The sequence below is a fragment of the Chenopodium album genome, chromosome 14 (genome assembly GCF_948465745.1).
Source record: "Chenopodium album chromosome 14, dcCheAlbu1.1, whole genome shotgun sequence".
NCBI classification, from domain to species: Eukaryota; Viridiplantae; Streptophyta; class Magnoliopsida; order Caryophyllales; family Amaranthaceae; genus Chenopodium; species Chenopodium album.
The window spans coordinates 50,226,855-50,298,943 of NC_137847.1; the positions used below are offsets into that span (position 1 = coordinate 50,226,855).

General features: G+C 32.7%; 6 protein-coding genes and 1 pseudogene across 7 annotated transcripts in view; 5 read left to right on the plus strand and 2 right to left on the minus strand.

Moving 5' to 3' along the window:
- Positions 1-3,061: 3,061 nt before the first annotated feature.
- LOC145578261 (putative serine/threonine-protein kinase) lies at positions 3,062-12,208 on the minus strand. Its single transcript, XM_081635616.1, has 7 exons — positions 12,041-12,208; positions 7,214-7,283; positions 4,396-4,511; positions 4,080-4,290; positions 3,731-3,968; positions 3,482-3,632; positions 3,062-3,367 (listed from the first exon to the last, which is right to left on the minus strand). Exons 1-7 carry the CDS (start codon positions 12,206-12,208, stop codon positions 3,062-3,064), a joined length of 1,260 nt encoding a protein of 419 aa, XP_081491742.1.
- An 84-nt stretch (positions 12,209-12,292) lies between these two features.
- Positions 12,293-12,937, minus strand: LOC145578262 (uncharacterized). Its single transcript, XM_081635617.1, has one exon. It carries the CDS (start codon positions 12,935-12,937, stop codon positions 12,293-12,295), a length of 645 nt encoding a protein of 214 aa, XP_081491743.1.
- Positions 12,938-14,102: 1,165 nt separating this feature from the next.
- On the plus strand, positions 14,103-21,098 carry LOC145579470 (bifunctional riboflavin kinase/FMN phosphatase-like; annotated as a pseudogene). Its single transcript, XR_014099152.1, has 10 exons — positions 14,103-14,184; positions 16,232-16,418; positions 17,295-17,425; positions 17,506-17,575; positions 17,783-17,848; positions 18,927-19,081; positions 19,167-19,262; positions 19,825-19,976; positions 20,088-20,171; positions 20,257-21,098. The product of XR_014099152.1 is annotated as a bifunctional riboflavin kinase/FMN phosphatase-like (transcript).
- Positions 21,099-21,937: 839 nt separating this feature from the next.
- Positions 21,938-30,327, plus strand: LOC145579471 (uncharacterized). Its single transcript, XM_081636717.1, has 14 exons — positions 21,938-22,241; positions 22,337-22,399; positions 23,347-23,402; positions 23,892-23,972; positions 24,239-24,312; positions 24,575-24,657; positions 24,863-24,969; positions 26,684-26,826; positions 26,931-26,978; positions 28,146-28,198; positions 28,655-28,739; positions 28,831-28,897; positions 29,016-29,132; positions 29,923-30,327. The coding sequence occupies exons 1-14, from the start codon at positions 22,045-22,047 to the stop codon at positions 30,033-30,035; spliced, it is 1,287 nt and encodes a 428-aa protein (XP_081492843.1). The 5' UTR covers positions 21,938-22,044; the 3' UTR covers positions 30,036-30,327.
- A 4,551-nt stretch (positions 30,328-34,878) lies between these two features.
- On the plus strand, positions 34,879-36,718 carry LOC145579472 (putative FBD-associated F-box protein At1g61330). Its single transcript, XM_081636718.1, has 3 exons — positions 34,879-35,200; positions 35,715-35,879; positions 36,124-36,718. The coding sequence occupies exons 1-3, from the start codon at positions 34,889-34,891 to the stop codon at positions 36,499-36,501; spliced, it is 855 nt and encodes a 284-aa protein (XP_081492844.1). The 5' UTR covers positions 34,879-34,888; the 3' UTR covers positions 36,502-36,718.
- A 19,272-nt stretch (positions 36,719-55,990) lies between these two features.
- Positions 55,991-57,243, plus strand: LOC145579473 (F-box protein SKIP27-like). Its single transcript, XM_081636719.1, has 3 exons — positions 55,991-56,417; positions 56,508-56,582; positions 56,716-57,243. The coding sequence occupies exons 1-3, from the start codon at positions 56,187-56,189 to the stop codon at positions 56,977-56,979; spliced, it is 570 nt and encodes a 189-aa protein (XP_081492845.1). The 5' UTR covers positions 55,991-56,186; the 3' UTR covers positions 56,980-57,243.
- Positions 57,244-63,165: 5,922 nt separating this feature from the next.
- Positions 63,166-72,089, plus strand: part of LOC145579474 (uncharacterized) — a 12,869-nt gene continuing 3,945 nt past the window's right edge. Inside the window, exons 1-4 of the mRNA XM_081636720.1 lie at positions 63,166-63,295; positions 65,153-65,913; positions 66,003-66,191; positions 66,263-66,371. Coding sequence (XP_081492846.1) covers positions 63,184-63,295; positions 65,153-65,913; positions 66,003-66,191; positions 66,263-66,371 — 1,171 coding nt within the window. The 5' untranslated portion in view covers positions 63,166-63,183. The remainder of the gene's footprint in view (positions 63,296-65,152; positions 65,914-66,002; positions 66,192-66,262; positions 66,372-72,089) is intronic.

The window sequence follows — 72,089 nt, forward strand, 5'->3', positions numbered from 1 at the left end:
CCTGAGCATTGCTGATTTGCTATGATCTTACAAACCAATCTCAGTGTTACAAAAAATTACCAGTCAGAATCAAAGTCTTGAGACTACTACAAGCATATATATGCAGCATATCTGGGCCACCCTTAGAGAACCCATCAACCCCCAAAAACCTCAAACTAGAAGAAAAAGAAGTATCAATTACACAAAACCCTTTGCAATCCCCAATTTGTAGAGACACCAATTGTGGACTTCCCAACATGATCTTCTTAATTGCATCTTCTTTGATCAGAATATCATGGATGTACAAATCCCTTAAACAATTCCAATTCACGGTACGTCAAGGCATAACCTTGCAACATCCGAGTTCCATGTCAATAAGGGAGTTGTTTTCGGCGTAGAGACGTTGATGATGATAAGTTGCATTATAAAGATAATCGGCAGCATCATCCTCAAAAGTGCGCGCATAATAGATGAAACTCAGATGAGGGGATTTAGTCCAGAGATGACGCCATCTTTTGGAAAGGATGCTTGTTCGAATAGCCTCAATAGCGGGGAGGAAAGAGAAAATGTGTTCTAAAAGAAGCTTTTCTGGTAAATTGCTGATTCGATCTTCGTCAACAGGGTTGGAATTATATTGGCGCCATTTTCTTTGGAAGGAGGAGTCAGAAATGGTGGGCTGGGATATTTTTGTTTTGTCCTTTCTAGTTTTTGTTTTGGGTAATTTTACTCCCGCCAATTCTAATTCATATTCTCGTTTGGAATGGAAGAGTCGATTAAGGAAAAAAAAAAACCTCAATCAAGATTCTAAGTTTGATACAAAAACAAAAAAAAAAAAAAAAAAAAAAAAAAAATGCCAAAGAAATACATTTTATTTTTTATTATGTACAATAATGGAATATGTTAGTGTCTCATAAATGGTACCCCTTTGTTGCACAAAATAAGAAACGGAGGTAGTAAGGACAAGATAATTAATTGGACCATTTAAAAAGAGAAAATGATAATTATATATTGGAATCATGAATGGAAAAATTGAATTACTAAAAAATAGTTTAATACTATATTGTATCGAGAAGAATAAAAAGTGTTGTAATAAACTAATAGATATTGGCATATCCACCAAATATAGAGAGAAAAATCAATGAATAGAGAGAAAAATAAATGTATTTTTTTTTTATCATATATGGAAAGGTTACTAATTGAAAGAACTTTTTAGAAATTCTTAATTGAGATCCAGCAACAAATAGTTTCTGAGCGAGTAAGAGCTAATTTATATCTAATTATCTATCTATACCTATACTAAAGTCAAAATTTTTGGAGGGAATTTTCTCTCCTACTCTACTATTTCTTTCGTTTCTTTATAGGTGCAACATACACTTTTTTACGGTATTTAAGAAAAGTGGATCTTACATGATATAATACACTTAAAATGGGGATAAAATGCTAAAAATATAATAATTTATTAGATTACGTCTCGTGTCACGCACGGGTTTAACAAAATATTATAATGAATTATAATGTTAATTCAAAATCTACCAAAAAAAATAAAAATAATCCTCAAATTTTTAAATGAAATTGAAAAGGTTTGAATCTTAATTTATACTTGGAATTGAGTCTTGAATCCAGATTATACCAAAGGTAGAACACCAAAAAACAAAGTAAAAGATGTAGAAAAATATTTTATTCAATAAAAATATGAAAATATGTAAATATTTTTTTTCAGGAAGTGAATCACAATTATATAAAGAAATGAATATTTTTTTTTAGGGAGTGAATAAAAAAAAAAACAAAGAAAAAAAGTTTTGGAGGAAAAAAAATAGCACCAAGAAGTGACATGTGTTATTCTTGGTGTCTAATTTAGTATTATGTTATTGATGATTATTAATTTGTGGTTTAATTTTGTTTATTTTACATCCAATCTACATATAGTTCTCTCAAACTTTTGATTTACATTCTTCAATTTAAAAAAGCTAGGGCTCTATAAACGGGATTTTTGATAGAATCACTAAACAAGCAGCTTAGTGCTATCGATCAAAATAAAAGAGAAAATATCTGGTAAGTGTTAATATTGCATATTAACATCTTATGTTTATATGGGGGTGCGGTGGTCCATTCGCACACTTTAGTAAGGGTAGACTCGTCATTCAATCGGTGTCTTTAGTTACCAGTTAAACGTTCATCAACAAACGTCAATATACTCCGTTCTTACCAGACTATTTGTATGACCCCATTGGTAATTCCTCTATACAAGCAAACTGCACACCATACCAACCACCACAGGTGGTGGTTAAAATTGCTGTTGCGAAGGAGATGCTTTTCTAAAGGGGTTGATATGGCCCTACTTGACACTATCTGCTACTAGGGTGTCTTTTTGTTTTGTCGCGAAGCGGCGTTGTGACCTTGAAGACGGTGGTGGTGGTTGAGATGAAGACGGGAAGACGAAGAGAGTTGTTTGAGGAACGCAGTTGCGAAGACAAAGACGGAGATGGTGGTGGTGGCAAGGATTTCGCGTTGATCGGAGGGAAAAGTGATTGTTGTGATGGTGGTGGTCTGGTGGAAGCCATTTTAGATCTGAGTTTCAGTTTGTTTTTTTGTTGGTTTTTTTAGTTGGAATTTTTAGGTGTAATCTGTTGGTTGTTGGACTAGAATTTTGGTCTCATATGTAATTTGATTATGACTTTGTCGAATTTGAAGAGTAGAGCAAGAGGAGAAGAGTACAGCAAGAGGAGAGAGAGGAGGGATGAGAAGGAACGGGGTTGTATGAAGCTCCAGAACAAAAACGGAGTTACAAAAATGCTAAGAAGCGTCCAGTTAAGTGCCTCATCAGCAATATCCAGAAATAACATTAAAATATCTCAGGAAGCGCTCATAATTACGAAAATGCCACCATATATTATGTTAATATTGCATATTAACTGGACACAGCTCCAAAATAAAAACAAAGAAAAAGTTAATTTGTTCACAAAATTTAAATTACAAAATAGTTGTTCGCAAAATTTGAAATTTAATAGGTGGTTGCTGACGAAAATAAATTTCGCACCAATTGGAGTTTATATATCACAAAAGGTCAATCGTTGAGTTGTTGCTAACAGCTGAAAGATGAAGAGATTTTGCTAACTGCAGTATTATCTTGGGAATGATCATCCCCTATGTTATAGTACATGAGATCAAGAAGATGCCCAGGTTTGGATATTGAAACACCTTCCCCACTAATTTTACCATCTCCTAGCATCTTCACAACTTCTGATATTTGAGGCCGAAGACCGGCTATCTCTTGCACACAAAGCAAGCCCACCTTAAGCAGTTTGATAGGTTCTTCTTCGGGGTATTCTCCGTCGAGTGAGGGATCCATCAGCTGTTGAAGGTTGTTAGATTTGTAAGCCTTCCATACCTAATTCATGAAATATTCATGAATACGAAAGTATATATTAAATATGAATATATGATCTATTATTCGAGTTACTGGATGGAATGTAAGATAATTGTAATACGACTAATACATTACCTTGGTAACTAGGTATACATCTTTCTGCTCTAAGTTGTAGTCCACGGCTTTGTGTCCGGTAACAATGTACAGTAGCAGTATCCCAAAACTATATACATCTGATTTCCTCGTCATATGGCCAGAAATTGCGTATTCTGGAGCAAGATATCCCCTTTCAAGTTTTGATATTGCAACAAATACCGTTATTATTAACAACAAACATACACAAAATGATGGAGGAAGTTGTATGTTGATGAGGATTCTACTTACAATGTGCCCGCCACACGCGTGCTCACATGAGATACACTGTCCAAAAATAGCTTTGCCAAACCAAAATCTGCGATCTTTGGTACGAAATTCTTATCCAAAAGTACGTTAGCAGGTTTAATGTCACGGTGCACAATATGAGGATTGACCTCCTCGTGGAGAAAGGCTAGCCCTCGCGCTATTCCAAGTAAAATGTTCGTCCTCATTTTCCAACTAAACTTTCTTCTGCTTTCAGATCCTCCTGTATATATTTTCCATATATGATCATATCTCGAATTGATAAAATCAATATCGAATTATATACGGCTAGAGAACAAATTAAACGAATTAACTTGATCTTTTAGTATAGTACCTAGGAAGGCCAGTTCCATGCTGTTGTTTTCCATGTAGTCATAGATCAAAAATCTTTTGGTAGAAGTTATGCAGCATCCTTTAAGGGTGATGAGATTTTCATGTATAATGTTTGATAATGCAGAGATTTCAGATATGAATTCTCTTTCTCCTTGCAATGATTCGAGTTCAAGTACTTTAACTGCCACGATTGATCCGTCTAGAAGGCGTCCCTTCAAATATCCAACAAAGAACAAGTCTTATTTTTACGTCACTAGCAACTAGCTAACCTTGGTAAAAACTTTATTTGTATTAGGAAGTTAGAAGTAGTACTATACCTTGTAGACAGAGCCAAAGCTGCCTTCTCCTACTTTATTTGAAGGCTTGAAGCCGCTGGTAGCAGTCTTTAGCTCCTTGTAAGAGAATACGGGAATGCCTTGAAGAGTTGGCGCTCCTAGTATAGTCCATTATATTTAGTGGACAAAGGTCGAAATAATCATTACTCTATCCGTCTCTTAATTAGATGCTTATTTCTCTTTATTATGTGAGTAATAAATGCTAGAAATAAACATCTAATAAAAGAACGGAGGGAGAATTTTAAAACGAAGGGAATAATAGTATTTACACCCTTTATTTTAAAAAGTTCACGATCATATGAATTCGAATTCGACCATGATGAATGATCAAATTAAAAATAAACGGAGGTTTGTCAAAAAAAAATTAAAAATTAACCAGTAACATTCAAATAAATTTAACCAGTATTGTTACAAAGTGTTTGGTCAAAAAGTTAATTAGGTTACCACAACCTAGGGTATGTAGCTCGTAATTTAGCCCTAATTAAGGTGACCATTATCTTTAACTTCCTCAAATAAAAACAAAGAAGTTAAGTTTAAGTGATTCATTTTCACCTAACAAATCAAAAGCTAATAGAGGCATAGAGTAATGATTTATTTCTCTTTCTTATATGTTTCCTTTTCACTCTATCTCAAAAATTTGTACCAAACACCCCCAAATTGACCAATAAAAACTTGGTTATTTTGTTTGTAAACAAGCTATAACTCAGATAATATTAGAGATAAATTGTCCATAAATACATAAGGAGCGACTTCTTGTTGACAATAATGTTCTCCCAAATTTATTCGACTCTAAACGGAACTAGCATAGACAACCCATGTAATAAAATAGCAAAGACTCGATAAAAAGGAAATGTATTTATCCGAACAAACAAACAAAAAAAAAGAAAGAACTTACTTGGAATAATGCATTCATCATCTGAAAATCTGCGCGATTTAAAAAACCAGGGCTTACAAAAGCTCATGTTTCTCATCGTTTCCTTTACCAAAATACAAAGAATCTAATGGTGTGAACACAAAGACAAGACGACCACTTGTTATGGATAATAGGTTTGTTTTATTATGCCTAACAATTTTTTTTATAATCTATATTATACTCTTAATCATTATCAGGAGTTGTCACCACATTGTTAATTAAGCTAAGGCTTAGCATTGCATCATGTTGAAGTAGCGCTATTATTTCTTAATAATAAAAAAAATTAGTCGTTTGGGTAACATTATTTTTTTAAGAGCTTTATTCTAATTTTATACTCCTACTAGTCTTCACTTAAAAATAATTGAATTAATTATTGCTAAAATTTCTCAAAGCTTTTAAAGAATGGTGCTGACTTTATAGACAAATACACAACTCTTTTTATGAAACAAATACGCAACCTTTGCGCCAAAAGGGGGGGGGGGGGGGGGGGGGGGGGGGGGGGGGGAGGGGGGGAAATAAACCCTACATGGCTACATGCTTTCCCTTACTTGAACCAATTTTTTAAGACAAAATAATACGGAGTAGTGCGTGGTTCCTTATGAGTCTTGCATGGTACAAACGTTTTGCAAAAATAACATACTCCGTATTATATAAATATAAAGAACATACCGCTATAGTGAAAACACATACTATTAAAATGTAATGAGCATATATACCTTAAGTAAAAAAAAACATATTTACACCAAAAAAAGTGAAAATAACATATATGTCCATGTTCTTTTATTGTCAGTATAATGTATTTTTATTTGTGATATACGAGTAATGTTCATTAATTATTGTGTAATGTTCTTTAAATTTTGTCTTTAAATCATAGTGGGTATATATAAAAAAATGTACATTACATAATATTATCATCATGTGCTTTATTAATATTACAAATGTTCTTTAGATATATATATAAAAAAAATAAAAAATAAAAAAAAAAAAAAAAAAACATAAATTGGATGTTCTTTACAAAACAGGTACGTGTTCTTTTTGTGTCTTTTGCCAGATATAGGCGGTTGTACCTTAAAATTTTCAAATGCGGAGTATATAAATATTTTTATGATCGTACTTAGTAGTTAGCATTGGCGGATCCAGTTATGGTCCCGGTAGGTCACGTGACCTAGGGAAAAAAATTATTAAAAAAAAGAAAAAAAAAAACTTAACTAAACTAAGGTATATATTGCAATGAAAGCATTTAATTACATGTGCATTGGTGGTTCAGTGGTTTGTTAATACTTACAATAGAGATGGTGCGAGATCAAATCTTGGGACTAACAATTTTAGAGTTTTTTTTTTTTTTTTTAAACTTCACAATTTTATATAAGTAGCATTATTATACAGTATTATAAGATGCTCATTGTATATTAATTTGTATGAAATCTTTGCTTCATTTGTTCTTAATTAATATTTTTTTTTTTTTTTTAATCTTTTCATCAAAAATCAAAGCATATACTATAAAAATTAGTAATTGCTATAATTCTAATTATTCAGATTATTATTATTATTTTTTTCCTATTTTTACTCTAGTTAGGGATCAGCGTGATTAGTTTCACAATTTTTTTTCCTTAATCTATACTACGTCTAATTTTTAACACAATTATACTTTAATTAACCTAATCCTAACTAGTTAATGCGATCTATAACGGTAACCTATATTCATTATATGAGTGATATCAATTAATTAATATCAGTAACTATTATTGAAATTGTGACTAAATTTTCAAAATGAAAGGAAAAAAAAGTGTGATATAACGACAAGTTTTTTAGTCCAAAATTCATCCTCCTCTTCCATAAAATCATCCTCCTCCATCACAAAATCATCCTCCACAAATTAAAATTCACCTCTTACATCGATAGTTATGCGGTTAATGGGTGATGGTGACCCAGCACCCATAAAATCCTGGATTCGCCACTGGTAGTTAGCATTGTATATTTGTAAACCTTAATAGACAAATTGAAAAATATTGAAGCTTTGCATGCATGTATTATTGTGAATACATGCAAAGCTTCAAAGGAGAGAATTTCTATCTTTTACTCATATGTATCAAATTATTAACGATCCTCTAATAAACCCTCTTAGTCTCTCTAAAGAACAAGGTATAATAATCGGGACTGATGACAGGATATTCGTTTGAATACTCGTTGCCCAACCTTGGGTTAATTATATTGCATTTTTTTAAGGTGATAAGTTGAATATCTGTTCATCTAAATTACAAAGGTACACTTTTTCTTTTATCGATTTTTAAGTTGGCTTTGCTCTTATTCTATCAGTTAAGAAGTATATTTTTCTCTTTTTAAACTTCTACTCAAATATAGTACTAAAATGGTAATAGGGGATGATTATGTGAATGTTAAAAGAGAATGTGGTAATGTAGAAATGTAGGATGTACTACATAATTTTGGCTCAAGTGTTTTGATCCCAAAATCAAAGAAATCTGAACTGTACATTTGTATTTTTTTTTCTTTTTTTTGTCTTTTCCTACAGATTTTTTTTTTTTTTTTTTTTTTTTTTCTTGATGTGTACAGCTTGTACAGCTTTCATAGGATAGATCCTAGTATTGTACTCTTCTAGGGTAGCTAGGTAGCCGCTATACAGATGAATTTGAGAAAGATTCTCCCCAATTATTAAAAAAAAAAAAAAAAAAAAAAAAACTTGTTGACATGTTTGGGTGCAACCTTGTTTTGATCGTGATAGGGGAGCAAAATGGTCGATAATACAAAATTCAGTTATTTGGTTGGACTTTATATTATTTATTAATTATTATTACGGTACAAGTCTACACTTTAATATTGTTGAGAATAAAGTGATTATGGGTGTATTTTATGGTTTAATTGTAATTGGGTCTAGTTTATATTTGGGCGTTTGATGAGCCAAGAAACTCCATCTAGCTAAATGACGTTTACATAGAGGGGTGTAATTGAATAAACAGTTTGTCTATAAAGCATGTAACACCTTCAACTAATGCACCTATACATATGGACTTATGGTGCGAATGTGCATGCATTCACACTTGTAAAATGCAAGTATGGCACTGCCAACATGATGTATGTGCTCAATAAAAGAGAAATTTAGCATACACGGAATCTGGTTAAATCTATACATCTCAACTCAAGTTTCAAGATTTAATACTATTATATAAATTGTCGAAAAAACTTATGTTCAAAGATGTAATAAGTTGAATATATGTGTATTGTGTATTTGTGTGTAACACGCAATTGAGTTTCTTTATAGCTGCAACACATGTTCTTAATATGCTATTGGAGAAAGGAATTAAAGAAGGTAAACAGACGAATTAATCTAAAACATTTAGATCTTAACACCTTAACACTTTTTTCTTATCAATATAAATTTATTTTAATTAATTTATCCATTTACCTAATCTATTGTCTTTCTTAAAGCGCGTGTCAAAATAGATGTTGCAACTATAAAGGAATGTTGCAAGGTCCCAAATGTGTTGCTCGATTAGCCTATGAAGAACATGTGCCTTTTCCACAGAAGTTATCAATAGCTATGCTTGATAGACATTTTTGGAGAAATTCCATGACTCTTAAAAAGGGATATGATAGTAATGACACCATTTCATTTTATAGACATGGAAAACTTGTCTCATACCCTATTAGACTCAAAACATTGACCCAAAACCTAAAATGGACCAAACTCGTACTTCGTATAAGTTTCAAAATTTATTCAAATTCAATTTGGCTCATTTATAAAAACGAGTTTAAAATTTGAATAAGGAAAATTCGTATGGAAGAGACATATATTATGTTCACTAATTTATTTGGAAGGACCTTATATATTAAAAGTGGTCTAGCTAAAAAGAACCCTATAAATCTATTTTGTTGTTTAGGGTATCTTGACGTCGGAATTCGACAATTGGCTTTTTTTCCGGTATTGACTTCACACGTGACTGTCACGTGGCCTTAAAAAATGACCCCCCCTTTCTTTTTTCCACGTTTTCCCTCCAATTCATATTTTTTGCCCAAATTTTCCACCAAATTCTTTCTCTCTCCTCAAGATCATTGGTTCCAATCCCTAATCCTTTCTCTGTTAAATATTTTCAGACAAATTCAATCCATCTTATTATAATTAAGTACTTTTTGAATGAGGTAAGATCAATGTTTGTGGTTTTTGTCTTCAATTTCTTTGTAATTGAAATATTTTGCAAAATTTGGGTTTACAATGTAATTGCTTCTGAAATTATATGTTTTTGTTTGTTGAAGCGTAATTTACAACATGTTTTCCCCTTTTTCCCTTTCGCCATGGAAGAGCAAAAAAGAAAAATTTAATGTAAAAAAGAGGAAATGAAAATGACATATGAGAGAGAAGAGGATATTCATACTTGAACCAGTAAAGTCCACTCCTTTCTGACTCGAATTCAATTTGATAGATGAGAGAAATTATTTTCTGGAGTTCATTCATCACACCTTTATTGAATATTCAATAAAGAATAGTAGAGGAGAGAGAGAGAAAATTTGGGGATTAGAAGAGAGAGGAGGAGGAATTGGAGGGAAAACGTGGGAAAAAATAGGGAAGGAATTTTTTAAGGTCATGTGTGAGGTCAATGTTGGGAAAAAAAATTTTTGTCGGATTTCGGTGTTTTTTTTACAAGAAGAAAAAAGATTTCTTAATGAAATATAGCCAAACGACACTTACAAACAAATCCTAAGAAGTATAAAATTCCAATACAAGTACAAATCACCTTAGAACTAGTTACATCGCATATTCGATCAACAATTGCCTTAATAAAAATCTTCATCTGAAGCAATACAATCTGTGAGTTAGCTCTAATTCGGTTTGAGATCCACAGATAAATGATTGTTTGGGTGAAAAAATTCATATGGCCTTCTAGATACTTCTGAAGATTGTGAAACCCTAAATCTTCAATTTTTGACAGACGAATAAACGAAGAAATTAAACCTAATTAATAGGATAAACACCATCATAGAGATGAGATCCATTTATTGAAAGTAATTAAAAAGTTTTTTGGGGCTTACGATCGATAAAAATACCGGTGGAAGCCCTTACAAAAATTTACAATTTAGACCAGAAGAAAAGAGATGAAAGAGAAAAAGAGAAAAGGAGAAGAGTGAAGGAAAACCTTCAAAAAAGCTAAAAAAAAAAAAAAAAAAAAAAAAAAAAAAAAAAAAAAAAAAAAACTAGCAATGGAGGCTAGAAAAACCCTTCCTAGGAAGAAACCCTAAAGGGAACCAAAAAAACCTTCCCAGATTTCAGTGGTAAGATCTTCCCAAACAACAAAATAGATTTGATTCTTTTAGACCACTAGTATATATAAGGTCCTTCCTAACAAATTATTGAACATATACGTTCTTCGAGACAAATTTTTCCTTCGAATAAACAAACAAGGTTTAACCAAGTACGAGTAGTTTAATGATGAAAATTTTAAGGTGCAGGCGGCTGTACCTTGCTTGGTACAACCATAAAACGCAAAAAGAACGTGTAACTATTTTGTAAAGAACATATAGTTGTTTTGTAATGAACATCCAATTTTATATATTTTTTTTCATATCTAAAGAACATCTATAATATTATAAAGAACATAATAATATTATGTAATAAACATTATCTATATATAACCACCATAATTTGAAGACAAAATTCAATAAACATTTCACAATAAGCAATGAACACTATGTCGCAAATAAAAGTACATTACACTGACAATCTTATGTTCTTTTCATTTATTTTTTGTTGCAAATATGTTCTTTTCACTCTAGGTATATCCGTTTATGTTATAGTATCTTATTTTCACTTTAGGTATATGTTTATTATATTTTAATATATAATCTTTTTATTATAACTATATGTTCATTACTTTTATACATTATGTTTTTTCCTACAAAACAACCGTATATTGCAGCGTACAGACGCACATAGCCACATAGGAACCAACTATTGGTTACAAAGTTCTTCTAAGATCCCACCATATAACTAACTTGAAACTTTACAGTGTTGAAAAAGACTCACAATTCTCATTACAATTGACACCGGCGAACGACGTCGATCGTGGCATTGTCCACACCATCAAGCCATATCATACGCCAGCCGCAGTACCATGCCACTGCCGTTCCAGCAATTCTGGTGAATTTTCAATATTTTGTTGGAAATTTTGATAAGTCACCAGCTCATTTGTTGCTATTCTGAGCTTAATTATTTTACTTAGTGTTAATTTTATTTTTCTGGTTAATACTTGATGAGAAAGATAATTTAGGGTTTGGTTATATTATCAAATTTGTTCATTACTGTTTGATTAATTGGTTTAATATTCTGTCACTTGGGTCTTAAATTTCAATTCGAAAGTTAAATTTAGATGCTGTCAAATGCCACCTTTTTCATTATGATTGATTTAAGATTTTTGTTGATGTCCCATTAAGGCAATTGATTGGCTGATTTGAGTTGTTGTAGAATGGTGAGGTTTTATGATATTGTTTAATTGTCTGTTCTTATTGTTGGAATTGTTGTCGAGCTGATTGTATATAAATTTTATTCTAAATAACGAATGTTACATTTGTAGTTTCAAAAATTTTACTGTAATTTGAAGATGGATAAGATATAATCAATTCATGATATTAATTATACAATGATTTTGGTGTCTTGTACGTAATTACGTAGCAGTTGAAAGTCTTGAATCAGTTTACAGTTTGTACCTCTAGTTTTGAAATCCTGAATCCTTGCATGTTTTGTAGTACAACAACAATACCACCAACAGGGGCGGAACCAGGATATAAACAAGGCGGGGGCCAAAGAAGAACAAATACTAATAATACCGAAATCATATTATAATTACAACCAATATTCTCAAAAAGTTTCCACATATAAGAAATTATAGCAAAATTAAAGGAATATACTTAACAATAAACTTTTGAAAAATTCCGCATATAAACATACCTTTATAAACTTCATTTGAGCTGTGCTCGGCTCTCTTTCATCATGTAAAAGGTATCAATGATGGAATCTTCACTAAGTGTCTCTGCGATCTCCTTTTCAATATACACCACCAAGTAGTCCCTCAAAAAATTGTCTTCCATTTTACTTCGAAGGTTTGTTTTCACAATCTTCATTGCTGAAAAAGCTCTCTCAGTTGTTGCGGTGGATGCAGGGAGAGTTAATACAAGGCGAATTAACCTATCAACAAGAGGATACAATTTATATTTCTCAGTAGTCACCAATCCTCTACACAAATCACCAAGAGTGGACAAGTTCTTCAACTCAAGATGAATAGGAATGTCAAGCTTGTAGTGCTGCAATTCATAACTTAAATGTTCTTTCTCTTGATCTGAGAAGTCTTTAGGATAGAAGTCTCTAGCTAGCTTGCAAATATGCTCAATATTAAATGATTTGTAACCATCTATGGGGTTCAAGGCTGAACTCAAAATAAGAAGCTCGGTAGCTCGTTCACTGAACCTGGTGTTTAATTCTTGCAATTGTCGATCTATGGCAGCAAAGAATATATCCACCCGGTAATGATGTTCCATTGTCACAATGTCCTTTTGTCTTGATTGTCGCCTAATAGATTTCAGCACATCAAAATAAGGAGCATTCATGTCAGAAAATTACAATAATTCAGTAAATAAGCAAAATCAAATTTCTTGCAATTTTTAATAAAAATTAAAACCTAGAATTTCAACTCTTAAAATTAACATAACCTCAATATATATGATTATAATTGTGCAATTAACATTAAATTCAACATCAGAAATAAGGGGAAAAAAAAAAGTTCACAATCAATTTACCTGAAATAGCTTGAATAATGTTGAAATTGAACAATTGAAGAGAAGAGGAAGAGTCGCCGCAAGTAGATGAACTGATGAAGGCCTAACTGAAACTTTTGGGTTTTTTTGTTTTACATTAGAAAAGCGATTTCTGTTTTCCACCCTTTGTTTTGTTTTTTTTTTTTAATTATTATTATGTTTAGCTTATACAAGAAGCTACTTGTAGTTGGATATCTCGTATAATGAAATTAGGAAAGGTAGTAGTCAACTTTCTTTATTTTTATTATTTTATTTTATTAATTTTATTAATAGGACAACAAAAGGCCCCACTACATTTCATATACAAGTAGTAGTACACGGTGTCTTTTAGGAAACTTTAGTTTAATTAATTTTTTTTTAAATTGTTGAGGGAGACCACACATACATATCCTACTATAATATACTGTACTTTCTAATGTGTAGCATTATAGTTGAAGGGGACCATACATACATATCCTACTATAATATACTGTCCTTTCTAATGTGTAGCATTATAGTTGAGGGGGACCAAGGCCCCCTTTGGCCCCCATGATGTTCCGCCACTGACCACCAAAGTCTTATACTTGAAAATTTGAAGCCGGAATCATTGTACCCTGAAACTATTGTTTTGTGGTAGAGTTAGGAGAGTTGTCTCTTTACTCAGTACTTATTTCTCATTTATGCCAATGGAAAGCTACTATAATGGATTCAATCGTTGGCTTTGATGAATTTAGTATTGATATGAAGTTTCATTGTTCATATCTTTCTCATTTTTATTTTTTGGAGCGCAACTTGGGTTTTAAGGACTTTTAACAGCTATTTTTGCAAGATGATGAAATTAATACTGTGTTCCCATTGTGCAAACATGGTGGCAAATACTGTGTAGATATTGATCAATTCTTGTAATACTCAAGTAAGTGGATTTCTATGTTATTCCTTACAGATTTAAAGTACAAAGGTGTGAGAGCTTCTTGTGATAGGCAAGATGACAACAGCTATTCCTGCTAAGAAATTAGTTTCTTCTGTGATCCTTTATTTGGATGGCACACTTCTTAATACAGGTATGCTTTATAAATGTTTTGTGTTTCCTGTTTATCAATTGGTGGTTTTTTTGCTTTTAAAAACTCGTATGAAGTTATGGCCATTTTGTGAGTGGAGATCAATAGTATATATGCTATTTTGGTCATGCATTAAATAGTGTGGGGTTGGCATGGGAGTCTGGCATAAAATTGACTAAAATTTTATCAATCGTATGCCCCACCCTGCAAATCAAATCTTGAAGAAAAGTTTTCAATTTCATACTACTCAAATACTTGGTATATTTGCGGTATAATTTATGTTGTGCTTTTGAAGCTTGGTGGCTGCCCTTGTACGTGCTCACTGCCATGAAACAATGGAATGCTATGTGATCTTTTGTGAATTTGCTTGTGTGGCTGTGTAATTATGGGGGTTAATTGTGCTTACAATATTGGGAATATGGGTAGTGAACTGGTGAAGGAAATCCTTTTATAGCTGTTTGCTTGTTGCTGCTAGTGTTTTGAAGATTGTGGACTTAAAATGTACACTGGAAATAAATCTGAAATAAAGAAGATACAATGGGAATTTCGGGCTGCATCTTCATGGGGCTTGTAGAGTTCCCCCCACCCTTCTTCCCTCTCCTACAGGCTTCGTATAGAGAGATCAATGGTAGACCTTTAACAAAGCTTCTCTATCTTACATGTGTTTAGTCTCTTCAATTGTTTTGGGTTATTAGTTTATTTTCCGATCGAGTATCCAGAGGAGAGACAATGGATAAGAAAGATTAGAGAACTCATTTGGAGATACTTTGCATTGCCTTTAGATTTGAATTGCTTGATTGTGGACTCCCACTAATTATAGTTGTTGATGGGAATATGGGATTTTAGCTTTCGGTTGTCTGTCACTAAAATATTATACTTGGGATAAGAGATGGTCAATGCGGTATCATTGGCTCTTGAAAAATCAGTTTAAGACCTTCCTTTACGAAGCCAATTTTGTGATCGTTTAGTAATGATCTTTATTTCAATTTACATTTGTTCTTGTTTTGTTTAAGATGTTGAAGATTTGCAGTAGATATTGATGATCATTATTAAAGAGTTTCTGTTTTTGCTCTTGTCCCCCTCTCCCCCCTCTTCCTCTCCTTTTGTTTATTTTTGTTTGTTCATACCACTTAGGGGTGGATTAGGGGGTTGAAGATTGTTTGCTAATTCCTGCCAAAATTGCATATCAAGATCGAACTTCACAAAATTTGACCATAACTTCCCACCAATAATATGAGAAAAAGTATAGTCATTTGTGATCTTGTTAGATTCATCACAATGTGTTTTTACTATACATCTATATTGTATGTATCTTTTATAATTTGCAATTTGAGTTATTTATGGTCAAATATTGTGTCTTTTGGACTTTGGAAACTGAAAAAGCATTTGAGGAAACTTATCTGAGATGAAGGGAGAACCTCTCAATGATTTTAAAAAATATGCAATTTCCTCAGTGGTTGATCATTGTCATTCTACTTAATCTTGTACTTCATCTGAAATGGACAATGGACAGGTCTACGGTATCAGGCACTTGAATTGTTAAAATGTGATTTGATCTACTAAAAGTGAATAAGTAAATAAAATAATATTAGGGATGTGATTTGAATAGTTTTTGAGGATACAGAAAATGAAATATCTTTGCTTGTCAAAAATATTTGCTCATGCCAGCATGTTAGAAAGGCAAGCACAACATGGCTTAAGGGATGCTCACCTTAAGTTTGCCAACTTGCCAAGAACAGCCTAGAGGTGCTTGAGGATAAGAGGTTGACCTGTTTAAATTACTGTTTCTAATTTGTTCTATATATTATAAAAGTTTAGAAATTTGGTGATGCTTGATGTAGCATCACTGAGTTTCTTGATTTTAGTTCCAACTCATGTAGAATGTGATTCTGAATGAGAAACATTGTGCCTTGCTTTTCCAAAGTGGTTTCAGTTACCTCTCACCCTATTGCTGGACTCTAGGACCAATAATTTATTAGTGTGCATCATGCCTCACGCCTTTTGAAACTTCTAGGTGCTTTATGATGATTTAGTTTCAATTTTATTACAGATGGAGTAATAATTGATGTATTGAAGAGTTTCTTGATTAAGTATGGAAAGGAGTGGGATGGGAGAGAGGTGCTTAGGATAGCTGGAAAGACCCCCTTGGAAGCATCTGCTGCTGTTGTCGAAGCTTATAACCTACCTTGCACGACAGAGGAATTTGAAAAAGAATTCACCCCAATGCTCTCTGATCAGTAATGAAACTCTTACCTAGTCCTCCTGCATGATTAGTAGGATCAATAGTCAAAAGTTTGATGTTGTCATACTTGTGTTTTCTTGTTTTTGTGTGTTGTAGAATAGCAAATATCAAGTGCTACTTGTATCTAAAATTCTAAAGCGTGGACACTTGTTTTGGCCAATTATGGAACGTCAACAGTAATATTACTTTCCTAGCATGTGAAGCAAATATATTTTTCTCTTTTCTCTATATCATAGAAAATATCTATTTTTACTTTTTTATTAGTTTGTTGGATATTTTTACTTATTTTTTGGCTTCTTGGAATTTATTCCTGAGCTATTGAGTTTAAAATTTTGTGATTCTCCCTCACATAATGATTACTGATCTCACATCAATTACTAAATCTATTTAGACAATTGTTGACTTGGCTTCACTTTGTCATTTTTCATACTTAAAATACAGAATTAATCTTCTAGCCTGCTTCTATGTTCTATCAAATGATTGTCCCTCTTCTATCCGAGTGTTATTTTCTTTTTGTAAACCATCTTGGTGATGATATGGGATATTAGGAAACTCTGATTAAGGACAAGGCTATGTGTAGCAAAATTTGTTCAATTGAAAGCTGAAACTTTTTCTGTTTCAGCCATCATCTTCTTTGGACATCTGGCATTTGATTGTGCCATTGCTGTATGGTTGTATATACTTATTACTCATATAGCCTTTCTTTGCGGAGCGGAGTGTGTGTATTTTCGCTTGAATATTTTTGACAAAGCATGACTGTTTTGCTTTTTGAGTAGGATAAGCATATTTGTCTGAAATACTGCAATCTGTAAATTGATAACACTCTCCAGTATTAATTTCTGCTTGATTGTTATTCCAATTTTGACTGTAGCTTAAGCAACATCAGACCTCTTCCAGGCGCCAACCGGCTGATTAATCATTTGCATGGGCATGGAATACCGATTGCCTTGGCCTCAAACTCTCCTAGAACTTCCATAGAGAAGAAATTGTCCTATCACCACGGTACATAAAACTTGAAGCCTTATTCATTTTGTTGATGGCTTCTCCATCCATCATCATGCTTACTCATTTTTATTTTGTAGGTTGGAAAGAATCATTTTCTGTAGTGATTGGTGGAGATGAAGTAAAAGCTGGAAAGCCATCTCCTGACTTGTGAGTAATAAGTACAATTTTGTTTGCAAAGTTTGTTGTTATATCTTTCTCCTTGTGCATCAACCAATGGAGGGTGTAGGGTGTAATCCTTTTGCATTTATGTGAGGGCTGTTGTGGTGTTGGTAAAAAAAGAGGAATTGGACAATTTCCTGTGTTTGATCTAATTACGTAAATTTTCTAATTTGCTTAATTCTTTTATGTGGCAAGGTTCCTCGAAGCAGCCAAAAAGCTCAATGTCCAACCTTCCAGTTGCTTTGTCATTGAAAATTCCATGTAAGTGTCCTGCCAAAGATATCTTGTATTGCTTGTCAGCAGTGTATAAAAAGGGGTGCCTAGGCTCTGAGGTGGGCGAGGCTATTTTAATGAGGTGTTCCTAGGCCGAAGGTGCACTCTTTTTTTAACCAAAAGTTTTACAAGCGTCACTTAATGTGTATGTAGCAAATAGTTCTGCAAAAACGCGACATTACTTTTGGATGAGAGCAATTAAAAGGTTGATCTGATAATTATCAGTAAACATCTCGGGGTGTAAACAAGGTCAACTGATCCATATTTTATATTTTTGTGACTCTGTGTCTAGGTCTCTAGGATGCTTAAAAGTTGCCATCTATTGCATACTGTTCAAGTTATTTTACAATATAGTTTTATGAATATAAGTGGATGTTGAGTCCCCAAAAAACATGTTATAAATGGCTGAACATTAATGCTTTGTATTTTACTACTTCGTAGTTAGTACATTACTACACACATAATTCAACCCTTATAGTACTCATGTCTTTAATTTGATGACTACCCACTCACATGGACCAGTCTTTAACCTTGTTACAATATAGTTTCACAAATATAAGTGGATCTCCAGTTCTCAAAAAGCATCAGCAATTTATAAATGCTTGGTATGGTGATCCTCAACATATTTTACTACTCTGTAGTTAGTACATAGATAATTCAACCCTTATCTTGATATGCATATGCTACACCCTTATATCTCTTATATTTGATGACTACCCACTATCACGGACCACTCTTTAACCTTGTTACTACTACTAGTATATACTGTCAATTCTAGCCCCCCCCCCCCCCCCCCTCCCCACCTCAGCCCACACCCACCCACCCACCCACTAACACACACACACACACAATGATTTTGCACCCTCTTTTTTGGTATGTACTTATTTTGGATGACTCAAGGTGTGTGAAACCAAGTATTAACCTTTGTGAACAAACTTTAAGAACACATACTGATGTCCAACACAATTCCCCTTTTTTCTTTTTGAGTTTATTTTTCTTAGTTCACTTTGTGTTATATGCTGTATTTGTCTCATACTTGACACTTCAATTTTTCTGCCTTGTTTAGACCTGGTGTTACTGCGGGCAAGGCTGCTGGAATGGAAGTCATTGCTGTACCGTCACAGCCAAAACAATCACATCTCTACACAATGGCAGACGAAGTCATTAATTCTCTATTTGATTTTCGTCCGGAGCAGTGGAGCTTACCTCCATTTCAAGATTGTAAATTGCCATGAATTAAAAGCTGTCAGAGATAGGATGCTGTTTTACAGTTTATGTAACTGAATATTTCCCTGAACCTGTACAGGGATTGATGGAACCCTTCCTATAGAACCTTGACGCATTGATGGTCCTGTCATTAAGGGATTTGGCCGTGGGTCAAAGGTACTTGGCATCCCCACAGGTGTGTTTTAATTAATTGGTAATTTCCTTGCTAGATGAAATTTCTACAATACTTATCTATATATATATTTCATAACAATAGTTCCACTATCATGTATCTGACATATGCTCGAGTTGTGTAATATGTTTGATTTTTATCCACAACTTTTATCTTTGAAGTAGAGATTTGGATGATTTGTGTGAATTTGAACCTGATATATAATAGGAGGCTACTGAACATTTGAATGGATGGATCAAATTCTGAATCCAGATTAATTGGTTTGTGGATTGGTGAATCATTTATAAGATTTTACATCACTCATCGTATTTGGGCTAGTTACTTTGTATCAGCAGCCCACTGGCCCTGATTAACTGTTTTGTTATACTATATAACTGTATGAAATTTTGAATTTGACTCAAAGAATGGCGTGCATTCTTACATTTCTGTTTGTAACTAATACGATGTGATAATTAAACCCGAGTATTACTAAGCTTAATTGGTATTTTGGCATGTTATATTTGTGCTCATAATTTCTTGACAATTTCAGAATCTGCATTCTGATCATTTCATCAATATTCTGTAGCTAATTTGTCCACACAGAGCTACTCTAATGTTCTCTCTGAATATCCATCTGGTGTATACTTTGGTTGGGCGGGAGTTTCCAAACAAGGAATTTACAAGATGGTTATGAGCATTGGCTGGAATCCTTACTTCAACAATCCAGAGAAGACAATAGTGAGTGGAACATGAATCTTATGGAGGTCTACCCATTCTTGCCTTTTTTTTTTCCTCTACCACATGAATTATGATTTATCTTTAACATCCTTTTGTTTTTTTTTTTTTAAGGAACCTTGGCTTTTGCATGAGTTTGAGGATGACTTTTATGGAGAAGAATTACGCCTTGTTGTTGTTGGTTATATACGACCTGAGGTACTGTGTTTTGTGTAAACTTTATTCGCTTTCCACTCTGCTATGAATACCATGATCAAGGCATTTTCGCCTTTGAATTTCACAGGCCAATTTTCCTTCTTTGGAAAGTCTTGTAGCAAAGATTTATGAGGACCGGAGAATAGCAGAGAGTGCTCTTGAGCTTCCCATTTACTCAAAGTACAAAGATGATCCCTATTTTAACAGCTTGTTGGAGACCACTGGTAGCCACACTAAGTCATAACTAATTGCATACGAAGAAACATGTTTCATTTGATAATTTTATTGTAATGGACCTCTGGAAACAGAACTATTATAATGCATCTTCTCATTTTATCATCAAAATATAATAATAATGGAAGATGTTCTTGTCCGTCTGGGCTGGGTTCAGTTGGCTATGTGCTAGTTTGCCCTCCCTACTATTCATAAACATGTCGTATTCTTATCTCTATACAGTGTCGCTCTAGACTCATGTCACCTTTTGCTGGCTGTAGAAACAACACTCCATATTTACAGGCATGTCTGAATTGGTTTTGGTACAGCTGTATGTGATAGACGGGAATTTCATAATGTAGCTACTCGTACTATCTAGCTATTTCTTATAGCTTGTTTGTTATTTGATCAAAATTTAATGGTGACCACTTGGTGCTTTGATGTGAATGTCCCTAGTTTTTTTTTTTTTTTTTTTTTATTTTTTTATATTTTGCATTTTGGTTTGTGTCCCGCTATTGTTTGTGTTTATGGGCTTGTATTTGCCCTGTGGCACATGTCCCTCTCTCTCTTTCTCTTTTTTAAGAAGGATTTTGATCAGATCCCTAATCTTTAGATTCTCTTTTGCTCCAATTGCAGGATAGATACTTTTCCACTATTAAGTTTAGCTTGATTGTGTAATAGAATTCCAAACAATAACAAGTTTTATCTAAAGCACTATCACAGATGTTATTATGACACAACTCAAATCATAATAAGCCATTTCTATTTTTCTACCATGATTTTTTGTTAAATATATATATTTTTGAAGAAAGTTAGAAATAAATAAATTAATTTGAGCACTATCACAGATGTAAGATGTTATAATCAACTCTTGCATTAAAAAAATGTAGTTTAGCAATGGATGGTTGTGCCAAATTTTATTTATTTTTATTTTTATTTTATTTTATTTTTTTTTTTTGATAATTGTGTCAAAGTTGTTACATTGAACAAGACAAGCTAACAATAAGCTATAGCTAGTAAAATTTGCCCAAATTTGTATTAACAGACATGGTCTAGATGTGATTCATGTAAGTTGAACCGACTAAAGAACCATTTAAACGCGACACAAAAATAGTTTAACATGACAAAAAATTGCCACAAAACAAGACAATTCATGAGTCAGCTCACTTTTTGACCATTTACAAGAAAAAGTACTTCATAGGTCGTATAGAGGTCAACTGGTCTGAGATTCCTTTACCCTTCCCCCAAATTTCAAAGAGTCTAACTAGTTAATTTAGATCAGATTAGTGTGGCACACGTTCTAACCAAATAGAGTCTTTCTCCTTAACTTTTTTAAAAAATAAAAAAAGTTGTAAAAATTAGTGGTCTGAGGTCTATTGGTGCAACACAACCTGTATGCGAGTCGAGTCGAGCTGTGCATGAACTAAAACTAAATTTGCGAAAAGTTGGTTTATTGGCTTGTTTCGGACACACGAGGTCCATTGACATATACAAGTAGTATGTGAATTTGTACGGGCCCGGCTTGTGCTAAGCTGCTAACTCTAGTTTCTCATATTTCATCTGACTGCCCAACAAAAGATGAAAGACTAGATACTAGTGACTCAAGCTTCCTAGAAAAGGAAAAAACTGAGTGAAGTTGGCAGCACTAATACTCTGTGCTTCAATGGCGGAAGAGCAGCCGCAGCATGAAGATGAACAAGAACAACCCTTTGAAGAAAACGATGAAACCATTGATAATCAAAGTGAAGTTTATTCATGGCCAGAAATTAGGTTCGACATTCAACCTCACAGAAACTACCATTTTCATCGCCAATTTCGCTCTCCTTCTAACCCTAACAACTTCCTCAAATCCGCCAAATGGTACTCTTTCTCTCTCCTCCTCTTCATTTCTGATTTTCATCTACAATTTTATTCAATTTTTTTTTAATTTAATTTTACTGTTGGATTTTGTGCAGGTCGCCTGATGGTTCATGCTTCCTTACCAGTTCTGATGATAATACTCTTCGCCTCTTCTCATTGTCAGTATTTCTCTCTCTTTTATTTTAATTTCTAGGTTTGCAATTTGAATGTCTGCTCAAGTTTTGAACTTTTTTTTATGCATTCGATTATAAAACTAAGTAATACTTATGGCCCGTTTGATAGGCGGTAATAAACGATGGTTATGGTAATGAATTTATTTGTAACAAAGTTTCGAGCCAATATCGATTGTAACGAAACTCCATCCAAAGAGCATTATAACTGTGGTAATGTTGTTTTGTGAGTGGTTTAGTGATATATTTGTAAGTGGACAGACATTACCATGGACATTAGCCTGAGCAGTTGCTTCCAAAATGTAAATTCATTAGTGTTTATCGAATGAGCCTTTACGGTCTTTAATATTTGTATGTTATGGTTCTTTCACACGAGGACAGTCCCTTGATACAATTATTTGAGTTTATTGATTTGCTCGTACTGTCTGATTTTCCGTAGTACATTGTGCCAACATCAATAGGTAGCCGTCTAAGTTGTATTGAAATTGAGATGCCTTGGAGTGTGGGTAAAGATTAAACTGAAGTGGGAGAATGGAGAAAGCTATAGAGAGATGAAGGGAACTTATGTATCATTTTTTGTTAGATGTTAGTAAGTAATAGTCCGCTAAATAGCTAAACTCTATAAATTAATGTAAGAAATTTATGGAACTGAAATTCGAACTAAGTTTTATACTTTGTATATCAGAACTACTCTTCTAACCTTGACATCATTGTTTTTATTCTATGTTATTACTCAAAAATTCACCTCAAAATTTAGTGAATGTATTTGTATATAACTCTAACACAAAGACAAAAAAAATTCACTTCTTAGTAGCTAGCACAAAGCACTCTAGCAGTAGGTGATTGTGATTTGCTGTTCTCATACTCTCCTTCTGCTCATTATATACTTTAGCGAGATAATTTTGATTACAGTTAACTTGTTTCTTTTTATGCAGGCCTGATAATGAAAGTGATTACCCGAATGGATCTTTTTCCTCTGATCCCGATGAAGGTGAGAATTTACTTTGCAAAACTATTAATGATTTTGAAATCCCTTTTCTTACTGACATCTATTCTGCCTAAATCTGGAGAAAATGAAAAGTACTAATTTCTGCCTTACTATCTTTGAGTCAGTTGCTTAAAGTACCAGTGTGTATATGATCTGCACATAATTTGAATGCTGATGCCTGATGACATGACCTGCCTTGTGAACCTGTTCTAATTCATGTATACATGAACATAAAATTTTTGCTTTATTGCAAATAGAATTGACCAAGCTGCATGTATTTCTCTTTCTTAATTAATGTGGGGCTATACCTAACAAAGAAGAGTTAGTTTTAAGAAAAAAAACTCCATAAAATGCTTTCTATGTTTCAACTTTTTGTGGTGAATTATTCTGCTATCATCTCAAGCATACTGTAACCCCCCCCCCCCCCCCCCCCTCTCTTCCCTCCTCGGAATATGGAGGCATAGCTTTCTGAAGTTTATTGTCTGGCTGCAGATTCATATGCTGCCAACCTTGTCATAAATGAGGGGGAGTCTGTGTATGACTATTGTTGGTACCCTCACATGTCAGCTTCAGGTATGTGACTACAGGCTCTTAACCTCCTTTTGTTCATGTATATTTAAGTCATACTCCATAATGGAAGATTTTACATGTTCAGTGAATCAGTGATGTTTATGTATAGCATCTCTGGTTTAGTGTGCCTTTATTGCAGTTCCTTTCATGAGGCTCCTGCTTAAAGCAATAACAGTTTAATCTTACATCAGTGAGTGCAGAGATGCTATCTCCATTAGACCCTTGAATATTGATGTATAATATCATTGCCCTTGTTTTTTTATCTCCAGATACGACTAGCTGTGTTTTTGCTACAACTACTCGTGACCACCCTATTCATCTTTGGGATTCAACTACCGGTGAGGTGCTGTGCCTTTATTGTAAATCTTCTGCTTAAGAGTCTGCTGTAGATTTCAATTGCCAATGTTCTCACGATCATCTTATTGCCTTAACATCTTTCAAATAATTGCTCAAAGTCTATAATGCTTTCTTCTTTGACTTTTTTAAAAGCTATCTTATTTGTTTTTATTCTTTGTATTTACCATATATCAAGCCTAAAACTCTTGGCTTTTGTCTTCCTCTTTTTAGTACATAACTATTTTTCTAATTATGAATTTGTTTTGCAGCTACGCTGTACATATCGAGCTTTTGATGCTATGGATGAGATTACTGCTGCCTTTTCGATTGCTTTCAACCCTACTGGAACCAAGTATATGACATGAGTTGCTTGAAGGATTCTTTGTTCTCTTGCTTTTCTAGTGTTCACTTTGTATTTGTATGTTGTCAAGTTCAAGCATTGAAGTTCTGCCACCAAATTTTAGGAACTGCACCTAAGTTATGTTGTTTGCATTATTTGGCAATGATTAAGTGATTTATCTCATTCTTGTCTTTTTCCTTGTTTCTCAATTCCCTAGGATATTTGCTGGGTACAATAAAACACTGAGGGTATTTGATGTGCATCGCCCCGGTAAAGATTTCAAACAACATTCAACTCTTCAAGGATCCAAAGAAGGGCAGTCTGGTACAGCGTTCTGCCTTTTCAGATACTAGTACAACTTATGCAAATGCTTTGGATTGTTGTTGAAGAATTTTAACCTTAATTGTTCATTTAAGGCTTGATAAAAGAGTCTTGATGGTTGATAAGAATTAACATTTAAGGTCTTAGGAAAGGGGCGAAAGAGTAGACTGCAAATATCTAGGCATGAAAATTAGACAAAGATCTCTCAATTATGCAATTCAAAGCATCTAATTACATGTTCAATTATGTTGACTTCCTAATGCTGTATATTCATGCCCCCTCCCCCTCTGCGGCTCTGCGGGCATATTCTGATACGTGTGAGGTGTTGGTTGTACTTGTTCACTTGTTCAGTGATACACTATGCTGGCACCATAATGCTTTTATGTCACACGGATCTGTGCTCTCCTAAATTTCACGCAAACCTATCACACTGGTGTATAGTGCAGTTCACGGCATTAAGATGTTCAGACCTACTCTGTATCGTCTTTGGAGTGAGTCACTTATGGTATTCTGACTTGAGAATAATGTGTCCACAGCTCCGCACATGCATACAAAAACATAGAGAATAAAAGGAGATGGGAATTTGTTTCTCTCAGAAATTTCCTCTGCCATATCCAATTCAAGCTAGTTTCCTAGAAATATCATTTGTTTATATACTTGTAGGTCTTTGTTAGGTTACTCGTAATTGGGTAGGTGTCATTTTTCCGACAGTTATTATATGAAAATTTTTTACTCTCTCTCTCTCTCTCTCTCTCTCCCTCCACGCGCCCGATTGCGCATACACACACACACACACACTTGTTTTCCCTTATCTAGATGGGAACATCATTTAGGGTATTGGGATAACAATTGTGTTAGGATTCAACCTCCTTTCCATGTTTTTGACGTTTTCCTAGACTTTTCTAGGCTTTAGATTTCATAAACATTCTGTCAATCCAGTGTTAAACAATGTAAATCCAAAAAGAAGCTCTTTTAGGGAGCAAGTGATTATTAAAAATACAGAAGTTTCCTAGCAACTGATGTCTTGCTTTAATGCTTGTGTGTTATTAGACTTCTAAAGATATTGTGTTGTCACATGCAATTTAGTGTGCCTAACTCACTAGAAACTATAAGGAATTCATGGTTTGATCTTGTTTGTGCCCCCCTCGACTAGCTCGGCTGTCACAAATCCCAGTCACCTGTACTCCGTCACCAAAAAAAATAGGAATGCCCCTTTAGGTTTAGATCCAGACTCTAGCTTGTGTTGCTTTGCGCTCACAAGCCCATTTCCCAAAAGGCTTGCGCCCTTGTTCACAGAAGACAAGAGCGCGCTGTAAGATCCGGTGTCAAAAACTTAGCCTGTGATTGTATGTTTATAATTATGCTTTTGTTAGGAATATGTGTTTCTCAAGGAATGTCGGTTAGTGAAGTGAATATTAGCGTTGTAAACCCTCCAATCTCTAATGGCTGGCATAATCAAGGAAGTAGTAACTTAATCACTTTTAACGAATATCTATTTATCTTCTTTCATGTTGTACTTCAGATTATTATTAATAAAAATTCTGAATATATTTTCAGATTTCCACAATGGGAAAAATTCAGCTGATAGAGGGCGGAGAGGGTAGCATTTAAAGAATAGGCCAAATTAGAATTTTATTTTATCTTTCTTTCTAATTGTTATTCTTTTGGTCAGTTACCTGATTTCATTAGGTTACCTACTGTTGTTTGCCATGTGTAGGTATCATATCTGCAATTGCGTTTTCTCCTGCAAACTCTGGTATGTTTGCTACTGGTTCTTATGACCAGACTACTGCCATATATTGTGAAGACAATATGGAACTCTTGTATGTTTTACATGGCCAAGAAGGCGGGATTACACATGTTAGTTTTCTGTTAACTGCTCAGCTGTTTGGGTTTTGATTCTTGTGGTGATTACTGATTTATCACTTGGCAATTTATTTTTGTACAATTTTAATATTATGCAGTTACAGTTCTCAAAGGATGGCAACTATTTATATACAGGTGCTCGTAAGGTGAGGCTTTTCCTTCAGTCTGTAGATATATGGGCATACAAAAAGTAGTGGTTATTAATAACCCTTTGGAGGATGTTTGAGCAATATATTCATCTCTTGTATAGGTCCTTTTGTCTTAGTTCTTTTGTTAGAATGCTGAATAAGTATTCAATGGAACTTTAGTGTCTTCAGATTTGCTAGGTGCAACTTTTAGTACAAACAGATATCTGAAATCGTGCTTCTAAGCCAGATCTTGTTATTCTGATGCATAGGTTTCTAGTATAAGAAGGTGATTATAATAAATAATAATTGTCATAAAATTTCTAGATCGTCATGTAGGTTGATATCTCGGTTTGGACGTTGGAGTATGTCTGATTCTCTGAACATTGCTTTTAGCTTTTTATCCCTTGACGAGGCGAGTTCAGTCAGATATACGCACCCTTAATTTCTGAGAAAGTGAATGTGACTATGTGGGGCAGGGCAATCTTATTAGCCAGATGATGATTTTGTTAACCTCTTTCCCTTTTGACACTCATATAATTTTGTGTCCATTCTAAAACCTTTCTTGGGTGCATTGGTTGAGTAGGTGCTTTTATGGTGTTATAGTTCTTGCTTAGGTCTTATATCTTTTTACTTATTTTTTGATAGTCTAAAATTTTCTTTTTTATTCAATAGTCTCTGCAAATATTGACTTCAGTGTTAATTAGGTTTTTGTTGAGATACTACCAGCACTAGTAATTATGAGGATGCTTCTGTTGGTAGATCTTTAGATGCTTGAAAGATCTGGATTTAGCATTTTACCCTTCTGCTCTTACAAATGGTTTTCGAAGTACCAAATCTATGATGCCTCTTTGAAGCACATTACTTTTGTGGCTAGGGAACAGAGAAGGGAGAACAATGAAGGAATTCTGATTCAAAACTATACTTTGTAATAGGATTGCAAAAGTGGCTTTGTTTATTAAAAAAAAGCAGTTTTATTTATTTATTTTATAATGTTGATTGTGTTGCGTAAATTATTCACTTGTGATATTAGTAATATAAGGTCTCTTGTATTGCTTGGTTTCAGATTACCTGTTAGTTTGTATATCCCTCTTGGTATAATATTCCGGATCAGTTGAATTTTAGAGGTTAATAATAAAAAGCTGCAAAATTACTGAAGCAAATGTGTTTTTTTTTTATTCTTTGAAGGATCCCTATATAATGTGCTGGGATGTGCGTAATACTGTGGAGGTTGTGTACAAGTAAGCAGTATTCTTCTCTCCTTGGTTAATATTTCTATTGAATATAAGGCTGGGTGCTATATAATGCTATGGCTATCAATTATAAATCAAATTGTTATTATTTATTACAATATTGGCACTGGACTATATTACTACTGTATGAGGTGTCACAGGCAGCCTGCAGACATACTTGTGCTGTTATTCCCCATATATGTGGACGATTGTTATTTTTAAATTTTTCAAAATTTATGGTTTTGATTATCTGATGAATAATAGCTGTTACCATAGATGTAAAGAGTTTGTGGTTAAAGCATGCAGGGTCTAATTTTCCAAAATTTTTTGCCTAAATTAGTTTTTTCTTTCTCCGATTTCTTCAAATGGATGGTTTTGAGGTGCTACACTGGTGATATTCTGTATATGCTTCGCTAGATAATCAGTCGTATACAATGAACTAAGCTTCAGGGTTGCTCTCTGTAGATTATATAGATCAACAGAACATACTAACCAGCGGATATCATTTGACATTGAGCCCATCGGTCGACATCTTGGAACAGGTGGACAGGTATGTTATTAATTCTACATTAATCTTAAGATAACTAGTAAGTGATCACAAAATCCATTATATCTTATTTGTATCTCATTCCTTTTGCTAGGATGGTTTGGTGCACATTTATGATCTGCAGACTGGGCAGTGGGCATCCAGTTTTGCAGCTGCATCAGGTATTCATTGCACTGTTCAGCATTTACGAAGTATATTGCAAGAATAACAGGATAGCTTATGTTGTTTATATTGGATGTCAAAGTAATTTTTTTTTTTAACTATCATGCTCTTCTGTAGATACTGTGAATGGATTTTCCTTCCATCCATTCCTTCCAATGGCCGTCACTTCATCTGGACATCGAAGGTTTGGGTTTCCTGATGATGCTGATGATGCAGAAGTTGTCACCACAAACAGTAACTCTTCAAACCCTGTTGCTGTTGATGCACTTAATTTCCTTTTGCTGTAGTCTAAAAATTAACTAAACCTTCATATTACATCTGGACTCTCCATGCTTAATTGCTTATGTACTCTATAGACATTGGTGCTGTCTGACCTGTCTAAAGAACTATTAGGGGCACTAGGTGATTTCCCTCGAGTAAGATAGGTTGAAGATGATAAAGTGTGCTAGACATAGAATAACAAAGCGATCATATGTAAACAAATATTTTAATGTAAAATGTTTTGGATTAGTAATCTCAAATACTAAACTTTTATAACTGGTATTATATGAAAATCAAAATATAAAAGGACAAAGTTGTCTGGTGACGAGCATAAGTCAAATTATTGTGATTTTAAGAAAGTGGAGATAGTAGCTACTATTAAGCCTTTTGGCGTTAAATATTAAAGGAGCTTATCCTAGACATTAAGGCCTTCTTATCTGTCTGAGAGAGTGGTTTGGAAACCTCATAGTGATCTGTTCATACAAGTGCATTCTTTATGAAACCAAAAAACAAGTGACTTCTTAAAAGAATTGAAGTTTAGACTTCAGAGTTTTTTATGTTTCAGATAATAATTATGAATAATGAGGTGCTTAGAGTTAGGGCGTAATTTTTATTTTATTAACTGAATTTTGTTAGTAGAAACTTATTGTAAATCATATGAATTAATGTGTGCATCTTTTTTGTTGAGGCTTACAAATGAATTTTTTTTACTTGGCAAATCCATATCTACGTAACTTATTGTCTCCTTCACCTGTTCATTTAGGTAATGAGAATTGTGCTTCTGTCTGGGGGTTCTCTTATACTTCGGCGGCAGAAAACATGATGAGCATCGACAATGGAGATTCGGATCCAAAGTTGGAAGATGAAAAGTTGTAGAGGAGCTTAGGTGACTCTACACTGTCAATTTCTGAGAGGCATGAAAAGTGTTCAGGTTCTGCAATTTCGTTGAACAATCTAGACTTCAATTTCGTGTAAGTTGAGCACTATCATTAGCCTATTGTAGCTTGTGATTATGTAGCATTTAGACTGTACAAGTTGGCTTGGTGCCATATCCTATATTTCTTGCGTGCTAGATAGCTAACTTAGATCATTGCCAGGAATGAGCCATGTCAGGCTTATGGGTTTTCAACTTTGAAGTACAGTTGGTTTAATCAAATTTTACCAAGTTATAGGTTTCTTATTGTTTCGAACTGAAAAGTATATAGATTATCTAGTCTTCCCCTTTTGAATCGATGACCTATGTGCAAGGTGACCTATATGGACGCATCATGAAATGTTGGTATAAGTTAATGATATTCATGTGTTTCGCAGTACTAGTTCATTCTGAATAAAACCCTTGTTAGTGCACTCAAGATTCAAAAACATCCCCTCTTACAAACGTGAGAGCACACATTAATTCATAATACCTAAACCGGCGTTGTTGAGGCCTTAACCCTACCTAACCTTAACTCTCGTCAGTGACTAAGCTATAGGACTTAACCATGGAAGATTGGAAGGGTTTGGCATGAATTTAATCCTAAGTTTGAACTTGCATTCAGCCGCCCTTTTGATGCAAGCTAAGCAGTGAAGGTTCAAACACTGGTTACCTCAAGACAATTCTCTATAGTTGCATCAATAAGTCACTAAAAATCTACCAACACACCATGACATTTTCTCGATACAATCCTAAGGGACAATTGAAAAGCACATCAGTGATATTTGACATGTTTACAATCCTAAGTATTATTTGACATGTTTATAAATGTAATACAAAGCAAAGTACTCCATATTATTCAAAAGTCTAACCCAAAATAAGAAGGAAAAATATTACTCCGTAATATTGATGGAAAATTATGTTAATAGTTAAGTTTTGGTTGGACTCTTTCATGTGATCGATATATTAATATTTTTGACTAAAAATATCCTTACCAAAACTTAACTATCAACATAATTTTCCATCAATCATAGCTAAAGCAAATAATTTTGAAAAATATCATCATGATATGGTGCTCACTTTTCAATAACTATTGCTATTGTAATACTCCCTTTATTCTATATTGATCTTTTCACTTTGACCAATATTTTCTCACAAAAAGATTCTAAGTAGAAAGATCAATATAAAACGGAGGAAATAATTTTTTAAATGATTCTATGACGTCGACTTAATTGCGTGTCATTCTTACATTACATTGTAATCTTTTAGCATAATTACATGATAATTTTCAATAATATTGCCATTGTAATTAAATTTAGAGGATTTTATGACCTCAACTTGATCAATTTAACGTCACATGTAATCTTTTTGGCATAATTACACGATCATTTTTCAATTATTACAGCTATTGAAATCACCTTTAAAGAATTTTATGATATTTAATGACGCAATGCCTTACGCACGTCATACTATGTAATCTTTTTTGGTATAATTACACGATCATTTTTCAAGTATTACAGCTATTGAAATCACCTTTAAAAGATTTTATGATGTTTAATGACGCAATGCCTTACGTCAAACTTAAAACCTATAGCTCTTTCACGGGGCTATTTAAGTCGCCTTCTTTTCCAAAAATCATTAAATCTTTCATCTCTTGGAAATTAAAAAGCATTCTAAAAAACCTTAGCATTTGCCTTAAGGCATCAATTCTTAGCAACTTGTTAGTTTGGTGGCTGAAGTGCGTAGAAAAGCTGGTTTCAAGTAGAGCTATTCTCCTCAATTAGATAAGTTCTTTTTATTTATTTGTCTATCAAATGTTTTAGTACTTGTGATATCTATAACATGTAAAACCTAAAAATTACATGTATTTTGTTGACTCGATCTGAAAATTTGATCAAAACTTAGGTTTGGAAATTTCAATCTTTTTAAGCAAATGCATTGACATAAATGACTTATTTGATTAAATTTATTGGGTTAAAATTGTCATTCCTTAACTCGTTTTCAATTAAAAATCCCAAATAAAGTACTGAAAATGTGAAATTAGTGTTAACTTTTAAGAAATAATAAAGGTCAACTACAACTCAAAATTTGAATTTCGTTTGTAAATTGTTTAATAACAATAAAAATAAAATTTGGCCAAAGTTGAGTTTTTCACCCCCATAAATTATGGGATGGGTTAGATTTGATTAAAAATTCTCCATCATATATTCAACCTAAAAATAAATCTGACCCAACCTAATGGTAACATCAACCCTATGTTGATTACTCCTGCCATGACCATTTTTTTAAAAAAAAAAATAGTGCACTAGTTGTTTGATTTAGTTAGATTTTGATGAAAAAAAAAAACTCCTTTAAAATTTTTAAAAAGGACTAGAATAATTTGTGTCCCTTATTTGTTGATAATTTGATGTTAGTTTATTGATGAGGTTAATTTGATTCTAGTATAAGTTTCTAACAAAAGTTTCAAAATTTTCAAGTTATGTAATGAACATATATTTTCAAGTCCAAAAATATCATACATACTTCGTCCCTTTTTATTAATCATAACATCAATTTTAATTATCAATTAATACATTAATTAACATATGGAGTGTTTTTTTTTTCACCTCATACTCTGTACTTCGTCTATTTTTCGATAAATATAAAATTAAAATAGATAAGACATTTTTTTACAATATTACATTAATTTATTAATGAATGAGGAAATTTAGTGATATAAATGATTATTTATTTTTATTTCTACGGAAATAATTGATTCATTTCAATGAAATTAAATAAAATTAATTACTTCCTTTATAAAATTTTTTTTTTAATTAATAAATCATAATAAAGATACAAAAATTAAGAAAATAAATCATATTAAATTAAAATAATACGATTTATTTCCTTGTTTTTTATATCTTTATTATGATAATTTTAACTACTCCGTCCTTTTTTGTTTTTTCCAATTTTCATTTTAGATTGTTCTTTTATGATTCACCCACTTTGCTTTATTCTACATAATAATCCTTTTTTTTTTATTCTATCTTACTTTATTCACCTTATTCCTATACAAACCTCATATTTTTTACATTTTTTCTTTTACTTCATTTTACACTCGCTCACATATTCTTCAATATTTTTATATTTATTACAAATTTAAGTTACCTTTAGCAAACTTTTGAAAAATTATCTAGTGAAGCCTATGGTAATTAAAAAATTAGAACTTATTTTAAATTCAAATTTCCAATTTTCAAGTTAGTCTTTGCCATATCACACACACATAAGTAGATGAAAAATCATAAACGTATCATGTCTTGTAGATTGTACAACAAATGTGATGTTTACACTTCGAAATTAAGGTACCACCTTTATACACTTTATCATTTTAGCTAGCTCACACATAATGTTAATCAATGTGTTAGCTAGCTTAACCGGTAAAGTCTATGGAAGATTGGATCTTGAATTTTGATATATGAAGCAATAAGATTATTTATTTTATTTTTTTTAATTTTATTTATTCTTTAGCAAACTTCCACCATTATTAGTATTATTTTTATAATTAGTATTAGTAGTGGTACCACTACTACGACTACTATCTATTACTAACATTGGTCGTGTTCCTAAAATTATTTATATTCATATCATCTACGGAATACTTCGTAATAAGTATCTATCCAACTTCTCTTTGAAGGTATAGTCAGTGTGTGTTTGTTCTATTCATCTGATTTTTACTTATTTAAATTTATCAAACCTTATTATTTATTTTACTTATATTTTAACTTAGGGAATTAATTACTCTTATCAAAACTTATATTTTCTGAACTTCTTATCTGAATTTATGAGTCCTGAAATGAGTGAAAATAAGTTAAATATTATTATTGTTAATATTATTACCATCATTATCGTTATCATATCATCATCATCTTCATCATCCTTATTATTATTGTTGTCGTTATTATTATCAATATCATCATAATCAATTCTTGTATGGTAGAAAATGATTATTACCGTTGATAGAAACTCTCAGATGATCAATGAAAAGCTGGAGCAAATCAAGGATAGTTTTCTCCCTTATTAGAAGATTTCAATAGTTTTGATTACATGTTTATAAAGTGGAAGAAGTTTACATATCATCATTAAAAAAATAAAAAATCATCTTTTAAAATTTGTCTTCTTTATATTAGCTCTCTATTCATCAATGGAGAGTAATTCAAGTGTAGATGAAGATAATCCACAACAAAAAAAGCTCAAACTTTTATGTGATCTTATAGATCATACCCAAAACCCTTCACCCCTTATTATTACACTTAATGATGATGTTATTGAGCACATCATTTCTTTATTACCCATCAAATTGGCAAGCCAATCATCAATCCTCTCTAAGAGGTTTGAAAAGTCATGGCAACATTCCATATACTTGTGTTTTAATTTTCTATTTTCAAAAAAATACTCTCAATCAGAAATTGCTGACATAGTCCATCGTGTCATTATAGGTCATTCTAATAAGAAAATTGAAACATTTCAATTATGTCTTGATTCAAACCGTCTTGAGGATTTGATTCATATATGGCTAAGGATAGTTCTCTTAAAAAATCCTAGTGTTGTAGACTTGGATTTTTTAATGGGAAGGCCTTACGCGGGTCCCTTTGTTGTTCCTTTCCAACATTTTGATATTGAGTCCATACAACACCTAAGGTTTGCATATTGTGTGCTAAATTTTCCGACTGATAAGTTTAAAAATCTACATTTTTTGCGCACTCTGGTTCTTAAGCATGTCAATGTAAAACCGTCTTTTCTCAAAACCGTAGTTGATAACATCCCACTCCTAGAGTCCATGGACATAGTAAAATGTTATGGTCTTCGTCACTTTAAGATCTTTGCAAGTGCCTTAAAATTTTTCAAGGTATTGAAAATTGCTGATTGTTATCGACTCGACTCAGCCTTTGTCGATGCTCCAACTCTGAGAGTTTTTCACTTCATTGGAAAACCTCGAAACTTAGATTTTAATGATAGAATGTATGAACTACAAGATGTAATGTTCAATTTTGCAATCGTCCCATATGCTGTTCCAAAGAATAGAATGGAGAAACTAATGCCGTTCGTCTCACATGTTAGAGTTCTCACTATTTCTAGCACCTTGCTTGAGGTACACAACCTTCAATTTTTTTTTTTTAAATGAAAATTCGCAATCCTTAAAATGATTACCACTATATTTGATTTTCATTGGCCGATTTTTTATTTTTATTTTTTTTGTTGGTCAAACTTATTAAAAATGATTTTCTTATAAAAAAAAATCATTTTTTTTCAAAAATTAATTTTCTAAATTTTCAAAGAATTTTTTTAATTAATTTCCCAAAAAGATGATATTAAAAAAGAAAAATTAATTTTTAACAAGTTTGACTAACAAAAAAATAAATAAAATAAAAAACAGGCCAATGAAAATTAAGTATAGTGGTAGTCATTTTAAGGATGATTACAGTAGAAACATCATAACCGAATTTATCTTATAAAGTCAAACCCTTTAACTTGAACTTTTGCAAGGGGATCTCATTAACAAGTGTTTTTTTTCTTCTATAAAGATCTTATATATTTGTGAAACCTATAAAGTTTGAATATATACTATCGAATTTGTTTAATGGTGAATTCTTGTGTGATGCTAGGATCTTTGCTCAACTTTAGAACAAGGAAAGATTAAAGGACCAAAACCTTATCTTTGGTATCTAAAGGAGGTTCAATTGCTTATGGAGACCTCAAGCTTTCTCAACCCATATGATATTATCAATTTTCTTGATAAATGCCCGGTTCTTGAGAGGTTTTTCTTTGATGTGAGTATCTCTTAATTAATCAAAAATAAAATTTTCTTTGTTGAATTATTAGTTTAATTAATTTGTTGATTGATAAACTAATATTTTAATTAATTAGAAGAAAATTGTCAAAGAAAACAAGGGAATGCATGTTGAGTTATTGGTTTAATTTAAAGCCATATATTTCATTTCATTCAATTTCCATAATATATTTACTCATACTTAATTGAAATTCAAAATAATTAATATCTCTTTAATTGAACAGATGCAAAGTTTTTCTTTTGATGGAACTTGCCAATTATGGTTGTTGAATGATAAAGAAAAATTTGAGCAATATGAAAAGCAACTACCATTCCTCAAATTGGTCAAGGTCTCCAACTTCAAGTTTAGTGAAATTGAGAAACAATTGCTAAGGTTCTTCTTAGAGAAGGCGGTGAATTTGGAAACCCTTGCTATATTTGGCATGAAGAAGTACCGCTTCACCAGGAAGAATGCGCCTACCATTGTCAATCTGGTTAACCTCTTGGACTCTTGGAAAACATCTCCTACAGCTAAGGTGAATGTTTATAGGTATCGTCACAAAGAAGATGGTGAAATTCTTCCTGCACATCAAGATTTCATTAAGTACTATCCTTATTATTAGACCTATTTTAAGGGACTAGTACTATTGTTATTGTTGGTGTTGTTCCTTTTATTTGTATTGTTTTTTCTTTTGAGTCGTGATTTGTATTGATCACTGACTTTATTAAGGTGTTTTAGTTTAAGTTTATGTTTGTTTTGATTGTCAAATTTGAATGTAAGACATGAATTTGAAGTTTTTTTTGGTTAATGAAAATGGTTGTGTTTTGTTTGTCAAATAAGCTATGTATTATTTTTTTTTTTTTTTTCTCTTTAAGGAAAGATACATGAAAGGAGATTAGGATTGTCTTCTCACATGACCATGTCTTAATCTATCAAGGTGTAAAAAATAAGAAAATTTACTATCCATAAACAAGTTAATTATCCTGATGGGTCGGGGTAGAATAGCCGAGAAGGCAAACAAAATCTGTTGTCTATTTGCCTTCCCGATAAATATGCTATGACTTAAAAGCCGTAAAGGAGTCCAAAATAGACTTTATATCCGCCATGGGAAGATGTAGCTTCCACGGACAATTAAAATGACACTGTAAAATATTTATTACAGTGAGATTATCGCCTTCAATATAAACATCTGAAAATTAATCTACTAAGGCCCCATTCACTTCATTTTATTTTTGCTTAACTTAATTATTTTTACTGAACTAAAATTAATTTTGCTAGAACTGAAATTATTTTTGCTGAACTGAAATTAGTTTTACTGATTCTCTATTATATTTCTTCTTTAGAGTTACTTATTTTTGCTGAACTGAAATTATTTTTACTAAACTGAAACTAAGGCCCTGTTCACTTCACCTTAAAAAAAATATTCAGTAAAATTAATTTCAGTTCAGTAAAAATCAGTAAACTTAAAGAAGAAATATAATAGAAAATCAGTAAAAATAATTTCAGTTCAGCAAAAATAATTTCAGTTCAGTAAAATTAATTTCAGTTCAATAAAAATAATTTCAGTTCAGCAAAAATAATTTCAGTTCAGTTAAAATAATTTCAGTTCAGCAAAATAAGGTGAAGTGAACGGGGCCTAATTTTACTAAGTGAACTTATTTTTGCTTAACTGAAATTATTTTTACTGATCATAAATTATTTTTATAGAATATTATTTTTTAAGGTGAATTGAACAAGGCCAAGTATCCTGTTATTAATTAATATTTGTTGTTGTTTCATATAATATCATGATATGATTTCCATTATTCAATTTTGGTTTGATTTTATCTGATCCGATCTGGTATCATGATATGATTCTTATATTCTATTTTGGTCTGATTTTATCTGATTTTATCTTATCTGGTATCATGATATGATAATTATATTCTATTTTGGTTTGATTTTGTCTAATTTGATATCATGATATGATCTATATATACTATTTTGGTTTGATTTTATTGATACAGTATCATAAAAAGATTCATATTTTATTTAAACTTGAATTTATATTATTTGATATGATATCATAATATGATTTATATTCTATTTTGGTTTGATTTTATCTAAGTTGGTATCATGATATGATTATTATTTTCTATTTTGGTTTGATTTTGTCTAATCTGATATCATAGTATGATCTATATTCTATTTTGGTTAGATTATCTATCTGGTATCATGATATGATTCATATTCTATTTTAACTTGATTTTATTGATAGGATCTACATTTTATTTTGGTTTGATTTTATCTGATCTGGTATATCATGATAGGATTATTATTTTCTATTTTGGTTTGATTTTGTCTGATTTGATATCATGATATGATCTATATTTTAATTTGGTTTGATTATGTCCGATATGATATCATGATATATTTTTTATTCTATTTTGGCTAGATTTTATCTGTCTGGTATCATGATATGATTCATATTCTATTTTAACTTGATTTTATTTGATCTAATATCATGACATGATTTATATTCTAATTTGGTTTGATTTTATCTGGTCTGATATCATGATATGATTTATACTATATTTCCATTTGATTTCATTTAATATAATATCATGGTATGATATATGTTCTATTTTGGTTTGATTTTATCTAATTTGATCTCATAATTTTTGTGTCTGATTTAATATGATATAATCAAATTTGTGGGTTTGGGAAGATTTATTATATGTGATTTACTAGTATACGTACCCGGGGCCATCGCTCAGGCCAGGTTCACTGCGTAATATATATCCTTATGTTTTATTAACCTTAATTGATTACTTATGAAATAATATAAACTAAAAATTATTTTCCCATTATCACTAATGTGTAAAGCTATCCACGTTTAATTTGCAACATTTGTTGATCTAAATGTTTATAATCTGATGAGTAATTTATTTTACGGTTTCATTGACATTTCACAAATAATTAAACCTTAAAAAGTCAAGATTATGACCATCAAGTTGAGTTGGTTATATTATACTGATGTTGTTATATACCATAAAAAAATTTGATACAATAAAACACTCTAAATTAGAAAATTAAACATTCCTAAAATCTACAATATATACTTTCTCTATTTTTCTTTTAAAAAGGTGTTCCTTTCAAATGAAACATGTCACATGGCAATCTTCAAAGTATTTTCATAATGACATATGTCACTAGGTTTATGCGCCACGTAAGCTTGCCAGTTCATTCAACAAAATAAATTATGCTTTAAGTGAGAATCGAACCTAGAACCTCCAAAATACATAGGTCATTCAATTACCATCTCAACCAACTTTGATTAATGTCTTAAATCCTACATAATTAACATTATATATTTCTTTAATATATTAAGTAAACTAGTGGTTATATTTTTTTTATTTATATTTCACAAGATTAGAAAATAAATACATATGAATTAAAAATAATTAAAAAAAACAATAACACCCGAGACAACGCCCAAACCACACATATACAAATAGTAGAACATAATTATCAAATTAAAGAAGTACAAACTAGCAACGCGGGGCATCGCTCGGGCCACACACTAGTTTAATAATAAAATAGATGTAATTGTTAAAATTCCATGGAATTAAAGATATTTCAATTAGCAAGTTTAGTAATTCATGAGAAAATTAAAGATTAAATATAAAACTTTCAATAAATTGAGCATGCAAAAACTAAGGACACAATAACAAATAAAATAGAGATGAAAGAGTAAGAGGACAAAGAAAGTGTTACTAAAAAGCCTACAATTATTGAAATTAGGAGTTTCAAAGTGTTTAAGCTCATTGAAGGCCACTCGTAATGTCCAACATTGGAGAAAGAGAAGATATGATTCCACTTTATAAAAGGTAGAGGATTACTCTTACTATCACCAATTGGTTTTAGTTTGGATTCTCCTTGGGCCATATATGTGGATCAAACTCTCCTCCTCCTTGTTCAGGTTGTCTAGACCCATTTCGCATTGTCTCAAAATTTAACACAAAGCCAATAAGTCTATTGTGAACCCTGGTCCAACTAGAATAGCTTCTAGCTGGACCACTGGCCCATTTACGCTACAAACTTCATTTCTCGCTACAAACCTAGATAATTGTTCATATTTTTTTTACTAAATGTTCAAAATTTGTGATATTTAGATTTTTTTACGAAATGTTCAAAAGTATAGGCATGGTACATTGCGATTGTTCAGATATTTTTACTAAATGTTCAAAAATTGCGATATTCGGTTTTTTTTACTAAATGTTCAAATTTTGCAATTGTTCGGATTTTTTTTACTAAATGTTCAAAAGTATAGGCGTGGTATATAACGATTGTTCATATATTTTTACTAAGTGTTCAAAATTTGTGATGTACCATAGGCCCAAGCTACAAACTTCATTTCTCGCTAAAAACCTAGGCGATTGTTCAGATTTTTTTATAAAATATTCAAAAGTATAGGGTGGTACATTGCGATTGTTCAAATATTTTTACTAAACGTTCAAAATTTGCGATATTCGGATTTTTTTACTAAATGTTCAAAATTTGCAATTGTTCAGTTTTTTTTTACTAAATGTTCAAAAGTATAGGCGTGGTACATTGCGATTGTTCATATATTTTCACTAAATGTCCAAAATTTGCGATGTTCTGATTTTTTTACTAAATGTTCAAAAGTATATGCATGATCCACCTATTTCTAAATGGACCAGGGTCCATAGAAGAACTTGCGACACAAAGCTATCACTAATTGATTTTAGTTTGGATTTTTCTTAGGCCTTATTTGTGGACCTAACTTTCCTCCATCTTAATTCCCCAAGCCCATTTTGTATTATCTCAAAGTTTAACACAAATTCGCATATAATTATATTTTTAAATACTATGCCACACCATGCATTGCACTCAATATGTACTCCATAACTCATAGAGCATGCAGAGTATATCAATTTAACGTTAATTGCACTTTGCACCGGTTATTTTGACCATAAAGGCACCTAATTAGCATATTGATACCAATTATTTCCTTTGTTAATTACAAGCCTAAAAGTTTTGAATCATAAGTCATGATGAAAATACCATTGCCTTCCCTTCCTACACAATCTTCTTTTGTGTGTTCCCATGCATGTTGACTATGAAGTAGAAGTATAAACTTAACTATTACGAAGTATAAAAATTTTCATGTCTTCCGTGTATATTACACTTTGACCCCATATAAAGTTCACCTACAAACTTGAAGTTGTAAAATGTAAGCAATGTTTTTAATTTTTTGGGTGAAAAATGTCAACTAAATGTTGAATTATAAGTCAAAATAGTTTGTTTACGGATTAAAATAGTTGTCTTAGCCCTGTTTGTGGTTGCTTGGCCGTAAGGGAGGATAATTTTGGTCACTTTTTTTTTTTTTTGGAAGAAAAGTTATTGGTCACTTAGCTTGGGACCAAAAAGGCAAATTATTATCAACAATAGATTTTTTTTTTTTTTTTTTTTTTTTTTTTTTTTTTTTTTTTGATAGGATAAGTTATTATAAGTTCTATAGTTTATAGCATTCAAAGAAAGTTGATAAAAGTTTAGATCAACAAAAATGAACTAAATCATAATCGATATTTACAATTCCACACTTAGGACATGTTTTGTACAGAATAGTATAGTGATTGTTTCCTCTATTTTTAAAGGTATGACTAAAACACATTTCGTATATAGCTTTATCATTGGTAAAAAAAAAATGTATTGTTGGGTTTAGCCTAGCTTCTCGCCCTTTTTGGGTAGCTTTCTTTAGCTAAAGAAGAATTTTGGAAAAACTAATGAGAGTAACTTTTGAGGCACACTAGAGACTTTGGGAATTAGGATAGAACCATAGAATGAAAATGATTAGTTTTTATAATCTACCAATTATTTTGAAGATCCATATTATGTTCTCACTATTTTTAAAGGCTTCATAGACTCATGCTACGATAATACTTGGTTCAAAAAAAAAAAAAAAAAAAAAAAATACTGCAGTAAATCGGTAATACCCATATGACTTTAAAAGTCTTCAAATTAGTTTTCTAATTAATAAAAATTTCATTTCAAATGTTTTATGCATCTTAATCTCATTTTGAGCTTTGGATGGAAACTATATGATTCGTTTGAATTCCTTGTTTAAAGTTCAAAAGATTAGATCAAACTTCTCATAACCCTTTTTATCCTTTGTTTTTTTTTCATATACTTAATAATCAAAGGCGAGGATTACAGACGATGGAATAAGTTCGCTAGGTTACTTAGAAGAGCTTTACTAGCTCCAATATTACATAGAGTACAAATAAAACCTAAGTAAAACTTCCTCACAAGAAAAAGCCAGCTTGAACTCCCAAGTTGCCTTCGAACATGCTGTAGGAGATACCAAAATTTTCCTGTGTTGGCTTTGGATCCCTAATTCTGTTGATGTTGGGAAAAGAACAGAAAGGCAGAGAACACGCAGTTGTTGGCATACATTAACTCGGGCTCAAAAAGATACAAAGAATCTTTAACATTAGATAAAAGTGATGCAAAAATATGTCAATAAAGCTCACTTTATTCATAGTCATTCAAACCCAAATTAAAAGTGATGCAAAAATATGTCAATGTATTGTTTTTAAACTTTTTAAATCACATGATTATTCTAGAGAAATGAAGCCGGATAAAATTAAAGCAATATTGTGTTCGAAAATTAAATTTTCGGGTGTTTTCTATTAAAAAAGGTGTTTTCTATTAATCTTATTTTCACATATATGAAGTTATAAAACTTAATGTAGTTGTAAATTTAAGTTGAACATCTATTATTAACTCTCATTAAAACTAATTTAAATATTATTTTGTACATTATTTTCATCTGACTTGATTAGACTTAATTTTTACTCGTACTTTTTATCTACATTTGATTAGACGTGATCAATCTTGATTAAATTTTTTTAAAATGCTAAAATTATTTTATTTGAACTTGTGCAACTAACTAATTTTTAACGAAATATTACATAGAAACACTAGAAATCTAGATAATATTCTCTCTTTTATCCAATTTCATCATTTTCCAATTAAATTAAATTTAGAGGAAACTCAAAAGTAAAAACGAGAACATTCCCATACTTTTTTTTTCCTCCTACAGAAAGGTGATACAACTTTTATAAGACACCACTAATTGCGCCCTACAAAAAAACTTTAACAACGAAGTACAAACATGAGTCGCATGACAACCCCATTTAGCCAGAAATTGATTGTCCTACAAATTTATGGCTGTTATTCCATTTTGACGCATAATTGACCCTTTACACCCCCACCATTTTCATTTATTCATCTTCCCATTTTTATTCTTTTTATTATTAATTTTATTTATTTATTCATTTACTTATTTTGGTTCTTTTCTTCAAAAACAAAAACAACAGCCGCCTTTTTCCACTATACCAAAAATCCCCGATTTCTGTATTTGACAAATAATGTTAAGGGTTCACCACTTTACCCACCTATAAATTTAGGAAATAAATAAATTAATAATACCACTATTGTACCACTATTAGTACTAATGATCATAATTCATACTACTAGTTCATAATAGTGTATTAATAATAAAGAAATTGAAGTGTAATTATGAATGAAAGACATAATTGTGGCTTACATTATTGGGGTATGTGGTTTACTCTTACTATAATATTATTTTAGATCCACTTAAGAAAAAAGAAAGTTATTTCTGATTCTTTTGTGAATATTATATATCTAATCCCAATGTTCTATATCCAAATCATCCAATTTGTAATTTATGTCTCATGATTCTGCATTTTCTATATTCTCTAATACTTTCTCTAGTTTGTTCTAGTTGACACCGTTTGACTTTTACACTATTCACACAACACGCTTTGACTCGCTTTTGTGGTTTATAGATACTATAAAACATAATCATGTGGGATCTTGTTTGAATCGTTTTAATGTATATTTTGATTAATATCCACTTTTTATAATTTTACAATGTTGATAATTAGAGATATTAATCGTTAAAAATATGCGTTGGCAAGCGTGATATATAATAGAAAGGTGTCAACTAAACAAAACAGAGGAAGTATAAGGGTGCATATTAGGGTCTGTTCACATTTACTGAACTGAACTGATTGGAGCTAAACTAAATTGAATTGAACTGAACTGAACTGAGCTGAAATGAATATTTTATGAAAGAAGAAAATTAGGAGCTGAACTGAATTGAATTGAACTGAACTGATTGGAGTTGAACTGAACTGAAGTGAACTAAAATTAAGCTGAAGTGAACAGACCCTTACTCCGTATTCAAATAACCTAAACTATACGAAGTAGTATTTATTTTAGTTGAATATTGAATTTCACATACTCATTACTACGGGTGAGCAAAAATTTAGGGTACCCTGACCTGGAACCGAAACCTGCTCAGAATCGTAGATTGTTGCAACAGGTTCCGGTTCCGGGTAATAAAAATGGGAACCTGTTGCAACAGGTTCCGGTTCTGAGCAATAAAATTTTGGACCCGGAACTTATAGGGTACCCTAGCTATAAGTATAGTTTCCCTATAGAGTACATGAAACCGGAACCTATCATTTAAACCCAAGTATAAAAGCCCTATATCAAAATTGTATAAAAGTCGTCACCTACCTTTCTCCCTCATCTTATTCATTTTTCATCTTACTCTTAACGGTTAATTAATGTTATAGTATTTGTAATTTTGTATTAAATATTCTAGACAATCAAGTACTATTAAGCTTACTTTGAAAGATAGGCAGGTTCTGGTTCCGGTTCTCAATTTTTAGGCCTGTTCTGATTCCTATTTTTAGGAACCTGTTGCAACAAGTTTCAGTTCTGGGTCCTGAGATTTTTACAGGATATCCTGCTACGCTCATCCCTACTCATTACTTGTACTATTGTTCTAAACTTAACTTTCTTATACTTGTATTATTTGAGCTTATCGGCATTTATATGAACTTTTTTAACAAAATTATTTGAATAGGGTTTAGGGTCTGTTCACATTTATTGAACTGAACTGAATATTTTATAAGAGAAGGAAATTAGGAATTGAACTGAACTGATTGGAGCTGAATTGAACTGAACTGAAATTAAGCTAAAGTGAACAGACCCTTAATCAGTTCATCTTATTTTTTTTATTTCGGATCTTATAAATGTAAGTTGGTTTAAATTATATAAAGTTCTAAAAAATAGTTTATATAAAGATCTAAAAATAGGTGAGTAAAACAGACCTTATAATTTTTTTAATTTTTTTTAAGGGAAGGAGAAAGCATCATGAACGTACCTCAACCCTTATGGTTTTTTTGGTTCGATAGTTGCGGGTCTGACACTTTAAGAGTGAGGGGGAAAAGGTACGGAATCTCCACTCTCAAAGTGTCAATCCTTACCACTAGATCAAGCCTAGCTTGGTGAGAGATTGTTGTATACTCCCGGGTGCGCTGTACACCCAACTAAACAAGGTTAGTTTTTTTTCATTTGATGATTAAATGAAAAACAATCATTAAAATGAGAAAAAAAATGCTTTTGGGTGTACGATACACCCGGATATATATAACAATTTATATAGCTCGGTAAAACACACCCTATAATTGAAGTGGATATATAGAAGTCATTGAATAAAGCATAATAATCAATTCTAAAAATGCCAATTTTAGGAAAATTAAGAAGAAAAGTTTCGAATCAAATTGCCAAATGAATACAACAAATTATACAATAAACTCAAAGATATAGAAAGTGAGAAATTGCGGAACAAAATCAACAAATAATTCCTTAGATCCAAACCCACAACTTTACCATTATTAGGAAAAAAAAAAAAATTACACCACTGTTGTACCACTACTACTATAATCATAATTGATACGAATAGTTCATAACAGTGTATAAACAATAAAGAATTAGAAGTGAAATAATGTTTGAAAGAACACCAAATGTGGCTTACATTATTGGGGTATGTGGTTTACTCTTATTATATGCTGTTCTATATGCTTTTCTGAAAAGAATATGATTCCCTAATCCCAATATCATATCCAAATCGTCTAGCTACTTTGTATTATGTGATTCGTAATTTTGCACTCACCTACGATATCCTCTAATAAATTGGAATAAAGGACTAATAAGAGTTGCAAATTTATTTATTTTTTTTTATTTTTTATTTTATTTTTTTTTTTTTTGAACAGAATTTGGGTGTGTTTCATTTAACTGATTTTCATTTATTTTATCTTATTTGAACTAATACAATAAGACTAAATGTAAGTTATAATATAGTGAACTTATAAGACTTGACATAATAAGTAAAAATATGATAAATATAAGCTCTAATAAAGTGTAAATAATTTATATATTTAAATTAGAACACCCTTATACTTTGTATATTATAAAGGCCTGTTCACATTTACTGAACTGAGTTGAACTGAACTGAACTGATTAGAGCTGAACTGAACTGAATTGAACTAAGCTGAAATGAATATTTTATGAGAGAAGGAAATTAAGAGCAGAACTGAACTGAACTGATTAGAGCTGAACTAAACTGAACTGAACTGATTGGAGCTAAACTGAACTGAACTGAAATTAAACTAAAGTGAACAGACCCTAAGGCTATATGTATAGAATTCACAAGAATCACAAACATTGTACATATTAATATACTTTGTATTATACATACCGTTTTATAGATGATATTCCAATTTTAAATAAGTCTAGATGACAAAGTTAATCACATATATTTGTCAAATTAGTTAGGTGATCAATAAAATACACTCTTATACTTCGTTAATTATACCATTGCATATATAGAATTACAATATTAAGCTTTACCGGGTTTTGCTATTCAAAAAAAAAATAAAAAAATAAAAAAATAAAAAAATAAAAAAAAAAAAACCCTAAAACTTAAGCTTTACCGCACTATAGATGATATTCCAATTTTATACAAGTCTCGATGACAAAGTTAATCACATATATTTGTCAAATTGAACAAATAAGAAATTCAAAGATACCAAAGAAGTAGAAATTAAGTGAGAAATGAGAGATCCTTGAAAATATGGTACTTATTGTTGAATTAAACATTTCCATATCTTTTAGTACCTAACTAGGTAGACCTAAGAAATACTTAAATTGTTTTCTCATTCATACAAAACAAATCAAATCAAATCAAAATGCACGTACACACATATAAGAACAATTTACACAAATATCGAAATATATATCACAAATAATCGAGCATTCCAGTCGATCTAATATTATTATTCCATTAATAAATTGATTGAGGAACTAGTACACCTAATCCTTAATCATGAAGATAGTACTTACACATGGGCATTACTTATTAACAATATAATTTGTACTTGCACCACAAAAAAAGATAATGACGCTAATTAAAAATAAATTTAAATGAAAATGTATATATTATGCATTTAATTTAAGCAAAATAGAAACAACAAAAATAAAAAGGTGTAAAAAGTATGGGAATCAAAATTGGGGATTAGCGAAGTTCGGCTGGTTTACAGATTATGCTTATCTTCTATGCGGCTAAGCATATGGGATTAGTATTAGATTAGAGTAATGTATGAGGTAGGCATATTTATCGATTTTGTATTTGTATAGTATTTTATTTGGATTGAGAGTACTAGTGCTTAATTATTGGTGCTCCCTCTCTTTAAGGGCCAAAGGCTATGTTTGGCAATAATACTCTCTATGTGGTATATGCTTCACTAACTTGTTTCAAGTTTTTAACGTATTTCAAATCCAATAAGAATATATAATTGATGCTAAATACTCCGTTCACTTACCAAACAAAGTTTATTTTATTACAAAAGTTTGCATCTCATGATTAAAAGGTTGTGGGATAAAATCTCTCCTATAGACACTTTGGGTGGAGATCGGATTCTATTATCCCCCCTTCTATAGAACCTAGCTTGCTTACCCGGGTTGAAGGATCTATGAGAGGTTCTGACCCAATAGAGCCCTTATCTTTATCAATAAAAAAAAAAAAAAAAAAAAAAAAAAAAAAAAAAAAAAAAAAATCAATTTCAATTTAATTTACAATGTCATATAATTGGAAATAAGTTTACCTAATGTTGAAATGAGTTCACATAATTAAGCTGATATAACATGAGTTTAAATAAGATTAAGGTTCGGTTCACTTCAGTTCAGCTCAGCTCCAATCAGTTCAGTTCAACTTAGTTCAGTAAATGTGAACAGGTCCTAATTTCTTTCTCTCATAAAATATTCATTTCAGTTCAGTTCAACTCAATTCAGTAAATGTGAACAGGTCCTAAGACCCTGTTCTCTTCACCTTAAAAAAATAACATTCAGTAAAGTTAATTCTAGTTCAATAAAAATAAGTTCAGTTCAGTAAAAATAATTTCACTTCAATAAAAATCAGTAACTTTAATGAATAAATATAATAGGGAATCAATAAAAATAATTTCAGTTTAACTAAAATAATTTCAGTTCAGTGAAAATAATTTCAGTTCAACAAAAATAAGGTGAAGTAAACGGGGCCTATAATTGGTTAAAGTCAATTAAATGGAACAAATAAAAAAAAATTCCAATAATTCAAGAGAAGTTTGCATAAGTGAAAATCAAGTTATACATGTTATATACTGTAAGTGTGTATAATTCTCCTTTTGTTAGGTCATTCTCATTAAACAATATTTATAGGGCTTACAACCTAACATATGAGTTAACCTAATTATACAAAAGGATATTCACAAAATATACTAGAGAATATTAACATATATCTCTATCATACCCCCGCAGTCATAGCGGTAGGAGGACGGACGCTAAGACTGAATCTAAAATCAAGAAATAATTGTCGCGGCAAGCCTTTGGTGAAAATATCGGCATAGTTGTATGATGACGGAATATGTAGCACCCGGATGTGACCCAACGCTACCTTCTCACGGACGAAGTGTATATCCATCTCGATGTGCTTCGTTCGTTGGTGTTGGACCGGGTTGCTTGATAAATAAACCGCTGAAACATTATCACAATATACCAAAGTGGACCGTCGGAGTGGACAAAATAACTCGAGTAGTAGATTCCTAAGCCAGCACGTCTCAGAGACGGCATTAGCGACCCCCCTGTATTCCGACTCGGCGCTGCTCTTGGAGAGCGTTGCTTGCCTCTTTGCGGACCACGAAATTAGATTATCCCCTAGGAAAACACAGTAGCCCGACGTCGACCTCCTCGTGTCGGGGCAGCCACCCCAATCGGCGTCGGTGTAAGCCACAAGTCGTGTTGGTGAGGAAGGGAATAAATGAAGACCAAGGTGAAGAGTACCTTTAATGTATCTGATGACTCTTTTAAGAGCATTGAAATGTGGTTTGCGTGGGGCATGCATGAACAAGCACACTTGCTGTACCGTGTATGAAATGTCGGGGCGAGTGAAGGTTAAGTACTGCAGCGCTCCAGCCAAGCTGCGGTATAAAGAAGGGTCTGCCACGGGTTCCCCAACATGCGCACTTAGCTTGGAGTTAGTATCAACAGGTGTGGCGACCGTCTTGCAATTTAGCATTTTAGCCCTTTGAATAATCTCTTCGGCATATGTCTTTTGACAAAGGAACATGCTATTGGGAGTGCGAGTGACCGAAATGCCCAAAAAGTAGCTTAGCTTACCTAGGTCCGACATAGCAAATTCGGACTTGAGTAAGTCTATGATTTGGCACTTTAAACCCTCTGAAGAAGCAGTAAGAACGATATCATCTACATAGAGAAGCAAATAAGCCGTGTCCTTGCCACGATGGAAGATAAACAATGAATTATCACTCTTGCTGCAAGTGAACCCAATTTTCAAGAGATAAGAGGCAAAACGTTGATACCAAGCACGTGGTGCTTGCTTCAAGCCATAAAGAGATCTATTAAGACGACACACATGTGTTGGAGCATCCCGATTCACAAAACCCGGTGGTTGGTGCATGTAGACGGTTTCCTTTAAGTCACCATGAAGAAAAGCGTTCTTAACATCCAACTGATGAATCGGCCAATTATAACCTATTGCAATACTTAGAACAGTCCGAATAGTAGCCGGCTTCACAACCGGGCTAAATGTTTCGTCACAATCCACACCCACCTCTTGTGACTTGCCATTAACCACAAGTCTAGCTTTATGCCGCTCAAGATCACCATTGTCCCTGTATTTATGTTTGTACAACCACATACACCGAATAACATTGACCCCTTCCGGTCTTGGAACAAGGTCCCAAGTATTTTGATTAGTGAGCGCATTAAACTCCTCGTGCGTGGACGTATTCCAATTAAGGTCGAGCAAGGCTAACTTTGGGTTCTTAGGCAATGGAGAAATGGACTGAACCGAAAGGTTTAGGGGGATTTTCGGTTTGAAAATACCATGCTTTGCTCTAGTCTGCATTTGAGGAGATAGAGAGGGCTGCGGACTTGGTGGAATTGGGCCAGTGAGAGAGGGAGTTGGGCTCGTGGGGGAATCAGGTGAGGTGGGCTGAGGGGAGGGAGGGAGATGAACTGGGCTGACCTGATGGGTAGTCTGCCGTTGGGCCGTGGCTGGATGCACAGGCCCACGTCCAACGGGTGGACTATTCTGCCCAACAGGTGACACGGGTGGGCTTAAGGGATTGGGAATTGGGCCAGCTGTAGGAGTGGGCTGGTCCGTGGACATGTATTGGTGGGTTATAATTTGTGGCAGATCATGGTCCAAGAAAGAGTAGTCTTGTTCTCTAAATTGTGTGATATTAGAGAACGGGAAAATATTTTCTACAAAAGTAACATGTCGAGAGGTGATTACTTTGTTTGTAGAAATGTCATAGCACAAATAACCCCTGTGGTTGGTTGGATAACCAAGGAAAACGCACGGAGTAGACCGTGGTGCTAGCTTATGAGGGGCGGTGGAAGAGAGGTTAGGATAGCAAAGGCAACCGAAAATACGGAGATGGTCATATGTAGGAGTACGACGAAAGAGCATTTCGGTGGGTGTCTTGTTCTTAAGAGTGGTGGTAGGAAGGATGTTGAGAGTGTGAGTAACCACAGTGAGAGCATAGACCCAAAAAGGAGGAAGTGAAGCATGAAAGAGTAGTGTGCGGATCATGTTATTTATAGTGCGTATTATACGCTCGGCTTTACCGTTTTGTGAGGAAGTGTTGGGACATGAGAACCTAAAACGTAAGCCATTGGTTGCACAAAATTTGTGAAAAGGTGAATTATCAAACTCACGGCCATTATCACTTTGGAAGGTTTTAACATGCTTCTCAAATTGAGTGAGAACATAGGCGCGAAATTCGAGAAAAATATTGTAGACTTGTGATTTGAATTTTAGGGGAAAAATCCAAAGAAAATGAGAGTAATCATCAAGTAACACCAAATAGTACTTATGTCCCAATTTACTAGAAATAGGAGAGGTCCATAAATCCGCATGTATTATATCAAAAGGAGAGAAAGTGACAGATACAGAAGATTTAAAAGGGAGTCTAACATGCTTCCCTAAAGGACAAGAGTAACAAAATTGGGTTTTATGCCCATTATTACATTGAATTAAATTCCTATTCCTTAAAGTACTAAAAACTGGTGCACCGGGATGACCAAGTCGACTGTGCCATATTGTAGGAGATAAAGCAGCTAAGGAGAGAATAGTATTATTGACTGAAGTAGCGGAAGATGAAGTGAATGGATAGAGATCCCCCACACTATTGCACCTCGCTAGAGGCTTCCCCGTATTGAGATCCTTCACAGAAAAACCGAAAGGGTCAAATTCAACAGAAACAGAATTGTCATAAGTGAACTTCCTAACAGAAATTAAATTCTTAATTATATTAGGAGTGAATAGGACATTTGTGAGGTTGAATGGTGGATGGGGAGAGGGTGTGGTAGTTGTGCCATAGCCTTTAATTGGAATACGTTTGCCATCACCAACCAAAATAAATTGAGGAAAGCTCAAATTAGACAAAGTGGAGAGATTACCGGAGTTATTAGTGAGATGAGACGTAGCGCCGGTATCCATGTACCAACCATTGTCCGGTTGTTGGAGTGTCATTGAGCTATAGGCCTGCCCAAGTTCGGTTGGGGACATGAGAGGCCCATAAGAGGATTGCGGTGGCCCAGGTGAGAAGTAGGCTTGTTGCTGAGATGGTCTTGGGCCCAAGATGCTCTGCTGTGGCTGAAAGTGCTGCTGGGGCTGCCCAGTTGGGTACGGACACGGGGGAGAGGCCCATTGATTGGGCTGGGCTTGCTGCCAATTGAATTGGCCTGACCATTGCTGCTGCTGCGGGCCTTGAGGCTACCACTGCTGCTGAGGTTGGGAACCCGGGGTGGATTGGTTCTGCTTGCCCTTTCCCACCTTTGTTGTAGTTGGGTTTCCCACGGCCACGCCCAGCACCGCGACCACCGCCACGAGGCTGCTGCTCAGATTGATCGTGTGGCGAAGGTGCGTGCTGCGACGCGCCAGAAGATGACGAAGAGGACTGAGTGACCAGGGCTTGCTGGGATTACTCATCTTGCTTCGCCTTTCTCGTTTCTTCCAAAAGAAATTGAGAACGGGCCTTGTTGAAGCTAGGAATCGGGTCTGCCTGTTGAATCATGACGGCGAGAGTGTCATACTCTCCCTTGGGCAATCCCTTGATGAGTTGCAACACCATGGAATTCTCAGTGACCGGCCTATCAACGTTAGCTAATTGATCGGCCAAGAGTTTGATTTGTTTGCAATATTCAGCCATATTCGCAAAGTTCTCCAGACGGGTATTGGTGAATTGTTCTTCCAAGTACACGGCACGGGTATGTTTGTTATCATGGAAAATCTCTTTCAAGCGTTTCCACAATTCAAGAGCAGTTGCACCGGGCTTCATAATTGTATTCATAAGATCTCTAGAGATCGTACTATAAATCCATTGCTTGACTATAGCATCAAGGCGAGTCCAGGTTGCATCATCAATCCCTGATGGACGAGAGACATCAGCATCAATGTGATCTTGTACATTAAACGCACAGGCATGTATTTTGAACAATTCGACCCAAGCTGCGTACTGGCCTTCTTCCTGATCCAAAGTTACAGGCAAGATGGTTTTGATGTTGTTGACAGCGTACGCAGGGTGAAAGGAGGAGGGAGGAGGAGGAGGAGGGGGAGTCTTGTCATTGTTGCGGGAAGGTTCTTCGTCAGAGGCCATGGTTGAGACAAGGGGCTAGGCACGGATCGTTAGGGTTTAGGAAATTGGAGAGAAAGGAATTTCCTAGGAGGCAACTGATACCATGTAAGTGTGTATAATTCTCCTTTTGTTAGGTCATTCTCATTAAACAATATTTATAGGGCTTACAACCTAACATATGAGTTAACCTAATTATACAAAAGGATATTCACAAAATATACTAGAGAATATTAACATATATCTCTATCATATACCATGCCTTTAATCTTTAAGAAAAATTTCTCAAATTAATTAGTTTTTGGTGTAAAGTAGCTTTTGGTACTTTGGAGAGGTAGATCATTAGATCATAGTACATTGTATTGATTCTTTTGCCGATCGATCCAAACTCTTTAGTACTGTATTGATTCAACAATTGAAACGCAAGTTTTTTAAGGTAATAAGTCAATCTACCTCTATATAAAAGCCAAATTAAACCGATTAACAAATATATCTGCCAAACATACTGTGAAAGTAATTAGAAATTTAGAACAATGTCTTGATGTATTGGCTAGATTCCAAAATTAGAGCCTGAATAAATCTTCTAGGATACCTCTTACGTAGCAGTACTGTATTGTATTGTATTGTATTGTATTAAGATATAATAGAATTCCCTAATTTGCGTATCTCTATTCATTAAGGTTTAAAATGATGCGGCAAATGACAACATGATCGAATCTAATTAATTAACTATGTGGTTTCACAAAAAAAAATACAAAAGTGGTGATTTATAAACTTGACTAGAATTTGTGAGTGCACAACTGCACACCATTCATATAAAGATAATTAATGTTAATTAAGAGTTGATATTGCTTCATTATGTAATATTTGCAATTGCACCCAAAAAAAATTGTATTATAACATTAGAGATTATATTTGCTATTGTCAAAAAAAAAAAAAAAAAAAAAAAAAAAAAAAAAAAAAAAAAAAAAACATTAGAGATTAACGATTTGGCTCATTTAGATGTAAAGAGAGGATCATAATATACAGAATATTAATGTTAACTAATTGAATTAAGGTGGATTAGAGTAACAATCTTAATACTAGTAGAGTAGTAGTGTCAAAATGAAGGTTGCTAATTTTGCTGTTATTACAAATAAGAAAAAAGATATATGTAGATCTTAGGGTTGCATATAAGAAGCTAAAAGTGGAAAGAATTAATTATTAATATACATTATTACACCGATTTACTCATGAATTGTTGATAAATTCCCAACTTAATACTAAAAAAGGAGATATATTAAATGCTTATATATAGAGCATTACCCTACATATAATAATGTTGAATTTTTATTTTTTATTATTATTAATTTTTATTTTTATTTTTCTGGTGAAAAGTTTGAAATTGTTTGTGATTATTAGAGAAATTTTTTTTATTCATTATTATGTATTACATGTATTTAAGTACACATGAATATTATCTTAAAAATGAACACTAAGGGTCTGTTTCGGTTTACTGAAAACAACTGAAATGAACTGAACTGATCTAACTGAACTGAATAGAGCTGAAATGAATTATTTATGAGAGAAGGAATTAGGAACTAAACTGAATTGATTGGAGCTGAACTGAACTAATGAACTGAAATTAATCTTAACAGAATATGCCTTAAATATCTAGATTAGCTTATGGTAGAACTCATATTTTCATTACTTATCAAATTTTTTGGTTTAATTAATAGGGAAAAAAAAAAATTAGTCAACTCAAAAGTCAACAAAATTCCATTCATATCCAATATGATCCTATTAGAAATTTTTAAGTTCAAGTTAAAATACCCAATTAGATGTAAACTAGTATACCGTATACTAGTGTATATGATGTTTGATTTGATTGATAATCCATCTCAAATCTAGTTTATCATTAATCCTTCTTTAATCTTAATACAAGTAATAGAGTACTCTCCCCGTCCTAAGATACATTTCTACTTTTCTCTATTATGTGAGCAATAAATGATAGAATTAAGAATGTAATTTAGAGATGGAGGGAGTATAAGTTGATTTACTCCTATAAATGTGGTACCAATTATCATCATATAGACAGAGTTAAGACATTCTTAATTTAATTTTTAATTTAACACACAAAACTTAATACGCTTCACCTAGGGCGTGTTCGGCAAAATATAGCTGTAGAGGTAGCTGTTAGCTGTGCTGGTGGCTGTTAGTTGTATATGAAGCTGTTAGCTGTCAACTAGCTGTTAGCTGTGAAAATAAATAATTTAGTATGAGTGTTTGGTAAACTAGCTGTGAACTGTAAAATTCTAAAAAAAATAGAAGAAAATTCAACAGCTACCTAGCTTTTCACAAAAGTTAATAATGTTAACTTTTCACAAAAGCTACTTCAACCACTAAACTCTACCCCCACCACTACATTCCCAAACACTCATAATTTTTTCTATGTAGTGGTTTGAATAAGTCAAACCACTAAAAGCTACCTAAAAGCTACCCAAAAACTAGTGCCGAACACGCCCCTAGCCCACCAAAATTTACTCCACAAATTTTTTATAATTAAAAAAATAATAAAATAAAAAAGTCAGTTCACCTGTTTACCTAGAATGCCTAGAACTAGAATCCGTGTATCAGAAGAGACCGACACAGCCGACCAACCTCCACGTCATCTTAACTGTCCACGTCCTTTCCCCAACAAATCACCATCCTCCACGTGTTCTATAACGGCTAGTTTTTCTTTTTTCTCTCTTTTTAAATTCTCTCTTAAAAAACTCTAGACTTTTTTAGAAAACTGAAGAATTATAACCGCCATAGTAGAACAATATCTCTTTTTTCCGAAATTTCTCGGTTCTTCACCACTAAGCTATAAAAAAAAAAAAAAAAAAAAAAAAATAGAAAAATAAAAACACGTCTTTCTTTTTACTCATTTAAAATTAAAAAATAAATTGAGCATATCTTTTTCATTTTTCAAATATATATAAATAGTCCCCCACTAATTTCAGCAAGTTTACAATTTTAAGTTGAACTACTCCACTTCAAATTTTCTCTCTCTAAAATACATCACTTCTCTCTCTAAAAATCACCTTCAACAGCAAGCACAACTCACCAAGTATTTAGCAAGCAAATCAAGCGGTTACGAAATCTCTCAATAAATTCTCTCTCCTCATTTTTTGGTTTTCTCTCTCCTCATTTCTGTAATATTTTGGGCGAATTTCTGGAAATTTGATTTTGAAGCAGAGCAAAAATGGCGTTGACGAAGAGCTTGAGTTTCTCATTAGGAAGGAAGAGGATTTTGATTTCTAATAATAGCTGTGATTTGGAGCAATTTTGTGCTGATTTTGAGCAGTATTCTCCTATTATGAAACGACAGTGCTACTTTGCTAGTAGTGGTGATGAAGATGACGAAATGTTTCGTTTGAAGAATACGAATTCGAATTCGAATTCGTTGCTTGAAGCTCTTCCTCAGGAGATTCTGGTTAGTTATTTCTGGAAAACTTGAAGAAATTGATTGAAATTTGGGGAAAAATTGATTGAAATTGATCTGGTTTTGATTGATTTTTTGCAGATTAAGATTGTTTGTGGTGTGAATCATGATGACCTAAAACAGCTTTACTTAGTTTCTAAAACAGTTCGCGATGCGGTGAGTAAATTCATTCAATTGGATTTCTCTCTTTCATTTCATTTCATTTTCAATTAAAGTTCAATCAAATTAGTAATTAATAAATTCAATGAAATCAAGATTTTGATTGCGAATTTGTTGATTATAATTGCAGGCGATTATCGCGAAAAAATCGCATTTCGAATTCACAACTCCGTTGAAGATGAAAGCATTTAGAAATTCAATTGATTTGGTGAATAGTCCATTAGATTTGGAAGAAATTGAAGCTCCAAATGCGCCGAAACAAGCTCGAAAGATGAATCGACCTCGAATTAGTAAGAAAAGATTGAGTGACATTTCCGTCGCTTTGTTCTCCGACGAAGGAGAAGATGAACAGAGGTGGTCTAGAAGGAGTTTATTCATGGAAACTGACAGTTAGGTTTGATTTAATTTAATTTAATTTTAAATTTTTGTATTGTTACTGTAAATTATGAGGCTATTTTATTAATTTTAAATTTGTAGAAGTGAGAATTTAATGAGTTAGGCAAGCCATTATTAGGTTTTTATTAATTTTTGTTCTTCAATTCTTCCATTGAAGATTTTAGGAAACAGAAATGGTGGCTTGTCTTTCTTTGTAACAATAAGTGTTCTGTAATTGTAACTATGGAAATTTGGTGTAAATAGAAAAATGCGGTTTTATTTATTTATGAAGCAGTAATTTTGAGTAGTTGGTTATTTTATTGGAGTTACTTTTAGTTGCACAACTTGCATTAGTATCTATAGTTGGATTTGGTGTGTGTTTTTAATTTACCACACCATTTCTTGGCATGAGTAATTTTTATGTTAAAACAGTTTTTATTGTGGCATGTTTATAAGGTGACTTGTTGAGAAATGTACAAGGGTTATGTTTGGATTGCTTCAGGTACCATTTTCAGGGCGTATAGTGATACAAGACCATTGCATACTAGAAGTCTAGAACCATTTTCAAGTATCAATTATTTCACCGTTTTGATGTGCAATTAAATGTTTTAACAGTTGTACCACTATATACTATTCCGTACAATTATAAGGTGACATTTTAAGAGAAATAAGATACATTTCGCATGTTTGTGGTACAATACTGTTACATACTAATATACAACCTATGGTAAGATTTGGTGGGAATTTTTTAGTTATCCATTACTATACCATTTCTCGGCACGTGTAATTCTTATTTTAGATGACTTTAACATGATTAAATACCGTTTATGATTGGATTTGGCGTGAGTCATTTTATAATTATTCATTACATACTATTATATGGTCCAACACGTATATGTTTTTTTTTTCTTTTTTTCTTTTGTGTTTCACCGAGGGCTAATGCGGATTCGGGGATCAGTTTTGACTGGTTACGTTCCAGTCCCCTCCCAATTATCCAACACATATACGTAATTCTTATGTTTGATGGTTTTATCAGTACACATTTACTCGCTACAACTTACAATTCATAAGGCCACTTCTTTCATTAGAAATTATTCAAATGAATCACATTTTCCTCCCTTGTGTGGTATGAAACCGGTACATAATTTACACACCAGAATTTACGGATTTACGGACGAGTATTAAATTAAGGAAAGTAAGGCTAAACATTGAATTTATGCCGCAAACAATGGAGGTAACAAACACCATAATGTGTAACAACAAATACAACCAATCATTTGATAGCTGGTATGACAGTATATTGACAGCCAACCCATTACTTTAGATCTGTAAAAAAACATTATGTTTCATAAATAATGTTACATAGGATTCTTAATGGAGGCGGTGTATTCCTACAATTTTTTCTAATTAATCAACTTAAAACATAGATCACAGAACATAATAATAAAGATTTTTTTAATAAATAAATGTAGTATTTATGTCTCTAATTTTGCCTCTTGTCCAAACATATTAGGGAATCCTCATATTCATTGAAACAAATTAAGAAACAATATCATTTTTTATGGGTTATTTAAGATTTGTCAGATTAATTAGACATAGGTGTAAAATTATCTACCAGGACATGTGCCTCCTTGTAGGAAGGCAAAGAAAGGCAGACAAATGACAATACATCTAATTATTCTTCACATAATTAAGAGTTGAAAATTATAGAAAATAATAAATAAAATTAGAAAGTCTTCTACTGAAATTGCGGTAGATTCTGTACCTCTTTTACATATTGGATAGGCATTTTATTAAAGCATATATATAGTGTGAGATCATATCCTAAAGTCATGGGATTCCTTTGATAGAATTGTATGAAAAGGAATCTTAAAAGTGATGATGTCTAGGGTTTGGGCTATTAGGGTTTTGCAATGCCGTCTTTTTTTCATTCTTTTCATCAAAGCAGGTCGTATTGTCAATGAATATTCGGAATATAAAAATTACGAGTAGTATATGTTACGACTATGGCCAATGGTTGTTTTATAAAAGAGAGAAATATACAATTATTTTTGTTCACTTCAATTGCAACATGGATAAAAATAAAACTCTTAACACATTTTTTTTTTAGAACAAACTCTCACACCTTAAGCTAAAGTGTTACAACTAAAAGTTAACGAATAAAGTATAAACTTATTGGTAATCCTCAACTTATATAGCATAGAAATATTATTTTAAATAAAAATCTCAAACCCAACAATTCACTATAAATAAAATGTTCTAGCTATTTGGATCATGTTTGTATGGATGACTTATTATAGGTATACTATAAATGAGTCTCATTTGGTATACCTTTCAAGGCTAACACTAGCAATTTTCCAGTAATACTAGAGGTGTCAAAACTTGTTCCAACCAATCTGACTCAAAATCAATCCGAAAAATATCCTATTTAAATTTCTACTCGAAGGACACAATAATTTAGCATGCCTTAAATTTAAAAGTAGACCGACCTGATTTCACCAAACCTGACCCAAACATCCGAATTGACACCTTTGCATATAGCCCTACATCCACTTGGTGATAAAATTTAGATGACTGCCCTACAATTTTATTTTATTTTTGGGTGGACAAACAATGCATTATGGTCTCCCTACCTAACATAATCTACAATAACACAATCTGATCTTGATGTGCCTTGAATAGCCTTACGTTTGGATTAAACATATAGTTGACCGCCGTATATGTAAATGAAAACTTTTGTTTGACAAAATGGTACGTAGCTAATTTTCTCGCAATTGAACATAACCTACAAAAACAAAACCTTAACGTACTCATATATATCGATTTTTCGCTCATTTTGTAACAGGCACATAGAATAAAGACTCAATAAGTCAAGAGAGCCCTACATAGTACATAGTACTTACTACTTAGAAAGCTAATCGATCCGTAGACTTATATAAGTATATGTTTATAATTTTATATACTAGTTCACGGCTACATAGTTTTTTGCACCGAAAGCTTAAACTTGAGTACTGTACTTAATATTGTTACTTTAATAATCTTGTATGTCTTGAGACATCTTGACAAATCGAGTATTAGCAATAAAATAAAAGTAAAAAAGGTTGCCTAGATTTAATATATCTACTTTACTCTTCGAGCTTAGCCAATTAAATCACATGGTTTTTAACAACAAACAACAAGTAGCTACTTTCAATTCCCTATGCAATCTGAATCACTTCATAGGCACATCCCCCGAATACTAGTATCCACGAGAAACCGCCTAGTAGGAGTTATTGTTCACAAGTTCTTTTGAATTGCTATTTAAACACAACTTATACTAAGACATTATATTATGCTATTTATACATTTACACTTCGATTATAGAAGAAGTATTTGATTATAGCTGATAAGGATTTTATTTTACGACCTTAATAGTTAATGAAAATGATTTCTATCAACTGATTTAATATGTTTAGACTTTAGATTGATTTATCTATAAGAGATATCGATTTTATATGTCTTTTTTTTTTTCTTTTTTTTTCTTTTCAAGAAGAACTTATGTTCAATTATACGAGAGGTTGTGTTTATTCATGTCGGACAACAAGATTTGGGGTTGAAATTTGAAACCGGGGGTGTGTAACTGTGTACACATTTAGTACACGTGAACACGTCAAAGCAAGTAGAAGATGAGGCATATAATGGGCTGTTATTAGTGGGCCAACTCTATATTATCAAGTATTGGGCATGTAGTGGGCTGTAATAAGGCATATATTGGGCGGGCTGATATTTGATATAGTCTGATTATATGGGGCTTCACCTATGTTGGAGAAGGGACCTTGGGCCTTATATGATGCTGCAGACCATGGGCTTTAATAATGGTAGATTTGTGTGTGTATAATGGTTATTCAGCTTACTTTGATAATTACTTTCCCTATCCCTGTTCGATTTCTCCATAGACCAATGTTCAATGTCTTAGAAGTATTAGTGGCTAATGTTATATGTAGCCCTAAATGCTATATATAAGCATTAAATATACTCTTGGAAATTGTATAAAATTAGGAATTCATGACAAAAAATACGCGTAAATTAGTCTTATTAGTGTTTATATTTTTATGATTTCTTAACTTTTTACGATTTTCAGGTGTAAATTTAATGCTTATATGTAACCCTAAGGGTTATGTATAACATTTTCCTAGTTTAATTAAGGAGTATTATTGAGTTTGTTTGCTAATGCATAGTTATGTTGATCATAAATACAAAGTATCATAAGTAAATAGACAGTTACAGATCTTGATGAAATTAAATGTTAGTTAAGGAGTTATCTCGAATGACACAAACACCCTTTCCCTTATATCAAGTTTAAATCGATATAAGAAAATATATATGAATGGGTAATTTGATTGCGAGGTTCAATTCACAAAGAGATTTCTTAATCAAAAAAGTTACTTCCAATATATTCGTGTAATTGTTTGTTCTAAAACTGAATTATCATAGTAGTTGCTAACTAAGAGTAACAGAGAGTAAATATGCAGTCCCAAATCTTAGAACATGTTCGGCAAAATATAGTTGTGAAGGTAGCTGTTAGCTGGATGATAGATAATTTAGATATAAGTATTCGGTAAAGTAGCGGTTAACTAGTTGTTACATATAAAAATCAATATTTTATTTTTAAAACTATAGATTAAATTTTCAACAGTTACCTCAAAAATACCTCTAATTTCAAAAGCTAATATTTATAACTTTTCATAAAAGCTACCTTCACCACTAAAACCTACTCTCACCACTATTTTGTCAAACACTCACATTTTTTGTTAAGTGCCGAACACGCCCTTAATGTCATGATGATCAAAGAGTTATCTCATATATACTTTACATACACCCTTTGTAACAAATTCACATTAATGTTAAAAAAAATCTCAATGGGTAAATTAAATTTGATTGCTCCATGAAGCCAAATTCAATTCACAAGGTAATTTCTTAATACGAAAAGTTATTTCCAATGTATATTCGTGTAATTGTTTACCCTAAACTTTTTCAAAAAATTTTAAAAAAAATTCCGGCCGGTAAGTCGGTTAAGACTTAAGAGTCTCGCTCTTTAAACTCCTTTCCCCTTTTCGTTCATTCCATTTAATCCGTACAAGTCGTACATTTCTTAGCTCTCGCAATAATAATAAGGAAAAATTGGCCACAACAACACCAACTATGACAAAGGTGCGTGTAGCAGCACAACCTTTCAAGGGTGCACTCAACATCACAAACTATGCACTTGGGTGCACATAACAACATAAATGACATTGGCAAAATGTAGATTTCTTCTAAAAGTGAAATCTTAAATATTTTTAATGCCTTTTTGTTTAAAAATATTTTTGATTAATTTCATTCTACTTAATTTTCCATTTTCCATCACATGTAATTAAATAACCATTAAATTGAATTATTTCAAAAAGTTTTCGCCATTATTTTCTATCGTTTGTTTCTTCAATTACTTTTTTTACATCTCATGTGATGATTGACTTAGTTTCCTCTTCCATTATAATTAATTTTTTCCCTTTAAATTAATTCTCTCTTAACCTCCACAATTTAAGTGTTGTACATCAAAAACAAAAAAATCAATTTGACATATCCTAAAATCCAACTCTAAAATTATTTTTTGAATTAAGTATTTGAAATCACTTTGTGGGTTTTGATATTAGTATTTAGAAAGTTACATATGTATCCTGAAATCTTGTAGAATAAAGGTATTTAAATGATTTTATTTTTTATTTTTTATTTTATTTATCAATTTAGTATTTAACTAGGTGGAAAGGGATAGGAAACTAAGTCAATCATGTGAGATCAATATTAGAAATAGTAATTGGAGAAGCGAACAAAGGAAAATAATAGCACAATTTTTTTTTTTTAAGGAATCCGCTTAATATAATGGTGGAGGTCAAGAAATGCTTAAATGAAAAAAAAAAAAAAAAAAGGTAAGGCTAATTTAGTTACGCATGATGGAAAATCATATATGTTTAAATAATGTTTAAACAATTATATAAAATAATAAAGATTCCACTTTTTTCCATGCAACCTTAGTTCATTAGTGTCATTTATGCTAATATGTGCACCCAATTACATAGTTTGTGCTGTAAACCGCACCCTTAAAAGGTTGTGCTGCTACACGCACCTTTGTCATAGTTGGTGTTGTTGCGGCCAATTTTTCCTAATAATAATAATAATAATAATAAAGTACGAGTAGAATTCTTTAATGGCGACGATGAAGCGCGAAAATCCAACAGCAAACGAACAACAACAACCCCATTCTAAGAGATTCAAGAACGATCTTCGTGTTGTCCTCAACCCAGCCGACTGTGATTTGGGTAATTATATCTTTTTAAATTCCATAATTCTTTGCTTTCTGTATATTTTAATGTATTTTTTCATTATTTGTATGAAATTCTTGTTTTTGATTTGGAATTAATTCTTAATTTTGCCCCCGAAATTCCATCTTTTATTTTAAATTAATTGTTGGGAATTTAGTGTTTATTTGTTTGGCTTTAACCCTTGATTTCCCCCCTGAAATCCCATGAATTGATTTGAACTTTTTTCTGGGGTTTTGATCAAATTTTAGTTAAAGAACATTATGCTAAAAGAATTTGATTTAAAAGTTGGACCTCTAAAAATAATGTTGATTATACTGTTACAATCTTTTCTTGTTCGATGTTGAATTGAAGTTGGGATAGGAAATGTAAAAATGCAAAATGATACGGAGTACTAGTAGAGTACGGATTTGGTGCACTGTAGAATTACATTTGGCTTTAGAGGAGGTGGTTTTTTGATGGAGATGCTTTGCACTTGTCTTTAGAATGTGCCCTGTACCTTATGAAGGAGCCATCGATGGCTGGGGTAGGGATTTTATCTTTAAAAAGGGGTGTTTCCGTGCAAGATTTTTCGTCGTATAGATGCTTCATTGCATAAAGTGGCTTGATGGTATGGAGATGGTGCTGATATCTAGAGGCTGATTCATGTATGATCTTTATAGCGTATTGATGGAGAGTTTTTGGTAATATGGTTGATTGTTTTGTGTATGAGGAAGTGGTTTTAAGCGTTGAAACAAATGATGGCTTGAGTTGTCAAAGTGTGGCATTGTTCATGTAAGGTTTGGATGTTTTTGAGGATCATTATTATTCATTGATTTGGTGACAAGCCATAGACATCCTATCTTGAAAAAAGCTTATTTGAATTAAGTAGTTATGATGTATTTTTTTTGCCAAAGGGTTCTAGATTAGTGTGGGAAAGAGTTGATTTTGCTTTGAAGCTGGAGAGTGGCATTGACTTTGAGGCACCTTACAAGCTGGGTTCATGACGGAATTTCCCAACCTACTTGGAAATAGGAGATTGTGAAGCTATGTGACAAAAAGGGTTGAATCATAATCTACATAGTTAAGAGACTGTTGTTACTTGTTGCGTAAATGAAGTAGCTTGAAACATCTCGTCTCGTAGAGGAGAATTTGAGTGAATTAGGTTATCAGGCTCTTAACATTATTATTTGGGTGTTTTTTTCTTTTTTTTTTTTTTTTTTGTGGGTGGGGGGGGGGGGGGGGGGGGGGGGGGGAGTACACCAGCCTAGTCCTTCAAATGAAGTTGCCACAAAAATATTTTGTTGCTGTCTTGGTTAGAACCCTACTGAAAAGGTCTGGTTTATTTGCAATTGTTGATCAGATCAGAGAAATGATCTCATGATGCTTTTAGAATCCTTCCTCTACCAATGTAGTCTTGGGGTCTGGTGTATTTGCTATGTTGCTGTTGCTTGCTAATCTTGTGTTGGAGTGAATATCATGGAATTGGTGAAGAGGATAATTTTATAACCTGATGAGATTTGTCTCATGTGTTGGCTAAGTCAAAGAAATGTGATCTGGTAACAGAAAAAATGGGGATAGACTGATTTCATTAGGTTTATATCCTAATGTTCCATTACCTATGTACAAGCTTTGAAACATTGTGTTTATTTTCTATGTTTGAAATAATGTAATATTTAATTTTACCTTAATTTTCTAGACATATAAATGATGCCTCATGACTATGTACAATGCTTAATTGAAGAATTTTTGTTTTTATCTGATTAATTTGAGATTTCAGAAGATTGTGCTTTTTCTCCATACTTTCTTGGCTTCATGTTGTCTACTGGTTTATAAGTATGTTTGCTGTTGGTGGGGCCTTGCATTTTTTTCTTCCAGCTTTCAACATTGAAGCTGATGGCCTCACAGGGCATGCTCTTTATGAGCAGGGATTTGCTTATTGTTGGTCTGGTGCTCGGGGAAATATTGGAATTACTGGAGGGAAGTACTATTTTGGATGCAGAATCATCTCTGATCAGCCTGTGATAATGGAAGAAACTCCTCTTGACCAACAACATGTTTCTCGCGTTGGCGTTTCAAGAGGTGATGCTCCTGTTGGAAACCTTGGTGAAACTAAAGGTAGTTTTGGGTACGGTGGAACTGGGAAATTCTCAACTAATGCCAAGTTTGTGGATTATGGTGAGAGGTTTGGCATTGGTGATACGATTACTTGCTTAGTGGATCTTGATAGTAAACCTTGTGCTTCAGTGGAGTTTTCCAAAAATGGGAAACGGTTAGGTATTGCAAAGTATCTTGATGAAGACCCTAAAGGTCTTGGAGTGGTTTCTCCAACTGGAAATTTACCATGGAAATCAGCCCTCTTTCCTCATGTTCTGCTGAAGAATACTGTGGTTAAGATGCAATTTAGCACAGAAGACGGACTAGTTCCTGAAGAAGGGTACAAGCCATGGGCCTCTGCTGTGAACGATGGAAATGCAGTTATTGGACCTGCTTTTTCCGACTCTCAAGCTTGTGAGGTGATAATGATGGTTGGATTACCTGCTTCAGGAAAGACTACCTGGGCAGAAAAATGGGTGAAAGAGCATCCAGAAAAACGTTACATTTTGCTTGGAACAAACTTGTCCCTTGATCAGATGAAGGTTCATTTGCTGTTTCTTTTACTTTTCGAATTTCTCTCTTTTTCCATGACTTTTGTTTAATGCTTGAATAACATAATAACATGCCACAGGTTCCAGGTTTGCAGCGAAAGTCCAATTATGGTGAACGCTTTGATCGGTTAATGGATCGGGCAACTGGAATTTTTAACACACTATTGTCAAGGGCATGTAAAGTATCTAGGAACTACATCATTGATCAGACTAATGTTTACAAAAGTGCTCGAAGGCGGAAATTGAAGCCATTTGCAAACTTCCACAAGGTATCTATGGTAATTTTTTTAAGGCAATTGATGTATTTTGTTCTTCTTCCAAGTTGTTAATTTATCAATAGATTGCTGTAGTGGTCTTCCCAAGACAAGATGAGCTAAAGTTTCGTGCTGAAAAACGATTTAAAGAAATGTGTAAGGAAGTACCTCCTGAAGCAGTTAATGAGATGTTAGGTATGCCTAGACCTGGCAAATGGGTCATTCGGGTCGGGTATGGGTCGGGTCATTTCAGGTCGGGTCAATTTCGGGTCAAAAAGTTATCGGGTCAAGTTCGGGTCGGGTCGGGTCATTTCGGGTTTCGGGTTGATTTCGGGTCGACTGATAATCGGGTCGGGTCGGGTATCGGGTCAACACTTCGGGTCGAGATCGGGTCGGGTCGAGTTTGGGTCGGGTGAGTTCGGGTCGGGTCAATTTTCGGGTCGGGTCAGTTCGGGTCGGGTCAATTTTCGGGTCCAAAATTCGGGTCAACTTCGGGTCGGGTCATATTCGGGTCGATGCATTGGGTTAAATTCAACTCTGTATATATATTTATTTATTTTTTGACGAGAAACTCACTATATTTATTATTTACTATTTAGTAAGGCTACTTTTTTCATGGAATATACCAATATAGTAATTGTTAGACTTTTATTGACGTTTTTTTTTTTTGGTGTTTAGATTGAGAATCAATTTCAGGATCTCCTGAAACTAAGAGGGATGCTCTAACTAATTGAGTTATACCTCACTCTCTTATTGACCTTAGTTTTAATACTCTTATTATCATTGTCACTGTTGTAATAATTTCTTTGTATTATTCTTATAATAATCTATAATATAATCTATGTTTTTTAAGTGCTCCATTAATTTTAACTGGACATACATTGATACATGTATGCAGGCATGCCAGTGCAGGAAATTGATCAATAATGGACTTCCTATTATAATTATCAGTAATTTACATTATAAAATTTTACCAATTGAATATTCTTAAAATATTTATTGTGGTGGCGATTTCAACAAGTACACACAATGACACAAGAGTGACAAGACTATATTTTTTCTAATAAAGACTTAAAGAGTAGTAGCGTGGATGGACACCAAGTACACTTACTCGCGTTGTGAACTTTTCTTAACCGATTCGATCAGATATATGTTATGACATGCTTCGTTTGAAATTAAATTTACTGCTAAATTGCAAATTAGGAGGTCAAACCAGCCAACATATACTCAATTTTATTTTTGTGACCGATTCAATCAAAAATAGGTTATAACATGCTTCGTTTGATAAAAAATTTATTGTTAATTAGGAATTCAAGTCAACTTAAACTCAGTTGTAATTAGTTCTTAAAATTACATGCTTTAATGTATAATAATATATGTGATCAAGTACTTAAACATAAGGGTGGAAAACGACACAAAATTTAATTATAAAGTTGATTAACAACATTATTGTAAACATATCCGATTCCAATCAATTTTTTTCAAACGAAACTCATAACAAGGTTTTTCCTGTTCAAGGTAATTTGATCTCAAATTCAAACTTGATAAGATTAGATTAAAGCTTTTTCGGGCTACTTAATAGCTCAGTCTCCGACTCTCCGGTCTAAATTACTTCATAGGATGTCTCATCACTATTAGTCTATTATGAATTAATGAATTATGAAGTATTGCAGTTATCAGTTATGCAACTATGCTTGTATCTATCTACTAGTCTACTACTCAATTAAACAACTAAACTAATGTAATAAATGAATATTACTTTTTGATTGAATATAAGATTTATCGTGCATTATATATTGATGTTTATATTTATAAAAAGAAAAAATTTATTAAATTATAAACTTATAATGACTGAGTGTTGGGTAATTGGTGCACAGTTGGCCAGTTGCACATAATATGATACTTCCTCTGTTTCTTTTTAGTTGACACGTTTCTTTAGTCATGTTTGCTGATGCATAACTTCAACCATTTATATCCTTAATCACCGATAATAAAAAATTATGAAAAGTTGATATTTTGAAAATAAATATCGTGACGAATGTTACAAGATCCCACATACTATATTTTTCATTACATATAAAACACAAAATACGGTCAAAGAGGAGTGTGTGAATAAAGTCAAAACGTGTCAACTAAAAAAAACGAAGGTATTATTAATTAAGTGAAATATTCTCATATTCAGATAATCATATGTAAGATTACGAACACACTGTTGATCAATTAAAAATTTTCAAAATTTCAATTTTAACAAAGTTACAACTTAAAAGTGAAAATTTAAGAGGGAAACAAAAATAAACATTTAACTTGGTTAAAAATTGTGGGAAATTCTTCCCCCCCCCCCCCCCCAAATGGCTAAAACTCTAAAAGTATTTCATTATGAGGATAATTGGTAAATTATAAGCGGGAATACTCCCTCCAAATTTCCACGAGTGAAAGGATAATTGGTAAAGTGACGAAATTAAGTAAATTCTAAAATACAAAAAACAAAAATAAAGTAAAACAATAAGAAAGAAAAAAAAAATCTACAGCCCTAGAATCTTCCTCACTTCCTCAGCCGTTTTCATTTTTCATTCCATCCATTACTCCATTGAAGTCCAATCTCTCTCTTTTGTGTTCACTGACTTCACTCTTCTCTAATCTCTATTCTCTACACACTTAATCTCATTTTCCATTCAAGCGTTTTTTACTCAAGTGGCCTAGAAGATTTCGTATTCCCAGAATCTCAGGTAATTTACTTCTATTTCTTAGATCTGATATAATGTATATTGAATTAATCTCTGATGATTCGGAAAATAGTTTATCTGCTTAGGTTGACTGCTTTACTTTTAATTTAGAGATTAATGATCAAATCCTTTCAATTCTTTCATTATCTTTGTTTAACTATGCAAAGCATAAGTATCTCTGTGCTCACCTAGCTCCTGATCACCAAAAAGGCGAGATGACAGCTTTTTATGGTTGTAGCTTGTAGGTTTGCTGTAATTTAGAAGATGTGAATTGGAATCTGAGATTTTTGAGCTTTCTTCTGAATGTGTAGGAATGGCGTACAACAAATTAGTTTTTTTAAAAAAAAAAAAAATTCAATTGGGGGTTTCTATGGGATAAATCTTAATGCATTAGATAAATTCTGACGGTATTTCTCTCTTATTCTAAATTTATTGAGTTTTATAAGAATGAATCATATTAATTTGTATTGCATTTTGTTTATTATATATAAATCTGTGCTTTATTTTTTGGGGTTAACTTATTTTTGTGTTAGATCTGTTTTAGAGTGATTAATGAGATAGAAATTGATGTAATGATTGATGGGGTTTTGAGCTTATTTCAATTGTCCATTATGTGGTTTGGTATGCAAATGGAAGAGTCCATTCGATTGATTAAACAACTAAACTGCAAGCAAGCTGCATTCTAACAAACAAATATCTTTTATAAGTGTGTTGACATGGCCTTAATTTGAATGTATATAAAAACAGAAGGTTGATTTTCCCTTTTTGATTGGTTTAGATATTATTATTTTGTCTCCACTGCAACATTTCAAATTCTGTGTGGATATTAGTTTCAGAATTATGATTCAAATATTTGAACATTATTGGATAAGAGATGCTACACCTTATCTTAATCTGACAATAACTAATGATATTATTCTTGCTTATTTTGCAGCAATGGATGATCATATTATTTATGACGAGCCTATTATTTCACCAGAGGGTACAGAGGATGAGTGTACACCAGAGGAAGGAGCCAATGTTCGTACACAAGAGGAAGAAGACGGTGATCCTGAACTTACAGTTGAAAACAACAATGTGAGCACTATGGAATCTGGATTTCAAGCTGTAGAAAAGAAACGGAGTCTAGTTTGGCTGGAATTCCTCACGTTTGACAAGACGGAATCTAGTGATGGGAAACAGAGGTCAATTTGCAAACATTGCCAGAAAGCATCCTTCATAACCGACCCCCATTATGGAACCCAAAATATGCAAAGACATCTCAGAAAATGCAGTGCATATGAGAAATATATGAAAAACCAAGGAGGAAACGCTTCAAACAAAGGTAAAATCTTTAACCAAATTGTGTACAGAAATCTGGTAGCTAAAGCAATAATAAAACATGGGTATGCTTTCTCTTGGGTTGAGCATGATGGTAATAGAGAAATTCATGCATATTTAAGTGATGATGTAAAATTCATTTGTAGGAACACTGCTAAAGCTGATTGTTTAAAAATGCATAAAACTTTGAAGGCCCAGTTAAAGGAAACTCTAAGTAAAGTCTCTAGTCGTATCTCATTAACATGTGATATGTGGACCTCTTGTCAAACAGAGGGATATTTGTGTCTGACAGCTCACTATGTGGATGATAATTGGAAATTAATTAGTACAGTGCTTAACTTTAGTCATATTGATTCACCACACACTGGAAAGACCATGTATTCTGCTGTGTTGTCCATGCTTCAAGATTGGGGTATTGATGATAAGATTTTTTGCTTCACATTAGACAATGCCTCTAGTAATGATAGAATGCAAGACTATTTGAAGGAAACTCTACTTGCACGAGATGCTTTATTGTATAATGGTGAGTTTTTTCATGTACGATGTGCTGCACATGTATTAAATCTCATTGTTAAAGATGGACTTAAGGTCATTGAACATATAGTTGAGAAAGTAAGACATTGTGTGAAGAAGGTAAAATATTCTGAAACAAGAAAAAACACTTTTCGATCTTGTGTAAGTCTAGCTAAGATAAAAGAAACAAAATCATTGTGGCTTGATGTTCCTACGAGGTGGAATTCTACATACATGATGCTTGATAGGGCTATCTTATATCGTGAGGCTTTTAGGGAGATGTCTGAAGTTCAAAAATGGTGTCCTACCTCTGAAGAGTGGGATGTTCTTGAGAAGATTCGAGATGTTTTAGAACCCTTTTATGAGATAACTAAGATGTTTTCGGGAAGTGAGTATCCTACCTCAAATCTTTATTTTGGGAATGTTTGGAAGATTCTCATGCTTTTGATAGAGTTGGAGCACGATGATGATGATGTTTTGAGGACAATGGCAATAGAAATGAAGAGCAAGTTTGATAAGTATTGGTTTAACTCAGAACAAGATGATTATGGCATGTTATTTGCGTTTGCTATGATTCTTGATCCTCGTTGCAAATTATCAGTGCTAAAGTTTTGTTATGAAAACATATTTGGAGATGTTGAGGCTACCTTGAGAGTTAGTGATCTCCATCTTAAGTTGGAGAAATTTTATAAGCTATATGCCCAAACTGGAACATCATCAACATTGAACAACAACACTGATATGGCACATGCCTCACATTCCAGAGCCTCCATAAGCAGCACTTCAACTGGAAACCGCAAGCGAAAATTCGACTATTTTGCGGTAATTGTAATTGTTCTTCTGTTTTTTTAATCCTTTTGATTATCCTTCATTCTTAATCTATTGATTAGACTTTTTTTACATATTTGGATTCTGTTTTTCTTGTGTTTACTTTATTTAATCTGTCAATTATAATCCTTTTGATTATCCTTCATTCTTAATCTATTGATTAGACTATTTTTTACATGTTTGCCTTCTGTTTTTCTTGTGTTTACTTTATTTTTTCTGTCAATTATAATCCTTTTGATTATCTTTCATTCTTAATCTATTGACTAGACTGTTTTTTTTTACATATTTGCCTTCTGTTTTTCTTGTGTTTACTTTATTTTTTCTGTCAATTACTGGTTTTTTTTAAGATTATAAGTTAAGTTTATGTTATAAGTTAAGTAGTTGTTATTAAGATTATAAGTTAAGTTTATGTTATAAGTTAAGTAGTTGTTATTAAGATTATAAGTTAAGTTTATGTTGTTTTGTTTGGTGATGTGTTTTATGGTTTGTCGTTGACTCGTTGTGTTGAATACAGGAATATGACGATAAA

Coding starts and splice junctions, on each gene's coding strand:
- LOC145579473 (XM_081636719.1), top strand. CDS start 56,187: ATGGCGTTGACGAAGAGCTTGAGTTTCTCATTAGGAAGGAAGAGGATT. Junction 56,418..56,507: donor CTCTTCCTCAGGAGATTCTG/GTTAGTTATTTC, acceptor GATTTTTTGCAG/ATTAAGATTGTTTGTGGTGT. Junction 56,583..56,715: donor CTAAAACAGTTCGCGATGCG/GTGAGTAAATTC, acceptor TTATAATTGCAG/GCGATTATCGCGAAAAAATC.
- LOC145579472 (XM_081636718.1), top strand. CDS start 34,889: ATGGACATAGTAAAATGTTATGGTCTTCGTCACTTTAAGATCTTTGCA. Junction 35,201..35,714: donor TTTCTAGCACCTTGCTTGAG/GTACACAACCTT, acceptor GTGTGATGCTAG/GATCTTTGCTCAACTTTAGA. Junction 35,880..36,123: donor TTGAGAGGTTTTTCTTTGAT/GTGAGTATCTCT, acceptor TTAATTGAACAG/ATGCAAAGTTTTTCTTTTGA.
- LOC145579471 (XM_081636717.1), top strand. CDS start 22,045: ATGGCGGAAGAGCAGCCGCAGCATGAAGATGAACAAGAACAACCCTTT. Junction 24,658..24,862: donor TTCAACCCTACTGGAACCAA/GTATATGACATG, acceptor TCAATTCCCTAG/GATATTTGCTGGGTACAATA. Junction 28,740..28,830: donor ATCTTGGAACAGGTGGACAG/GTATGTTATTAA, acceptor TCCTTTTGCTAG/GATGGTTTGGTGCACATTTA.
- LOC145578262 (XM_081635617.1), bottom strand. CDS start 12,937: ATGAATGCTCCTTATTTTGATGTGCTGAAATCTATTAGGCGACAATCA.
- LOC145578261 (XM_081635616.1), bottom strand. CDS start 12,208: ATGTGGAAACTTTTTGAGAATATTGGTTGTAATTATAATATGATTTCG. Junction 4,291..4,395: donor GCTTTGGCTCTGTCTACAAG/GTATAGTACTAC, acceptor GGATATTTGAAG/GGACGCCTTCTAGACGGATC. Junction 3,633..3,730: donor ACGCGTGTGGCGGGCACATT/GTAAGTAGAATC, acceptor AAAACTTGAAAG/GGGATATCTTGCTCCAGAAT.